The following is a 72,089-nucleotide window of genomic DNA, read 5'->3' as shown; positions in this document are numbered from 1 at the left end:
TGACTAATCCTGATCAATGCATTATGAGAAGGAGAAAAAAAAAAGGACTGTATATCACCCCTAAGTTAAGCATCTATTGCTGGAATGACACTCTCAAAGAGGCCTTCTCTGATACAGCAAAACTTGCAATAGTTGCTGTTTTTACAGTCTGGATCCTAAGTATGAAGGGCAGGGACGGGTCCCTCTGTCCTCTCTATATCAATGTGTGACACAAGCAAAAAAGAAACCGGAATTTTTAGCATGTGTGTATTTTGGGGGTGCAGGGTGTGTGAGGGGTGGTATGTGTGTATTTAGTGTGTGTATATAGTGTAAGCACATGTGTGTGCAGATGTCTGGTGACAGACGCCCCCCTCCATCATATGGACTTTGAGACATTCTCTTTAGTGAAGGGATTCCCATCAATCTGGCAAACCAGCAAGTCCCAATGGTTTCCCTTTCCCTGCTGTTACAGAAGTATGTGGCCACGTCTTACTTTTTATATGGGTGCTGGGGGTTGAGTTCGGGCCCTCTCTGTCCCTCATGCCAAAGCAATCTTTTTTTTTTTTTTTAACAAGGGCCTGACCATGCAACTGCAAACAGGTTCTTGTCTCCCTTTCTTTCTTTCTTTTTTTTTTGAGGTAGGGTCTCACTCTAGCCCAGGCTGACCTGGAATTCACTCTGTAGTCTCAGGGTGGCCTTGAACTCACAGCAATCCTCCTACCTCTGCCTCCCAAGTGCTGGGATTAAAGGCGTGTGCCACCACACCCGGCTGCCAAAGCAATCTTTTCCAGCGAGCCATCTTCACAGCCCCAAACTGGTGTGTTAAATGACCAAGTTCGTGTATTATTGCTGCACATGCTAGCCTATCATTAAGATTAGCTAGATGATTTCTAGTCGTCACTGAGCCTGTTTGAGAAGGAGTTTCGAGTTTGTCACATTCACAATAGGGGTGGACGTTTAGGGGCAGGGGGTTAAGAATTACTAACAGTTTCAGTAAACCACTCCACAGCCTCCAGCATATATTTGGTCTTCAATCACAGTTAATGATTAGTGTCATCAAAATATGAAGAAAGGTAAGTGGAAACAAGATAATCCTAACCACATGAGCAGTTTGCAGGCTGCACTTAGCAATCACCAAGGCCCAGAGCTCTGGCTGACATCACACAGCTGGAAGCAGATCCATGACTGCCTTCGGTGACAATCCTTCCTTTTCCACAGAAGCATAAGAATACATAACATGTGATAGACACCATTCAGGCATGAGAAACACAATACAAAACAGTCCTCTGAATGTCTCCTGTGCCTCTTAACACTGTGAGTGGCTATGTGTCTTTGGTTGTTTAGTGGCACCCCCAGAGAGAACAAAGACCTTGGCATTTAATACATGGCATGTTAAGTTTTTGCATTCCTTATTATTTTTTGTATATAATGCAGGCTTCTGATATATTTTGTATATAATGTATATTACATATATAAAATGTATATTTTGTATGCATTCAAAGATTTAATTCTTGGGCTGGAGAGATGGCTTAGTGGTTAAGTGCTTGCCTGTGAAGCCTAAGGACCCTGGTTCGAGGCTTGATTCCCCAGGACCCACGTTAGCCAGATGCACAAGGGGACGCGTCTGGAGTTCGTTTGCAGTGGTTGGAGGCCCTGACATGCCCATTCTCTCTCTTTCTCTCTCTCTCTCTCTGCCTCTTTCTCTGTCTGTTGCTCTCAAATAAATAAATAAAAATAAACTGAGTATTCCAAACACTTAGAAAAAAAGATAATTAAAATATTGAATTCTTTCATGCACACAAGGTCACACATGCACACAAGGTGATGCATACGTCTGGAGTTCATTGGCAGTGGCTAGAGGCCCTGGTGTGCGTCAGTATCTCTCTCAATCTCTCTCTCTCTCTCTCTGCCTTTCTCTCTCTAATAAATAAATAAATTGCCAAAAGAGAAAACTTTAAAAGAATATTTAATTCTTAATGCACTTTTATGCAGAGGAGAAATTATAACTATATGTATTCAGAGGTGACTAAGGCTAGTAAAAGTGATTTTGTTTTCATTAGCATTCAGCTACTTAAGGACATCGCCAGATCTAGAACCTGCACTCAGAGACTTCATCACAGTGTAGGGTTTTGTTTCTCTTTCTCTAATCCCAATTGAACAATAATTCCTGGATCACTATTTTATTTAAGAGAGATATAATGCTTAAATAAAAACGCTCCAGTGAAATAGCTAGGAATGTCATTCTGTGATTACAGAAGTAATAAACTACCATGAATAGGCAAGGTCTCCTGCTGCTGTAGCAAATGAACTCCAGACACGTGCACTTTGTACGTCTGCTTTACATGGGTACCGGGGAATGGAACTCAGGCTGTCAGGCTTTCAGACTTTGCAAGCAAATGCCTTTAGCCACTGAGCCATCCCTCCAACCCCCAGGATTCTTTTTAAAATAGTGCTCATAGCAGGCCTTTGTTCACAGCACTGAGATAGAAGGATCACCAGTCTGAGCTGTTTAGTAAGTCCAAAGCCAGCCTGAGCTGGAGTAGTGTCCTAGATCTCCGTGACTTCACAGTGGCTGAAGCTACACAAGACCTCAAGAACAGAAGAAAAAAAATTACGATATCAAAATGGAGGAGAACTCCCCTCCCCACCCCAAAGAAAAAACAGCTGGGCGTAATGGCATATGCCTTTAATATCAGCACTCAGGAAGCAGAAGTAGAATTGCTGTGAGTTCGAGGCCACCCTGAGACTACATAGTCCATAGCGAACATAGTGAATTTCAGGTCAGTCTAGGCTACAGTGAAACCCTACCTGAAAACACCAAAAGAAAAAATAAATAAATAAATAATAGAAGAGAGACTAGTTTGGAAAAAAAGGGGGGGTTAGTGGAGGGGCAGAGAAAAAGTGGTGGGAGGGGACTTTATGTTATATTGTTTATATTTATGGAAGTTATTAATAAAAAAAAATTTTTTTCAAGGCTACCCTGAGACGACATAGTAAATCCCAGGTCAGCCTGGGCTAGGGAGAGATCCCACCTTGAAAAACCAAAAAGAAATAAGGGTGAAATACTTGAATAGATATTTCTCTGAGAATTATGTACAAATGGCCAATATGCACAAGAAAATAAGTTCCTCATTAGAAATGCAAATGAACTGAAGGACTCAGGAACCAGAGGGATGCCAGGACAGTCTTCAGAGTCACCAGTAGGCCTAAGTTTCTGTTTCCCAGCAAGGTTTAAATAAGAATTTAACAGTTACTGAAAAAAAGATCACAAATTGCTTATGCCATACATTTCTATAGTCATAAGACAAGTTGCTTAAGCTCCTCAAACACACATAGCCAATCACAATAAAGGTTACCTAATCTGTTTGAAATTCCCCTAGCCCCCTGCCCACCAGCTCTGCCCCCCCCCCAGCATCCTAAGCCTATCAGAAAAATACAAGTGCAGTTACTACTTAAATCTACCAATCATGTAACCATTCCCCTACTTCTTTGTTCAGATCCCTATAAAAAACCTGCCCCGCTGCTGCTCAGGGCTCTTGTATGGATCCACTGCGAAGGTGAAGTCAAGAGTCTGAGCTTAAGCCCGAAATAAAGCTCCTTGCCTTTGCATATGTGTTTGGTTCTCCTTGGTGGTCACTGGGGGCGCCAAGAACTGGGCATAACAGAACCACAGCAGGTGATCCCTCACACCCATAAGTACCATTCTTTATTTATTTAGGTTTTTTTTAATTTTATTTTTAACTGAGACTGAATCTTTCACTATGTTGCCTCAGGCTAGCCTTGAACTCACAGTGATCCTCCTACCTCTGCCTCCCAAGTGCTGGGTATAAAAGTGTGCACCATCACACCTGGCTTCCATCAGCTATTTGATTTGAGTTGGGGCCAGTGTGCCATTCTTGGGTAATAAGGTGCTAAGGGTCCAGGAAAGTCCTTGAACCCCAAACTCTAGGTTCGCTTATAATTTTAATCAAAGAGTTGAATAAAAAAGAAAACTGAGAAGGATTATTATTGTTACTATATTTATTGAGGGAAGCAGAGCCAAGGAAAGGTACCCACTTGGCTAGAGATCTCACATAGAGGGCCTGAGGAAAAAACCATGGAAAGAAAAGAGGAAAGAAAGTTCCTGGAGTTCCTGCCATGTAGGGAGCTGGAGGAGATAAAGAACCCACGCAGATTGGGGACCTCCCCAGCCAGTCCGGGCCCAGCCTAGGGAAAAACCCACAACTGGAAGTTCTCAAGTGATCAGAACCCCAAACTGAATTTTTTATGTGTTCTCTATTACAGTAATTTCCCAACTTTTTGTTTTACTTAAAAACCAAAAGATTGAAAACTAATATCCTTTCACACATTTTAAAATTGGTCTCTAAATAGTTTCATAAATTTAAATATTTCCAGTATGTTGTGAATAATAATTTTAAAGCAAAATTTTATGAAGTTTATAAATTTCCAATGGAGTCTAAATATCATGGTGATTTGATACCTATCCATTTGGAAATATGAAAAAGAGCATTTCTTTAAATTACATGATACAATATTGCTTTAAAAATTTTTAGCTATTAATATCCCTTATGGAATCTATCCAACTTAGGCATATCTTTATGCTTTTACATTCCATAATAGTTTTGATCCAAAAAACCATGCATTCCATTTTCAATATGTATTTGGTTTTGATTCTGGTATCCATAAGTTCCTATTGTGTATAGTTTATCCTGGATTGACATAACTATTAAAATTATGTGCCAAGCAACACGTATCACAACATTTCTTAAATAATTGTAAAACATAAAGAATATCTTTTTAAATTTTTTATATGTATTATAACCAGTTATATTTTTATGCTTCCTCACCCCCTGCTCCTGTTACCCTGGGGGCCCTCCTTAGTGAGCTTTTGATATTCGCTGTGGGGTCATGAAGGCCTCATTCAGTCCCTGCGGAGTAGCGTTCAGGATATCCCGACCACTCTGTGGCTCTGTCTTCCCCCTCTCTCACAATGTTCCCTGAGCCACGGCAGGACTGTTCGCAATATGATTTAGAGCACAGTTCTCAGTGGCCTCTGCGAGGTTCTGATGGATCACTGTGTCTGTCACCATCATCCTGAAGCTGTTTGAAGCAATAAGAACAGTATTCATGTTGTTTCTTCCTCTGCAATTTCTCCTGGGTCCTGGCAGACATGGTAGAGGTGGAGAGTCTCATGGTGGACAATCAGCTAACTTCTTATCTTATCATTGGATCATGGTTCTCCTCTGTTTTCTCTGACATCTTGTTTGAGACAGAATAAAATTTTTACTGGGCATACATCTTTTAACAAAATAGATGAATGTTTTTCATAAGTTTATTAAGTAATAGTCATTAATAAGATAAAGCACAGATTTGATCTTAGTCCACTGTTACCCATTTTTTCTTTTTATAAATGCAACCATAGAGAAAACAATCAAGTAAATATGTATGGAAGGAATTTTTTATATCAATGTAATTCAATTATTTGAATTTTTAAATGGTGGCACACACCTTTAATCCCAGCGCTTGGAAGATAGAGGTAGGAGAACTGCTGTGAGTTCAAGGACAGGTGAGATTACATAGTGAATTCCAGATCATTTTAGGCTAGAGCAAGACCCTACCATGAAAAGACAAAAAACAAACGATGAAAGATGCATGAGGATACATATTTAAAGGTTATTTTCAATAATTTATCAACTAGCTACTTTTGTTGAAAGGGAGGAATTGGCAATCATTTGAGTCACAAAAGAATTTTTAATCTGTCTATTTTCTCTAATCTGGGCAATACAACAACCACCACAAAAGGCTCTACTTGATATGATATAATCAATGGTTAATATTCTTCTCTCAATTTGAAGAAGACTTAAAATTTGAGAAAAAATGATGGTGACTTAAATAGTTTTTTTTTAAATCTCCTTCTGTGTTTTGAATACATGCAAAGATTTTATCCAGCCAATCAGTGGAAAATATGTCATAACCAACTTGGCCAAGCCAGCCATTGTCAAATTAAGTTAACCAAATCAGACGCTGTCACCAAAAAACATTGGACTTTATATTGTTAATGTCATCACTTATAAATTCTAAATGTACAACAGTAAAGAAGTGAAAGGAGGGCTGGAGAGATGGCTTAGCGGTTAAGCGCTTGCCTGTGAAGCCTAAGGACCCCAGTTCGAGGCTAGGTTCCCCAGGTCCCACGTTAGCCAGATGCACAAGGGGGCGCACACATCTGGAGTTCGTTTGCAGTGGCTGGAGGCCCTGGCGCGCCCATTCTCTCTCTCCCCCTCTATCTGTCTTTCTCCCTGTGTCTGTCGCTCTCAAATAAATAAATAAAATATGAACAAAAAATATTTTAAAAAAAAGAAGTGAAAGGAAAGAGAGAGAGAGAGAGAGAGAGATGAGAGAAGAAAATAAAATCTTGCTATAGGTATGTTACCTTGATGTAGTAAGATGCCATTGTTCTAATAGTCTCCCATTGGGCAAGTATAAATTGAGCATCTACTCTGTATTAGATAAAAGAAACTGGATATCACACTCACTGAAGTAGGTAAAAATCCTTGACATAATTTACCACCAAAGGAAATGGAAATTATAGGTGAAGCAAATTTAAGGAAAGAAATCAATACCTTTTGGATATTGGAGATGTTTTTTAGATAGTCAAGTGGAACAAATATCCAATTTGAGTTCCAAGACAGAGCAGATGTGTGTATCTGGAAGTTATTCTGAATGAGATCAAGGGTTGCGTGGAAGCAGGAAAAACCAAGAGACCAAGGGAGTGTGGCCGGCAAGGTAAAAGGAAAGCATGAGATAATGGCATCTGGAAATGAAGTAGGGTCTAAGAAATTAGCAGTGATCTTCATGTGGTTTTTAAGTGCAAATAGAACAACGACCAACATCACTACTGAAATTAGGAAAATGGAGAATATTTTTTAGAAGCTTGGACACACTTTAGACGATGCAAAAGTGGGTCAGCATTTGCTACTCCAACATGTGATAGCCAAGCATTGGAGAAACAACAGAAACAAAAAGTCCACTTTGACCTTTCCCTCTCATTTCCACCCTGGAGTAAGCCATGGAAAAATTCCCTGGCCCTCCTCTAAAGAGAACAATCCTCTATCCCAGACTGTCCATGCTATACCGGGGGGTGGGGGAGGTGGCCTTGAGGACGCAGAAATAGTAAGAGGACTCTCAACAAACTTTTATAAGTTTCCTGCAGTTTATTCTCATTAGACCGTATATATTTCATCAATCATGCTTCTGTGTTACCAACCACAAAGTTAATGTACAGAGAGTTGTTCTCTGTTACCACCCATAAAGTTAAGGCACAGACAGTTCCTCTTTCTTTATATCTTCATTTCCAAATGCACGCTTTCCCTGTCCTCATCTATCAATTGTTACCAAACTCTCAGCCATCAACCAGGAATAGATAAGGAAAGATAGTACTTTGCTCCCTTAGACAGGGAAAGCCTCGGGGGAGTAAGTTCAATATAGCAGAAGATAAAAGAAACTGAAGACAGTAAATGAAGACCCCTGAGAATTTTTGCAAAAGGAAGCAGAAAAATGTTGTTGAATCTATCAAGAAGAATGAGATTTCAAAAAGTTTTCTTTTTTATGGTAACAGCAGTAGCAATTAGTTTACATGCTAATTGGGAAGGGCCTAATATTTATTTGAAAATTCATAATCAGGGGAAGAGGAGAAAATGCTTGGGACGTTATCTGTGCATTGACTATGGAGTGGGATCTATCATACTCATGGGAGCTTTGGTTTTTCACCTGCTATGGAGAATTTAAAGATAGTTATAGAGAGTGTGAAATATACATTCATATAATATTAATAGGTATACTGACAAAGAAACACTAAAATATTATGAAGTTTCTCTTGTAATCGATAACTTCAGTATTTGTTTGATTGGGATTAAGTAAGCCGGGCGTGGTGGCGCACGCCTTTAATCACAGCTCTCGGGAGGCAGAGGTAGGAGGATCGCCATGAGTTCGAGGCTACTCTGAGATTATATAATTTCAGGTCCGGGCTAGAATGAAACCCTACCTAAGAAAAAAAGAAAGAAAGAAAGAAAGAAAGAAAGAAAGAAAGGAAGGAAGGAAGGAAGGAAGGAAGGAAGGAAGGAAGGAAGGAAGGAAGGAAGGAAGAAAATAGAATAAGTATATGAAGGAAGACATTAGTGGTTTGAAGGTGAGGAGAGAGCATAAAATAGTCACGAGACTTAGAAAAGACTAGAAGGATATAACCTATTTGTCATGAAGCTTTAAGGAAACACTTGGAGTTCACGGGTATGAGTTTAACATGTGCCTCTCAGCAAGGTCTTTCTCCTGCTGTGCTAAGCCAATCTGACATAAGCATGAAGTAGAAGAAATGAACTTAGCCATAGTTGTGGTCTTGAGCATCTACTCTGTCTTGACCACTGTAATGCAGTTGTAGAAGGACGGAAGGATTTGTGTGGTGCTGTTGGAAAAACTATACTGAGCCTTAGAATTTAAATAGATATTGAAAGGGTAGCAGAGTGGATGTATTTAGCTTGATATTTTCTTTTCTTTTAATTTTATTTATTTATTCATTTGAGAGCAACAGACAGAGAGAGAAAGAGGCAGATAGGTAAATAGAGAATGGGCACACCAGGGCCTCTAGCCACTGCAAAGGACCTCCAGACACGTGCGCCCCTTGTGCAACTGGCTAATGTGGATCCTGGGGAATCGAGCCTCGAACCGGGGTCCTTAGGCTTCACAGGCAAGTGCTTAACCGCTAAGCTATCTCTCCAGCCAAAGCTTGATATTTTCTTGTTGATTCTCTCTGTACTTTGCTCACGTGTAATTGTGCCTCAAGAATAATGCCCACACATTCTGTGGGATAATTGAATGCAAATCACTTCACAAATGGGTCAAAAGTGTTCAGTTCTAGAGTCACACTTTATTGTTCTACTAGACATAAGACACAGAAAGAAATAAGTCATAAACTATAGGGACAGAAATCAGATCGATGATTGACAGAGATTGGAAGATAGGGAGTCTTGGCAGAAAAGGGAAGAGAGAACTTTTCGATACCGTGGACACAGTATGAGATTTGACAATGCTGACTGTTGCTGACACCGTGAACTTGTTACAATTCACCGAATTGTATGATATCAGTGATACTTGGTGAATGTATAATATATATACGTATATGATGCCTAAATAGCCCTGAAATAAAAATGATCCTTCCTGAAAAATAAGAAAATATGTAGGCTAAGGAAAGGGCCCAGCTTGTAAAATACTTGCTGCACAAGCATGGAGGCCTAAATGCAGAGACCCAGCGACCATAGTGAAACCAAGTGATCTGTGATCATCCTCTTGTAGGCTTTTGAGGTTGGTGATCTCTCAGTGTGTTGTATTGCGTTGTGTGTGTGTGTTTTGGGATCTACCCATCTCAGGATAAAAGTCTGTCTCATTATGGAGGAAGCAAGGATGTTCCCTTGTAGGATATTCAGTGTTTTGTTTTGGCGTTGAACTGGGTTGACTTGGATGGCCTTGTATCCATGGGTGCTCAGGCTGTGAAGGGTGAAAGCGCACCTGCTGCTCTTGGCTGGTGGCTGATGGGAGAGCTGTGGCTGGAGGTCTGGAGTCTCTTCAGGCCTGATCACACACGTGCATTGCCTGTGGGGCTCTGGGCCATGGCACCTGGCCTTGCTTCCCTACTCTAGCCAGCCAAACAGGTTGTAGAGAACTCCCTCCTCCCTTCTGGTGGGCGCTTGCCAGCTACTCCTTTACTGCCTGTGGGGAGCAGAAGGGATGTCCCAAAGTGCACGGGAAGGCATATGCCAGCAGTGGGGGGGGGCGCAGGGAGGGGAGGAAGAAGTGGGGGGAGTGGGACACGGGGCTCCACAGACCATGCTGGAGCTCAGGTCCTGGAATTTGCCAGTGAGGGGTGTTGGTTACAAAGGCAGCCAGCGGTGCAACTTGGCAGAATCAGAGAAGGCATCTGAGGCGCAAATGATCTGCTGAGGTAGGCGTTGTGTGATGGAGAGGGGGACCCTATGGGGTTCCCGTAGCATGGATTGGGTGCACAGGCTGTAAACATGCTGGGATCCTCAGCTGCCCTGAGTACAAACAAGATGGCATCCCTCACCCTGAAGTAGCTCACAGGCCCCAAACACTCAGGCTCCAAACAAGCTGGCACACCACCCACCTGGAAGCATATAGGCCCTGGACATACTGCACCCCTTAACAGCACCCCTTACCAGAGTGACTCCTTTTTCTTCTTGACTCTGTTATATATATATATATATATATATATATATATATATATATATATATATATATATATATATAATATTTTATTTATTTATTTGAGAGAGGAGAAAGAGGCAAGAGAGGAGAGAGGGAGAGAGAGATACAGTGGGCATGCCAGAGCCGCCATCCACTGCAAATGAACTCCAGATGCATGCGCCCCCTTGGGCATCTGGCTTAGGTGGGTCCTGGGGAATCGAACTAGGATCCTTTCACTTTGCAGGCAAACACCTTAGCCGCTAAGGCATTTCTCCAGCCCCAATTTGTTGTATATTTTTAATGTACCAACTCAGTATTAGATTTCATGAAAAGAGAGACAAAAACGCAAGAAAACCACAATTATTTGCTCACAGAAAGGTGTGCAAATTCCATCATTTCAAACTCTCCCTCTGTTTGTGTTCGTAGGGAATTTTACAGCCTGAAGCAAGCTTGCTAAGGTCTGTCAAGTGGTAGAAAGGAGGTTTTGAGAGATAAGTTGAGAAAGCAAAGCAGAATCAGAATACTATCCACCCTTGGTTGAAAAACTCTTCACAATATAGTAAACATAGAATTTTAAGCTTCAGAAACTAATTGCTTAAATTATTCTCCCTGCTGTCACCTCCTGGGGGAATCTTTAGACATGCTAGCAGTAAAGTTAATTGTTTACTGATGGCTGATCTAAGCAAGGTTTTGAGTTGTTTAACTTATTGGCATTTCCTAGATGCAAAGTACAAGTAATTAGGCAAAGAAACGAAATAAGGAATTATAGAGCCCAGCCTATGCTAAGGTAACGGGCTAGATGCTGTTTCATAGGCTACCTGATTTCAATCCTTTATCTAATTCTAAGAGAAACACTGGAACATGTAAAAGTGCCCTCCACAATATGAACATACAGATGTTATCGTACTTTTATTTTTTGCTTAAGATTAAAGCAGGATTTAATGTCCTAAATGGATAAAAAAAAAAAAAACTAATTAATTTCCTTCTCTTTCCAAGATGATTCCTGACTTCCAAACAAGCTGTGTGGAGTGATTATTTTTGGAGAAAGGAATGCCCAATAGGCAAAGAAACTAAATTCTATTATGGACCTGAGAGCACAAAACACAAGTCTTGGATAAGAGAATGGGTATGTCAGAAAAAGGCAAAATTACCTTTCTATCATCCCGTCTTGCCATGGTAATAAAAATAAAACAAGATAGCAATCAAATTTCAATAAATTTTAGAGTGGCCTAGGAAAGTCTTCAGGACATTTTAGAGATTAAAAAAACTGAAATTCAAGGAGTTCAAGCAATTTGACCAAGGATATACAAATAACTAATAAATAACAGAAATAAATCTAGATTTTTTTGCTGAATAAAAGAAACCTCGGTTATATTTCTTAGACACTGGGCAGCCTTTCTTCAGGAATGTTCTAACAGCTGTAGGACCTCTGCAGTCAAAGTGTGACGTGGGGGAAAGACTGCTCAATTCCAAACACAGAGGGGGTAAGGGAAATCTTGTAGCCAAGAAGTTGTGTCTATGTCACGAGATAGATGAAAATTTTTTAGATGAAGACTTGGGACTTGGAGGGATGGCTTAGCAGTTAAGGTGTTTGCCTGCAAGGCCAAAGGACCCAGGTTCAGTTCCCCAGGACCCACGTTAGCCAGATGCACAAGGGGGCGCATGTGTCTGGAGTTTGTTTGCAGTGGCTGGAGGCCCTGATGCATCCATTCTCTCACTTTCTCTTCCTCTTTCTCTGTCACATAAATAAATAAAAATATTCTTAAAATGAATACTTGGGGTAATGGGATTCTGGTTAAAGTGACCTGATGGGATTCTTGCTTATGACAAGCTAGGTTTCAGACCTCAGTCACCTGGGTGCTGGGAGAGGATGAGGGACCACACCGAACTTTGTGCATTCAACTCGGAGGGAAATTATTTGTTCCTACCATGGCCATTCCATTGGAAAATTTAAAATCAATATATTTCTTTTTTTTTTTTTGGCTTTTTGAGGTAGGGTCTCACTCTAGCCCAGGCTGACCTGGAATTCACTATGGAGTCTCAGGGTGGCCTCGAACTCACGGTGATCCTCCTACCTCTGCCTCCCTGAGTGCTGGGATTAAAGGCGTGCGCCACCACGCCAGGCTTAAAATCAATATATTTCTATTGGCCATCTCTCGCGGAAGTCCCTTCATCTGGGCCTCGAGAGCAATGGCTGAGAGATTCTGGTCTGTCATATGTCTACCCAACAGAAAACATAGAAGAGTCGTGGTCCAAAGCTTAACATACAGACAGTGGAACCAAGGAATCAACTGCTTTAAACTGCAAGTTCAGTAATTACTTTTTGGAATCTGTCAACATTCACATAGCATAAGTAGCATAATGAGCGGATGCCAGATGCTCAGAGCTGTGTTTTGAAAGGGAGAGTCCTCTCCTGAGTTCATGTTGCAGTTCAGCCCCCTGGTGGTCTTGAAGAGGAAATGAGTGAGCCTAAAGGGCTTCTCTGTCAGGAGTTGATCCGTGCCTGGCTTAAAGGTCACAGGGACGTAGGACCTTTTAGCACGTCTGTCTCTTCCAGCACGCCGGGCTCAGAGTCTGTAGCTCAGTGCACAGTGCTGGCTCCCAGTGAGAGGCAGTCCAAGGTGCCACCTTAGAATCAGATACCTGCTGCTCCCCTGATCTTGGGTTTCCCATCCTGTTTAACTGTGAGCAAAAAATTTATATTTTTTTATAACTTGCTCAGTCTAGATCTTCTGTTATGCTACCACAAACAGATTAAGCCATAAGAGGGTATTTTATGAAAACCAAAAAGCAAAAATAATCAAAATATGTATTGACTAAAAGGAACACTTGGTGAAGGCAATGTGGAAAAAAAAATACTCATGAGAAATGCTAACAGGGAGACATTTGTATCCCTGGCTGAAGAGCGAGGCCTTTCTACTATAGTCAGTGAGGGAATCTGTAAGGCGTAAGGCGTTGACAACTTCTTGAACTTGTGGAAAGGCCTTCACTGCTCCCCAAGACTATTTGCAACTTCAGCTCTACATTTGCTATAAAGTATTTCAAAAAGATTATAGTAAGAAATCCTTTGTCTCCAAAGCCAAGAGAGAGAGAAATAGCAGTGTGCAGTGTGTGTGTGTGTGTGTGTGTGTGTGTGTGTGCGCGTGCCTGCGTGTATTACTTGTTGTGAAGCCTTAGAGTTATTGCAATTAAAGAATACATATGGGGCTGGAGAGCTGGCTTAGCGGTTAAGCGCTTGCCTGTGAAGCCTAAGGACCCCAGTTCAAGGCTCGATTCCCCAGGACCCACGTTAGCCAGATGCACAAGGGGGTGCACGCATCTGGAATTCGTCTGCAGTGGCTGAAGCCCTGGAGCACCCATTCTCTCTCTCTCTCTCTCTCTCTCTCTCTCTCTCTCTCTCTCTCTCCCTCTTTCTCTGTCGCTCTCAAATAAATAAATAAAAATAAACCAAAAAAAAAATCTTAAAGAATACTTATGGACTGGAGAGATTGCTTAGTGGCTAAGGCTCTTGCCTGCGAAGCCTAAGGACCCAGTTTTGATTCCCCAAGACCCATGTAAGCCACATTCACAAGATGGCACATGTATCTGGAGTTCATTTGCAGTGGCTAGAGGCCCTGGCAACATGCCCATTCTAGCATATAATTATTCTGGGTTAATAAAATACAAAATAATCTGAATACATGGGCTGAATTTAGAATACCCCTGCAAGTGTGTATTTATCCAGTGTGGCACAGTTAGTATCATGTAAGACTCCATGAGTGCTTTGTTACCACAAAGGGGGGTTTTTGTCTTCTGGGGTCTGAACAGTCACTGTTGCAAGGGAAGTTAGAGGACTTGGAATCAGATGAGTTGCCCTAGCCCCATGGCATGAATGCACCCACTGTAAGGCAGCTCTTGCTTGGCTGAAGTTGTTATTGGGAGAAGAATCTCTTATTTTTAATTTGCTTGTTTTTGGATTGCTGGGGATTGAACCTGGGACCTTGCGCATGCTAGGCAAGTGCCCTCTCAATGAGCTGTCTTCCCAGCTCATGAGAAGATGCGCCAGAAGAGGTTACTGGACCTTTCCGCCTCATTCTCTAACCCAAGATTCCTCTTCTCTTTGACGAAGTGAGCAAAGGACATTTAGTTAATTACTGAGCAATGTTCACATTAATTACTGGGAGGCAGAAAAGTAAGAGAGGGCATGAGTTTCGATACTAGTATTTGGATTAGAGGCATGGTCATATTTTTCACCTGGTCGCCAATCTGGGTCCTTTGCCATGTAATATTGTAATGTTATCTCTCCTTAACAAAGCTTTGTTACTTGCTTGCTTTTTTTTTTTTGTATGTGTGTGTGTGTGTGTGTGTGTGTGTGTGTTAGATGCACATATTTGTGCCCTTGTGGTGGTGTCGTGTGTGCTTGCCTGGGATGGGGTGCACTTGTCTGTGGGGGCCAGAGCAGGGGTGCCTCCTCTCCCTCTTTGAGCTGTTGTTTATTCACAGCCTCGGGGGGATTCTCTTGTCTCTGCTTGCCTACACCTGGCCAGTCCCAGATGTTTAACACGGGCTTTAGAGATTCCAACCCAGATGGTCTCAGGCCCCTTTGGGCTCCCATGCTTGCACAGGAAGTGACCTTAACCACTGTGCTATCTCGCCAGCCCTCATGGCTTGCTTGAACGAGTAAGATGCAAGCATGACCCAAGCGTGACTCTGCTTCTTGTTTTGGTCCTCAGCCGTGCCATGAGATGAGCATGCTCAGACAAGTGTGTAGCCAGGTGAGCAAGGGTAGCAGAGAGAAAAGTCTCTGTCATCCTAGTAGATGGCCAGCCAAACCTGACGCGTGAGCTCTGGTCACATCAGCCATCTCGTAGCTGACGAAAGAGTTAGGCCAACGAGGCTGGAGAGATGGCTTAGTGGTTAAGGTGTCTTCCTACAAAGCCCAAGGACCCAAGTTTGATTCTTTAGTACCTACATAAGCCAGATGCCCAAGGTGGCATATGTATCTTGAGTCTGTTTGCAGTGGCCGGAGGCCCTGATGCACCCATTCTCTCTATCAAATAAATATAAATAACATTTTTTAAAAAAGAGTTAGACCAATGAATTCACACAAGAAAACTCTTTCGCAGTCAGTCACGTATCTATCTTTTCTTAAAAGTAGGATTCTACATTTTTAAAAGCACGTTGTTCCAACAAAACCTTGCCGGCAACTGTGAGCACAGAGAAATCTGAGGCATTCACATTTTTTTAATTATTTATTTACTTGCAAGTGGTGAGAGAGGAGAGGCAAGCAGAGAGAGAATGGGCGCACCAGGGCCTCCTGTCTCTGCAGACAAACTCCAGATGCATGTGCCCCTTGTGCATCTGGCTAACGTGGGTCCTGGGGAATCAAACTTGGGTCCTTTGGCATCGCAGGCAAATGCCTTAGCCACTAAGCCATCTCTCCAGCTTGGATTCACAATGTGTTAGTGTGTTATTGACTCTCTCCTCAGGGAATTGCTACCCTCCATACTATAGAAACACCATTCCCAGAACACATGCTGCTCTGCCGGCCTCATTCACTGAGCCACAGAGGACTCTGTCGTCCTACACAACCAGGAAAGATCTAGGCGAATGTATCAAATCCCCAGGGTAAGATGGGGGTCTAGGGACCCTAACAGAAAGACAAAGGGGATTTGTCTAAATAGATGGTAACTGAGAAAAGAAAACTAACTCCCCGCAGTGGGAGTAAAAACAGCAAGCCCACACAGTTTGGATGCATAAGTCCTGGACAAAATTTGATATGGAATTTTTACTTTCTTTCCAATGTGTCATAATTAATTGTCATGATCCTAGCACCTGTCACTAGAAATCAGTGTAATTATCTCAGAAATTGCCTCAGGAATACGTTCTTGTAGTGGATTTGGCTGAGAAAGTTCAAGAACGCAAGCAGCAATGGGTTTCAAATCTGGAATGAATGTAGCTTCTCTAAATGCTGAGTTCTCTGAATTTAAGGGCGAATGGGAGGCAGAAAGGAGTTGATTATCATTACCAAGAGCAAAAGGTCATGTAAGTAGAGACTGGTCCTGTAATGGACAGCCCTGATACCGACCCTTGGAATTCTGTCTGAAAATAGGAAAAAGACAAAAAAAAAAAAAAAAAAAAAGAGCCTTAGCTGAGCAGTTAGTGATCGTGTGACCAGATTGTCCAGATAACAAGTTGAGACCCGAAGGCCAAAGTATAATTGCCTGAGAAGATACACACCTGTGGCAATAAATCATGATGAAACGCTCGCTCTGTGATAGTGTGTTTTTACCATTCCAGTCATTAAATGCTTTCAATGTCTTTTTTTTCTTTATTTGTTTTTCAAGGTAGTGTTTTGCTCTAGCCCAGGCTGACCTGGAATTCACTATATTGTAGTCTCAGGGTGGCCTCAAACTCACGGTGATCCTCCTACCTCTCTCAAATGCTGGGATTAAAAACATTTGCTACCATGCCCGGCTTGCCTCCAAAGTCTTTTTTTTAAATGTTTTATTTTTATTTATTTATTTGAGAGAGAGAGTCAGAGGGAAAGAAAAGGAGAGAGGAGAAAGAATGGGCAGGTCAGGGCCTCCAGCCACTGCAAACAAACTCCAGACACATGTGCCATCTTGTGCATCTGGCTTATGTGGGTCCTGGGACATCGAACCTAGGTCCTTGGGCTTTGTAGGCAAGTGCCTCAACTGCTAAGCCATCTCTGCAGCCCACCTCCAGATAAAATTGAAATCACAGAGTGATGTCAACTCATTCCTGGAACTTTGTAGTTCCTGAAGTTAATGATTCAGTTTCTTGGAAGAGGCCATTTAGTTATTTTCTCTGTACTTTTCTAAGAACTCCAAACCCAGTTAAGTACTTGTATATATGAGTTTGAACTCTATTTTCAAAACCAGGGGTTACTGTCTTTTAGTGCCTTTTATAAAGTGCCATTAGTACTTAAGAAAGGCAATCAGATGGCAATCCATGTGAAAAACTTGGCATGCTGCTATCAGAACTGAACAAAGGGCTGGAGAGTGGCGTAGTGGTTAAGTTGCTTGCTTGCAAAGCCAAAGGATCCAGGTTCGATTCCCCAGGACCCACCTAAGCCAGATGCACAAGGTGGCACATACATCTAGAGTTCGTTTGCAGTGGCTAGAGGCCCTGGCATACCGATTTTCTCTCTCTCTCTCAAGTAATTAAAGAAAAAATTTAAAACCTAACAAATATTAATCATTGTTATACATGTATGTTTATATTACCTTTATTATAGCTGGTATTTGCATAAAATCAGTATACAAAAATATCATTTTACTTTTTTTTTTTTAACAAAGCAAATGGATTGAATCCAAGGTTACCTCTGAAATAGATTATTGCTTAGTACATAATAAGTGCTCAAGAAGTGAGTGTTAATGAACCAAATGAATAAATGACAGCTGGGCAGCGTGTGGGAAGAAATGTGTAAGCCCCAGTCACAGCAGGGGTTACAATAGCTATGACAGAGTCAGTGATGGAGACCTCACCCTGAAGCATCTTTCTTGACCTCTGTCATGAGGACTCAAAAGACAAAGACAGTAACTCCAGACACCGACAGCTCAATATGGCCAGAGCTGACCAGGGCAGTGGCTACATCCCAACCTACTGACCCTGTGACATATTTGTAATGATGTACCCTGATGCCTGGGGTGGTACCTTGAATGTATGTCCCTCTGTGACTTTCTTTATTTGCTGTCATTTCTAAGCCTAGAAACCGCCACCTTCCATTTTGTGAACTAATGGACCTTCAGAAGAGCTCTTCCTTCCCTCCACCCTGCTTCATCCCTTCTTCTTGTCAGTTAGTCCCACTTCTAGTTTGATGCCTTTTTTTTTTTTTTGTCACTCACTGAGTTTCACTGCGGTTGTTTGCATGAGCATAGATAGGGTGGATTGGCTATCAGAGCGCAGGCAATTTACCAGTGGCTAGTCTGCTGAAGAAAACATCTCTGCCTCCCCTTTCCTTTTCTGGTTTTACTTTTATTTATTTATTTATTTATTTTTGAGACAGTCTCATCAGGTACTTGGGCTGGCATCAAAGTCACTATGTAGCCCAGGGTGGTCTTGAACTTGTAATCCTCCTGTTCCAGTCTCCCAAGTGTTGAGGTTTACAGGTATGTACCACTATGCCTGGCTCCTACACAGTGTTTTTTTTTCCATATATATATATATATATATATATATATATATATATATATATATGATATGTTTTTATTCCATATGTATATATATTATATATATATTATATAGTTTTTTCTTCCATATATATATTATATATGTATATAATATATATATTATATATATACACACACACATAAACACATATATTTTAGCTTCAGTGGCTATCCAACAAAGTTGGGTTCCTGTTGAAATCTACTGGTATTCCACTTCCTCCAAATGCCAGAATCATCGAATGTTTCTAATTCAAAGCCTCCACAGGCTTGGGTTTAATGAAATGATAGCACGGAGTCTCAACTTAACCCTTAGACAAACTACCAGTGCCAAAACCAAGGGTGGAGACAGACAGTGTAGGATGATGAAATCCAAATCATGTATGGTCCAGGAGAATGAGCACGGATGTAGGGCTAAGATGCCTGCACACACGTCTGTTTTTATTTCTTGATTACTTAAAACATGTCACTTGACCTTTCTGCACCAAGACAGCCCCACTTTCTGGTCTAGGCGAGCTGGTTTATTTTTACATGGATCACTATGTTCCTTTAAACTCTAATGTTCTGTGACTTGACAAGCTTCCTTACCCATGCTCAGGGATCTATCCATTGGCAGTAGGCCTTCCCCATCCCTGCCTTTTCTCATTCCCTGTCACTTTGTACAACAGCAATAAATAACTGGTTGGTTGCACGACAGGCATGTGCTGTGTTGGATCAAGCTGTCATGTCTGCTTTCTGCCCTCCGGAGAGGACAGAGAAGTCTTTGATGTCCCAATGAGTTCCACGTTTTGACCTTGGGACCTCTTAGTTCCAAACAGGCCCCCTTGCCAAGTATATCAAATAATTATTTACAATTAAAGAAGCATTCCATGCATTCCTCTTTTGAAACTGCCACAATCACTTGATTACAAAAGTACAAATCCACAGATTAAATTTCAGGTCCTAAGAATTAGGGGACAAAGGGTTGTGTCGAGATCCAGTCTTCAGTTACCATTGCTGACTTGTAATGGGAAAGGGGCAGGTTATGAATAAGGGAGCCAGTCTGCATGCTGCTATGAAACTAAATGGATCCTTGGTTTGTGCAAGGAGGAATCTGCCCCTGAAAACTAAATAGCCAAGCATGGTGCACAGCAGTCCCCCATGGTCTTCAAAGTAGCCCTTTCCTTGGGGTTGGCCGCAGGTTTATAGTGGCCAATGAGATGGGGACACAGTACAGTTTTATTTTAATTTTTATTTCATTAAGAGGGCTGGGGGAGGGCAAATAGAAAGAGAGCGAGAGAATGGGCGCACCAGGGCATCCAGCCACAGCAAATAAACTCCAGACACATGTGCCACGTTGTGCATCTGACTTATGTGGGTCCTGGGAAATTGAATCTGGGTCCTTTGGCTTTGCAGGCAAGTGCCTTAATCGCTAAGCTATCTCTCCAGCCCCAATCTTAGCTGTTTTAATTGTCTTTATATACTGTTAATGAACAAAACTGTTATTCCTCAGTCTGTAGGAAACCTGGTACTTGTGAGCAATATGGGTGTTTGTTCTATGAATTGAATAGATCAAGAGATCTCCAAATTAGCAGTTTTTACATGTTATACCATTGTTGGCAAAAGCAACAGAATCTCAAATAATTTTTAAAAAAGTACTGTACTTGGGCTGGAGAGATGGCTTAGCAGTTAAGCAATTGCCTGTGAAGCCTAAGGACACTGGTTCGAGGCTCGATTCCCCAGGATCCATGTTAGCCAGATGCACAAGGGGGCACATGTGTCTGGAGTTCGTTTGCAGTGGCTGGAGGCCCTGGTGCGCCCATTCTCTCCCTCTCTCTCTCTCTCTCTCTCTCTCTCTCTCTCTCTCTCTCTCTGGCTCTTTCTCTCCCTCTCTGTCACTCTCAAATAAATAAATAAAAATAACCAAATAAAGTTAAAAAAATACTGAACTTAAAGCTAATGTTTTGGAGAAATGAAGGTATGTCAGTAAATAGATACATACTGCAAGTCTTCCTTCTCACTTCATTCTGAGAAACTGATAGCATCTTTCTCATATGTTCACATCTGGAAGTGTTCTTCATGCAACTTATTTATCATAATTAAACTTGTTGTTCAGTTAAATATCAATTTCAGGGATGTGGTTAGAGTAGAATTCCTTGACTGTTCATAGATAACAGTTGTAGACACAATAGACAAAGAACTATGGTTTTATAAGCTCCTGTGGTAAAAATTTCTTGGTTAGTGACTTTTCTAGTTAATTGAATATTCTAATTATTTGAAAAGTACAAAATATAACTAACACTGGTACTAAGCTGATAGAGGAATTAGGTCTGTTTTGGGAGGATGTGAGAAACAAGTATTGATCTCCAGATGAAATACAACTAACTCATAACCCGTTTTGGCGATGAGATTACCATAGTGCCGCAGTTCTCTATCTGGACACTGTGAACATTTGGAGCCATATACTTTTTTTGTAGGAAATTGTGCTGCACATTATAGGATGTTTTTGCAGGATTCCCACCCCTACCTTCTAGGTTCTGCTAATACTTTCCCCATTATGACAACAGAAAATATTTAGTCATTGCCACATATGTCTCCTGATATGCAAAGTTGCTCCAGTTGAGAAGCTTTGTTTCACTAGAAGAAAATACTGAAGTGGCTGGAGGGATGGCTTAGTGGTTAAGGTGCTTGCCTGTGAAGCCAAAGGACCAGGTTCGATGCCCCAGAACCCACATAAGCAAGATGCACAAAGTGGCACATGTGAATTGAGTCTATTTGCAGTGGCTGGAGGCCCTGGCATGCCCATTCTCTCCCTCTTTCTCTCTCTCCCTGCCTCTTTCCCTGTCACTCTCTGTCTCAAAATAAATAATAAAATAAAATAAATTTCAAAAGCACTGGAGAGATTGCTTAGTGGTTAAGTGCCTGTCTGTGAAGCCTGAGGACCCTGGTTTGAGGCTCAATTCCCCAGGACCCATGTTAGCCAGATGCACAAGGGAATGCACACATCTGGAGTTCCTTTGCAGTGGCTGGAGGCTCTGGAGCACCCATTCTCTCTCTCTATCTGCCTCTTTCTCTCTGTCTATTGCTCTCAAATAAATAAATAGAAATAAACAAAAGAATTAAAAAAATTTTAAAAAGAAGAAATACTGAAAATTGTATAGCATTTTAGCCCACCCACTCCCATTTTATAGTTCTATTAGGATGCTGTAAATAAATATGGCTAATTTTGAACCAAGTCCAATAGAAACAAATGTCTAATATTAACTCCTCTATTGATAAAAGAACAATTCAAGTATGTGTGCTTTCTGATGATTTGCATTCATATATTGGGCCCTTTACATCTAGCTCTCAGGTAAGCACGGAGAAATATATACACATATATATACATACAATATATACACACATATATATACACATATATACACATATATATACACATATACATACACATATATACACATATATATACACACATATATACACATATATACATATATACATATATATACACCTATATACACATATATATACACATATATATACATATATATACATACAATATATACATATATATAATATATATATATACACACACACATATATATACATACAATATATACAATATATATACAATATATACACGGAGAAATATATACACATATATATACATACAATATTGCCAGCAAACCTAAGGACCCAGGTTCAGTTACCTACTACTTAGGTAAGCCAGATGCACAAGGTGACATATGCATCTAAAGTTCATTTGCAGTAGCTAGAGACCCTGGTGGGCCCCATTCTCTCTCTGTGTCTTCCTTCCTCTCTCTCTCTCTTTCTCACTCAAATAAATAAATAAATATTTTTTAAAAAGAAGTAATAGAATTAAATTAAAATATACCTTATAGATGAGATTTTCTACCTATTTACCCCCCCCCCTTTTTTAAAGAAATTCTTTCTTCATAATCTAGACTGACCTTGGACTCACTTGTACCCAAGCTCACCTCCAAGTCAATACCTTTCTGCCTCTGCCTCCTGAATATTAGTATAACAGACTTGTGCCACCATGACCACATCAAACTACATCTTTTATATGAGAAAAATAAGGCTTAAAAAAAAGTCAGATATAGCTGGGCATGGTGGCACACACATTTAATCCCAGCACTCAGGAGGCAAAGGTAGGAGGATTGCCAAGAGTTCGAGGCTACCCTGAGACTACCTAGTGAATTCCAGGTCAGCCTAGGCTAGAGTGAGACCCTACCTCAGGAAAAAAAAAAAAAAAAAAAAGTCAGCTATGTGGCAGGAACTACAGACATCTGCCATTGAGTAAAGTTTGAGCAATATCATGTTTCTTGACTTCTAGTCAGCAATCTTGTCCAATAGCAAACAGCAGCTAACCGAAAAATAACATGGGGCATCCTGGCTCTGTAAGGGACTGATAGTGAGAGAGAACAAGGAAGAGAAGGAAGACTGAGGCCAGGTCTTAAAGAAACACAGATGGCTTTAGGGAAAGGTCCGGTATCTTGCCTATGATCTGTTGCCAAGTTGGGAATGACAGAAGAGATAACAGGAGAAAAGTACCAGTTACAACACAGCAACCAAGTTCATGTGGAGAAGGAATAGAAATAAGACTCGGGGCCACGTTCAAAATCATCCTGAAAGTAATCATTTCAGATTGCTTTCCTGGCACCATTCCTACTTTGCTCTTTGTTTTTCAGCTACAGAACCCCACACCAGCCCAGAAAAGGTCCTCAGTAGTAGTTTTTCTGGAGGCAAAAGGCATCCGCAAGTCCTCAGTCCCTACCCTTGACAGGCGTAATCTTTAGGAATGAGATGATGAGCTGCCACATGCAAGTCCTAGGGACAGAAGCAGTGGCTGATGGACAAATGAACTGAGACACTGGCCCCTTCTGTCCCTTCACCTGTGACCTTTTTGTCTTATCTATATTAAATTTTCCCTGTCTATTAAGGAATAAGTCTCATACCAGTGATTTCCTTTCTGTAGTTAAATGATAAGAAACCAACAAGTAAATAAATCTAAGACACTCAAATTTCCCTGGAACTTGGGCTGGAGAGATGGCTTAGCAGTTAAGATGCTTGCTTGCAAAGCCAATGGACTCTGGTTGGATTCCCCAGGACCCCCGTAAGCCAGATGCACAAGCTGGCACATGTGTCTGGAGTTCGTTTGCAGTGGCTGGATGCCCGGTGTGCCCATTCTGTCTCTGTCTTCCTCTTTCTCCCTTTCTTCTTCTTCTTCTTCTCGCTCGCTCTCTCTCAAATATATAAATTCCCCTAAAACCTGAAAAAAAATTCTTGACAATCATCCTCAGGAAAGAGTAGAGGAAGTCAAATTCAAAGACATTTGTGTGTGTGTGTGTGTGAGAGAGAGAGAGAGAGAGACAGAGACAGATTGAGAGAATGGGGGGGGCGACAAGAATGATGGAAATACTCTGTCTCATCTGTGTATACAAGCCTATGACTGGGGAGGGAGTGTAGGGAGAAAGAATATTCTAGGAGTCTGAGAAGGACAAGAAGCATTGATTCTGAAACAAAGAAAGAAAGAAGAAATAAAGAAAGAAGCTGCCAGATAACCTAGTCACTAAGATACAAAGTCAGATCTAATGCATTAATTACTACTGCTCTCACTGCCGTTATTTACAAATCAAGGAAGATAGTGCTAGGCTTCTCCCACTTTTTTTTTCATCCCATAATGGCATGAAGCATAGAGGTGAGAAGGCTCCCCACACTTCGGTGTGAAGCATCCTGCTATCACTGTGAGACTGTTAGGAAGGCCTGAGGACGATGTAACCACAGTGGGACAACAGTGTCTCCGAAGAGCACCCCTATCACAAGGCTGGGTGTTACATGAATTGTCCACTGTTGACGAGTACATGAAAGAAATGTTCTCAAAGGAGGAAGGAGAGCTAGAGAGATGCATCCGTGGATAAAAAAGCTGCCTGCTCAGGTGTGAGGGCCTGAGACTGCCTGTGGTGGTTTGATTTGATTCAGGTGCTCCCATAAACTTAAGTATTCTCAGTTCCCAGCTGATGGAGAGTTGGGGATTAACATCTCCTGGAGGCAGTGTATTGTTGGGGGCGGGCTTATGGGTGTTATAGCCAGTTTCCCTTTGCCAGTGCTTGGCACACTCTCCTTTTGCTATGGTCCACCTTTTGTTGACCAGGGGGTGATGTCCACCCTCTGCTCATGCCATCGTTTTCCCCTGCCATTGTAGAGCTTCCCCTCGAGCCTGTAAGCCAAAATAAACCCCTTTTATTTCCCACAAACTGCTCTTAGTTGGGTGATTTCTACCAGCCATGTGAACTTGTCTGCACCAGTGCCTGAGGTTGATTCCCCAAACTCTATGTGGACAGCTGAGCATGGCCATGCAGGTCTGTGACCACAGTCCTGTGAGGAGAATCTCTGGGACTCAAGCAAACAGCAAACTCCACAAAGACTGGGAAACTCAGACATGAGCAATGGACAGAGACAGCAGACATTCTTCTCTGGCCTTCAGACACGGGTGGGGCATATCCATCCGCACCCACAAGGACATACAGTATGCACGCACCATACCACACATACAAAACTCAGAACTGGACAATGATTTATTGTGGTTCTTTATGACAGTGCTTTAGACCAGAGGCCAGGTAGAGCATCCTAGGAGCAGGGGGTTGAGGTAGAGGCTGATCACCTTGTGTCCACAAGGGAGCAGAAACAAAGAGAGAGAGTGAGGGGGTGGGGGGAGGAACAGCGTAGGGCAGGATATACCTGCAGTGATCTTCCTCCAGTTATGTCCCACTCTCTTAGATCTCCAGCATCTCACAAAATCGCACATTTAGCTTCAGGAAGATGATGGAGAACATTTCATATTCAAACCGTAAGAGCTATGTTCATTTTGTTCCTTGAGAATCTCAATACATATGGTGCTGAGCAGTCCTTGGTTCCAGCAACTCCTAGTGATGTTGAGGACATTGCAATGAACAGGAAGCAAGGGAAGAAAAGAAAATAAGAATCATAATAGCATATAAGAAACCATGAGCTCCTTGGAGGCACCTGAAGGACCCCAGAAACAACGAGGTTGAAGTAGAGCTCAAGAGGTACTATGCAGATGAAGATGTACACCACTTATATTTTGGTTGATATTCTTTTTTCTTGGTTGGCCAATAAGCTTATTGCTACTGTGATCGCTGTCTCTCTTGTGTTGTAGGCATGCTGATCTAAATGCTTGGATAAGGACTTGAAGGGAAAGAACAAAATTTATGGGTGGTAAGATCATGAACAACATTTTTTATGTTATTTCATTGACTGGTACTTATTTTCTAAACATTCTAGAGTGAATTCATATGGAATGTATAAACATAAAAACAAATATTTTTGGTCAGAGACAAGGAGGTTGTGGTCGCCTTGTCACTAATTTGCTGTGGCTAGTGTGACTCCCTGGGGAAAATGCTGGCATTGCTATACATGGAGAGATGTATATTTGATGATCAGCAGGCAACAATGGTGGATTAAAATGAAATGCGTTTCTAAAAGCCAGTATAGATGAGCTGACAAATAGCTATACTGCTGGCTTCTAATTAAATGTCTAATCTTATTCCATCTTTACTTTTTCTGGTATAATGAATTTTACCAGAAATACCAAAAAGGAACATAATTAGCCCTCTCTGGGAATAATCATTCAAATGAGCTCTGTAGTTTCCTAGAATATCAATTCTAGCTCAGTAAGTGGATAATTAGCTGAACTCTCCAGACAACTCAGGAATTCATTTATCAGAGTTTTGCTGGGTGTCTCTGGAAAGAGATGACATGGTTGACATGCATAGCCTGTTCTATATCCTATTATCAGAAATGGGCATTATTCTAAGGATGTGTCCTCTTGAAACATCTGGCCCTCAAAAGTATAGTTTTATCCCCATGTAATGATGTACCTTAAGATCATATGTATTAATTGATTATCCCAGAGAACTATAATTCAACCTAGTGTCTGACAATTTTCTTTTCCTTTTTTCTTATTAAAACATAATAAACCTAACACATGTAATCTGGTTTCTTCCCACTTGGAGCTAATAGCAATGAAAATGAAGGTTCGTTTTACTGAAAGCAACACAATAAGGTAGTATTAAAACACAAGTGACACGTGCACCCCAGGGTTAGAAGAAGAATGAGGTGCAGACACATGTAAGCTCTGGGATGTCAGGCTTGTGTGGGTCACAAGATGAGAAATGAATGTGGGGACATCATAATGTGAAGGATTCTAACAAGTGGGACATTAGAAAGAGACACAGATGCTGTGGTGGTTAGACTCGGGTGTCCCCCATAAACTTAGGTGTTCTGAATGTTAGGTTCCCAGCTGATGGAGATTTAAAAATTAACACCTCCTGGAAGGAGCATATTGTTGGGGGTGGGCTTATGGGTGTTATAGCCAGGTTCCCCTTGCCAGATTTTTGGCACACTCTCCTGTTGCTGTTGTCCACCTTATGTAGGCCAGAGGGTGATGTCCACCCTCAGCTCATGCTGTGGTTTTCCCCTGCCATTGTGAAGCTTCCCCTCGAGCCTGTAAGCCAAAATGAAATGAACCTCTTTTATTTCCCATAAGCTGCTCTTGGTTGGGTGACTTCTACCAGCAATGAATGCCACTGGTGCCTAATAAAGGGTGATCCTCATTGAGTCACTAATTTCATCATGTCTAAATGATGGTGGAGTTAGTGGTATCCATATACCTGCCCCACTGCTCCCAGAAAATGAACTACATTTGCCAGTTTAATTGAATCCTATTTTCAGCAAAGTTAACGCAAAAAATATTCAGAGACTCGAAAAGTTTTACTGTTCGCAAAAAGAAAATCAACTCTCTAATGTAAAAGCCAGCACAAGCTTTGGAATTCAAAAAGGATCCATCATGAAGGTGCCTCGGGAGTGTTAATCCACAGAAGTTCATATAGGTGTGTGCATGGTTTTGTCTTAGGAGCCCAGTACTTGGGGGTGTGGTTATCCCTTTCAGACTTGACTGATCAAAGGGGAACCTTTGCACTGAGGAATTTCACCTCAGGTCAGGTTCATTTGAAATCTCTGGTGTGTTCAAAACTAGCTTTGAGGCTATGTTTCCATTTAGAAGCCCTCTGATGAGTTGTCCTGAGAAATCTGAGGGGCGTTGTAAAGGGCTTTATAGAATGACCTGTCAGTGAGAGTGTTGGCAACTCCCAGTCAATTACTTTCCCACTCAGTCAATCCAAGCCTGCCCTAGGAGCTATAGGCAGAGCCAGAGAGAAGATGGGGGTCTGCGGATGTCTCTCCTCCCTGATGGAGATAAACCAACTTGGAATCACAAATATTCCTCTCATCGCATGAGCTGTTCTGCCTGAATAACGATCCAAAAGTCTTACTGTGAAAATGCATACACTTTTCCACACAGCAGACCCCGGCCAGCCAAAAACAAAGCCCTTCAGAGACTGTCAAGTCACACAAGATCATGGGAATGGCGTTCCTGCTGATGTACACATCACCACTGGCACCCGCCTCCAAACCTTCCTCATTGTTTCCATTGATAAAAACCCTTGCTTTTGGGTTTCGCTTCTTGGAAGAGCAGAGGACCTGGAAAAACTACTCTTAGTTTTAGAGTTTTAAAGAGAGGGATGAGGGAGACTCACGTGTAAGTATATCATGAGGCTGAATCATTTTTCCTTCCCCTTCAAAGGAAGGAAAGCAAGTGGAAACTTTACTAAGTACATCTGGAAAGGAGGGAATCCCACCTGTCAGCCCAAGTATGCGTGAAAAAGAGGAGTAGCAAATGATTTGAAAACTATTTTGACCCATGGTATCAGGATAAATCCCAGAACTATTTGGAAAATATGTCCTTTGATAAAATATTCTGAATGCTAATGTCACCAGTTGGAATAATTTAACTTTATTCATTGCATTACCTACTATTTACTGCTAGGCTTTGCAAGTCTCTTATGAAAGTTTAGATAGGAAGGCCAGTTTGTCTAAAGAAAAGATGGGCTGGAGAGATGGCACAGTGGTGAAGGCACTGCCTGCAAAGCCTAATGACCCAGGTTCGATTCCCGCCCCCGGCACCCCCCCCCATTCCCATGTAGAGCCAGATGCACAAAGTGGAGCTTGCATCTGAAGACCATTCACACTGGCTGGAGGCCCTGGCGTGCCCATTCTCTCTACTTGTCTCGTTTCTCTCTGTCTCGCTCTGCTTGCAAATAAATAAATAAAAATATTTAAAGAAGAGAGGAACACAGTCCGACACAGGTGGACGTGTGCATTACTTTCTCTGAGTTTTGGCTTCCTCATTCGTTAACTGACGACAGCAATAGAACCGACTTTAGTCACACAAATACACAGAGCAAAAAGACATCCAAGTAGAAGAGGGAATAGTTAGGAAGAAGTGGCCCAGTGGAAGAGGGATGGGGAATAAGGGCTTAGAATTAAAATACACTGGGCTAGAGAGATGGCTTAGCGGTTAAGGTGCTTACCTGCAAAGCTAAAGGACTCAGGTTCAATTCCCCCAGGGCACAAGTAAGCCAGATGCACAAGGTGGCACATGCATCTAGAGTTCGTTTGCAGTGGCTGGAGGCCCTGACGCACCCATTCTCTATCTGCCCTTCTCTCCCCAGCCCAAACAAAATGAATAAAAAATAAAGTATTTTTCAGGTGTGGTGGCACATGCCTTTAATCCCAGCACTCAGGAGGCAGAGGTGGGAGGATCACTGTGAGTTCAAGACCACCCTCAGACTACATAGTGAATTCCAGGTCAGCCTGAGCTAGAGTGAGACCTTACCTTGAAAGAAACAAAAACAAATAAAGTATTTTTTAAAATAAATAAAATATATTATATACATGCATAGATATTGTCAATGAAAAGAAAAAGAAGTGATGAACCAAGAAAAAATAGTTTCGACCTTATTTGGTGTATTGGCGTATCAGTTACTGTGAGATCCTGAGATATATTAACAAAAGCAAGCGTGCAATAAACCAGGAATCAGCAAACAATGGCCGCCAACAGATGGAGTTTGGGGGAGCAAAGGTCTATCCAAACGCGACCTATTGTGCATGGCTACTTATGTGCTAGGAGAACAAGGCTCAGTGTCATGAAAGAGACTGTGTGGTCTCCAGAGGGGAACACATTTGTCTCTGCCTCTTTCCAGAAAAAGTCTGCCAGAGCCTAGTATGATGATACATACATACCTGCAATCCCAGCTCTGGAGAAGCTGAAGCAAAGGACCCTGAAGGATCATGAGCTCCAAATTTACCTTGGGCTACATTAGTAAGACTTTGTCTCAAGAAAAAAAAAAAAAAAAGCCAGGCATGGTGGCGCACGCCTTTAATCTCAGCACTCAGGAAGCAGAGGTAGGAGGATCACTGTGAGTTCAAGGCCACCCTGAGACTACATAGTGAGTTCCAGGTCAGCCTGAGCTAGAGTGAGACCCCACCTCGAAAACCAAAAACAAAACAACAACAACAAAAAAGCCAATTCCTACACTGAATTATAAATATGACTACTATTATGATCATTCCATTTTTCATGGAGGAAGAAACCCCTGTAGTTGACTTTCAGATCAACTTCTGGAAACCACTGAACAGAGGTGGCAACGGGGCTTCTTGTACCCCTCTCTCACCCAAGTTCCTTCATGTGCCTGTAGAATCTCCAGTGATGTCATTTTTCGGAAGCATATTTAGCTTGCAGGAAGTAAGGGTTCTTAACACATGTATTTTCTCACCCCTTGTGCATCTGGCTTACATGGGTCCTGGAGAATCAAACAGGGATCCTTTGGCTTTGCAGGCAAACGCCTTAACCACTAAGCCATCTCTCCAGGCCCAATAATTGTCTTTCAATTCACACTGAACTTGATAAACTCCTATATTGTCATGTAATGTCTTGAAGGTAATTGAAAATTGTGTATGCCTTGGTTTATCCCCAAAACCCTGCCCCCAAATATTCCTGAATAAAGAGATTGGCCTAGTTATTCCCAACATACAGTTCTCCCTATGAGCTCAGTTTTCTTTGAAGTCAGGGAAAAGAGATGATATCCCAAGAGGGGCTGGGTCCCTGCTCTATGAAGTAATTGTAAATGAAGTAAAATGGAGTTCAGACAACTGACATTTAAAAAGTAAGGTTTTCTGGGAAGACATTTTACTTCTAGAGCAACTTAATCTGATGAACTACAGGCATGTTTACAAAAGTAGATTAGATGTGCAGCCATCTTCTGTTCACTTGTATCATCAGAACACCCTCCATATTCAAATAAAAAGTGGAATTTGAAGTCAGGCACGGTGGCACACGCCTTTAATCCCAGCACTCAGGAGGCAGAGGTAGGAGGATCACCATGAGTTTGAGGCCACCCTGAGATTACATGGTGAATTACAGGTCAGCCTGGGCTAGAGCAAGACCCTACCTTGAAAAACCAAACCGAAAAAGAAAAAAAGGAAAAAAAAAAGAACCAACACTTTAAAAAGGAAAAAAACATGTTTATTTCTCACATGAAAAGAAGAAAACATTGGAATAAACAGTATCAGTTTCCTCCAGGGATCTTGGCCATTCTTTCTGCCCTTCTGTTGTGTAACCCTTAAAACTACTTCACTGGGCTGGAGAGATGGTTTAGTGGTTAAAGTGCTTGCCATTTGAAGGCAAAGGACCTAGGTTCAACTCTCCAGAACCCATGCAGCCAGATGTGCATGATAGTGCACACATCTGGAGCTTGTTTGCAGTAGCTGCAGGCCCTGGCATGCCCATTCTCTCTCTCTCTTAAATATAAACAAAATATTTTTTTTAACTTTCTTACAATAAGAAACTTTTTAAATGTACAGTTTCCTCATCCCATTGATGAACTGTGAAGCTAAACAGAAAGTCACGCTAACTGAGAGACCTTACTAAATGTAAATATTATGCCTTAGGATTTGGAGTTGGCAATGGCAATCAGACTTGAACAACTGAAGGTTTTCACTGTTTTGATTCTTTAACATCTTAGTCAATGAAAATAAATTAATGTTCTCTCCCAAACATCTCTAGGACAGACAGCAAGTTTAAGATTCAAGACACAATTTCATAGCCAAGTTACAAAAGCATGACAAACAAAATTTACATTGGCAAAGCTGACACCAGCTTAAACAAAAACATGACCAACGGCCCTCTCACGTCATCAAAAACTGTGAGAAATAAGGTCCTGTTTCCCAGTCATTGACAAGAGAAGATGCAATTTCCACATTTAAATAAGGCACATTTTGAGGTTATTTACAGACTCCCACACCATGAACAGTATTGCAGAGCATATGGCTGACTCGAGGGAGTATGAGACTTCAGTCAGCACTCACAGGAGAGATGTGGACCTGTGTGATTGGGAACTTGTCTTGCTCCCTCTCAGAAACCATCTGGGAACTTCCTGCAACAAGCCAACTTACACTTTTTAAAGTATAAATTTGTCAAGATTAATGAAAGTGTTTAAAGTCTGACCACATAAAATGGGCAAAAAGCAGCAGATCATATCCATTTCCCCTTCTAGAACAGATAAGAAACAAAACTGAAAATAGCTTAATGAAGACCCTATACAGGTCCTGGCTTTCCTTCCGGTTATAGCACAGCAGGAAAGGAAAATAAACCATAGAAAAGAGAATAAAAAAGCTAGTACGAAGCTCTGCTCAGATGGAGAGCCAGGAGTGTGTTTGCAGGCCTTCCTAAACAGACACTGGCCACAAGGCAATATCACTTCAGGGAGGCTCATTTTCTCATCCTCTCATCCTTACAAAAATGTCTCTGAGAAGCTCTCATCTTTAAAAAATATATATATTATTATATTTATTTGAGAGAGAGAATGGGTACACCAGGGCCTCCAGCCCCTGTAAACAACCTCCAGATGCGTGTACTCCCCTGTGCATCTGGCTTACGTGGGTCCTGGAGAATTGAACTGGGATCCTTTGACTTTGCAGACAAACACCTTAACTACTGATCCATCTCTCCAGCCCCAAGTTCTCACCTTTTGCAAAGTAGAAAACCAGTTCTGCTATTTCCCTATTCACAGAATTGAAGCTTACAGAAGCTGGGCTTTGATGGCTCCACCTGAAATCCCAGTTCTTGGGAGTCCGAGGCAGGCAAATGGTTCATGTTTGAGGTCAGCCTCGGCTACAGAGCTACAGAGTGAGACACTGTCTCAAATAATAATAATAATAATAATAATAATAATAATAATAATAATAATAACAACAACAACAACAAATAAATAAGTTGAAGAAGCTAGCCCCACAGACTTCCTTTCTGCTCTTCTGTCTCTACTGTTGAACACTTGTTTGCACACTTCATCTCCACAGGGGAAACATTCTCTGAAGGGCGTAGGCGTACACTCTTTCAGCTGTCATCATTTTGACCATCTCAATGACATAGCGCTTTCCATTTTCCACCGCCCTTTCAACCTATATCCAATAGTATTACTCTCGGTTTAGTAAGATGACAAAAAGCCAGTGCTAATGAATACTCATTGTTTATATCACAACATCCATTCTCAACTCCACTCTGAAGAAAGGATGTACTGTAAACTTTCATTTATAAACATTGCCTAAGTGACTCTTTCATATAAACAAAACTTTCTGCTTTTAGACACTAAATCTTCATTTTGACCATTTGTATAAAATCATATATGCATACACACACATATATAAACATATGTATATATATATATATATATATGTATATATATATATAACAAAATGTAATGAATGTAAGTTAACATGTTCTCAAATACATGTCTAAAATTATAACATTTGCAAGTATAAACATCCGTTATCTTTAAGGGATATATTTTGTTGGCTTTTAGCCTAGAAAAATTTCCCCCTGTCCTCAGGCTATCTGCTATGCTCTTGCTTCCTACAGTTCTATTTCTACCTCAGATTCTATCATACCAATACAACTACTACATACAGAAAACTAAATCACCATAGTTGTTTGAAAAAAAGAGCTATGAAATGGGGTTTAAGGGATAAGCATCAATGTTGAAGAGTTTGACATAGAAATCCTAAACAAGTTATTTCCCTCCTCAAAGAAAGGTCTTTCTAACTTACCACCCAGTGCCACATGAAAGAAAAACTTCAAGTTACCAAAGCCTGAACTTGATTAGATAGGTGTTTGTGAATTTCAATCCTTATTTTCATTCAAATCCATCCAATTTCTTACACCCTTCTGTGAATTTTCTTCAATCTCACATAATGATAATACTCTATGATTATGATTACTTTTGTGTTTAATATTATTGACATTATGTATTTTTGTTTCATTCATTCATTCATTTACTTTATTTTTGTCAGACAGAATCTTCCTGTTAGCCTATGCTAGATTCAAACTAGCAATCCTTCTGCTTCAGCCTTCCACGTGCTGGGATTAGATATGTGCCGCCATGCCCAACCTGATATTAGTTTAAGCCATAGAAATTTTGAAAAATCAGATCCAATAATTACTATAAGAGGAAAAAATTAAAACTAACATTATCTGGGCTGGAGAGATGGCTTAGCGGTTAAGCGCGTGCTTGTGAAGCCTAAGGACCCCGGTTCAAGGCTCGGTTCCCCAGGTCCCACGTTAGCCAGATGCACAAGGGGGCGCACGCGTCTGGAGTTCGTTTGCAGAGGCTGGAAGCCCTGGTGCGCCCATTCTCTCTCTCTCCCTCTATCTGTCTTTCTCTCTGTGTATGTTGCTCTCAAATAAATAAATTAATTTAAAAAAATTCTTTAAAAAAAAAAAAAAACTAACATTATCTGCCGGGCGTGGTGGCACATGCCTTTAATCCCAGCACTTGGGAGGCAGAGGTAGGAAGATTGCCATGAGTTCGAGGCCACCCTGAGACGCCATAGTGAATTCCAAGTCAGCCTGGGCTAGAATGAGACCCTACCTCGCAAAACAAAACAAAACAAAAACTAACATTACCAAAGTTAATAACTTAGGTGAAAACATATTTCTGAGCATCATTCATTTTAAAGAGAAATAAATTGAATGGGATAAGTCAAAAGTCAATGTTAATTCTAAGTAGCTATGTGAACTTAAAGTAAATTGATATACCTAGTCTGAATAGTCTACAAAATTTTACCTCTTGCTAAATTCTTGGGTATTTTGGTTTTTAGAATGATGGCTTGATTAGCAAAATCTGTGACAAGGGTGACATCTTGTGGCCTTGCAGTGAATCAAAGGTAGCCAATTATTGAGAATCTAGATTTTCATCTTGTTCAACCTACTAAACTTAAGCTTAGAAAACCTGAAGACCAAAGTGATCAAATATCTTTACTTATGGACATATGACTAGAGGTCACCCAGTCTACTAACTTCCCCAAAATGCTTTTGTTGTTTACATGTTTTTAAATTTTTAAAAATGTTTTGTTTAATTAATTTATTTATTCATTTATTCATTTATTTGAGAGAGAGAGAGAGAGAGAGAGAGATGCATAAGGGGCACATGCATCTGGAGTTCATTTGCAGTGGCTGGAGGCCCTGGTGCACCCATTCCCTCTCTCCCTTCCTCTCTCTCTCTCTCTCTCTCCCTCCCTCTTTCTGTCTGTCACTCTCAAATAAATAAAGATTTTTATTTTATTTGCAGGGAGAGAGAGAGAAGAAGGAGAAGGAGGAAGAAAAGGAAGAGAAAGAGGAAAAGGAGGAGAAGAAGGTGAGAAGGAGGAGAAGAAGGACATGCCAGGGCCTCTAGCTGTTGCAAAATCCAGATGCATGTGCATCTTTGTGCATCTGGTTTATATGGGCACTGGGGAATGGAATCTAGGTCCTTAGACTTTGCAAGCAAGCACCTTAACTGCTGAGCAATCTCTCCAGGCCTGTAGTGTGCCTTTTGTGTTGAACTATTTTATTTCTTTAAGCATATTGTGAACGTCCTAAAGGCACAAATCACAGAACAATCTAGAATAAAGTTGTAGTGAATTAATGCACGGCTATAGCTACACATAAGTAACAAGCATTATATATTGTACCCTCAGGAAATATTTTACTATGAGATGTATTTCAAATGAAAAAAAAAAGTTTCTTCAATAAAATAAAATTTGCAATGAGAGAGAATCATAACTTGCAGAATTACCTCCTAAGTGATTGGTCCCATATGACAACAGTTGTTAATTTGCCACCAAAGTCTGATCTAAAATGACAGAAAGTAAAGAGGACATGCAACCTCCAGCTAAAGACTGGATTCCCGAGTCTCCTTAGCAACTGCTGAAGCAAAGCGGGGCCTGAGAGACATAAGGACACATGGCTATGTACTGCTTCCAGGTCTAGACATCAAAACATTTGAAATGTAAAGTTTAAATGTTGATTTTTTTTTTCCTTTCATATAAGTCAAAATACAAAATTCCAGCAATGGCCAGGCATGATGGTACATGCCTCTAATCCCAGCTGAGGGAGGTGGATCACCATGAGTTTATGGCCACCCTAGGCTAGAAAGCTCCTACCTAAAAAAAAAAAAAAAAAGTGTAACCATGCACATGCAGATGACAACAATTCTTTAAAGCATGGGTCAAAAAGGGTCCTGTTTGTTTGGTTTTTTTTCTCTTGTAAATAAGATTTTATTGGGGCTGGAGAGATGGCTTAGTGGTGAAGGCATTTGCCTGCAAAGCCAAAGGATCCCGATTCATTTCCCCAGGACTCATGTAAGCCAGATGCACAAGGGAGCGCATGCATCTGGAGTTCATTTGCAGTGGCTGGAGGTCCTGGCATGCCCATTCTTTCCCTCTCTCCCTCCCTCTCTCTGTCTCTCTCTCTCCCTCTCTCCCTCTCTCCCTCCCTCCCTCCCTCCCTCCCTCTCTGTCAACATCTCACCCTGAAGTAGAAAATGTCACAGAAAAAGAGAAAACTGGGTCACTGAAAGAACTGTAGTAAAAATAAGCATCTACTTGAAGTGATTCTATTTTGCAGCCTCTATTCTACCTCCAGGGAGTCTTTAACAGATACTGCTTAAAGCCAGATTTATAATTACAATAATTATATACAGTTATAAATATAATGATATAGCTTATAAGCTAGGTTTCAGCTTATTGCCTGAGATAGGGAGTCAATTTGTTCAGAAGAAAGGCTAAATGTGGAATGATGATTGTGTTGGCTTCAGGGCAGTTTTCACGAGCACAAAGCTCCACTTAATCTTCCAGTATGCTTTTTATTTCCTTTTTAATTTTTTTTTTTCAAGGTAGGGTCTCACTCTACTTCAGGCTGACCTGGAATTTACTATGTAGTCTCAGGGTGGCCTCGAATGCAGAGCGATCCTCCTACCTCTGCTCCCGAGTGCTGGAACTAAAAACTTAATCCTGAAATTAGAGCAGCCTCTCAGTTGAAATCCTTGGGTCAATTTTGCCAACCTTAGTTCTTTTTAAAAATAAATTGTTTTGATTTATTTGCACATGTGTGTATGTATATGTGTCTACTCATTGACTTGCCAGGGTCTCTTGCCACTGGAGAGGAACCCCAGACACACGTACCCACTTTTGTTCAGGCATTACATGAGAATTGAATCCACTCCCCACTTCCTTGTGGGTCAAGTGGAGTCTCGTGGAAGAGGGAAAGATTAGACAGTTGGAAAGGCTTCAGAATTGAAACTACCCCTTTGTGTTTCTGGAAACTAGGCCCAGTTACTTGGTTTGAGGCTTTTGGACATCCCAAAGAAAGGCATTCCTCTGGACTTAGGTCAGCTATGTGGAGGCAATGAGGAGTAGGCTAATGGTCCAGATCCTCCAGGAACTCTCTCTGGAGAGGGCGAGGTTGAAGAAGTACAGAGACTATTCCAGTGGTATGAGATAGAAGAGTGAAGTGCAAGGTGAGGGGAAGAGGAAACCATTATTACAAAGGATTACACATGAGTTTCAACAGTTGGGTTGATCCAGGGGGACTTACGGAGGGCGGGGGATACACGTGCACACAAAATACAGATACAATATAAGAAGGCACTGTGTGGCTAGACACTTACAACTGCCTGATAAGGCTGGACAGGAGAACAAAGTACCAAAAAAATATATATAGAGAGAGGGACAATGGAGGAGGAAAGTAAGACAAGGATCAGTTTGTGCAATCCCATCTATTTTTCATTAGGTTATAGATTACAGAGAACTGTAGACAGATTTGAAGCAGAGGAGAGACATTGACGCGCTCCACTTTGAAAAGAATCATGCTATAAATGGAGAGAAGGCTGGGTAAGGCGAGTGATAACATAAAGAAGTTTTTGGCTTAATTTAGCCTGTGCTGTTTAAAGCAGCCCTGGAGTTGGGAGGGAAAATTGTGAGGTGATGGCTTGGTCTATCCAAGCTACATCACACATATTTATTATTCTAATGGGACCAATTAGCCCTAAAAAAGGGTTAGCAAAAAGTTCATTTTTCACCTATGTGGCTTGTCCCATACTTACGTTTCCTCTCTAGTGTCAATCTGACATCTTGCAGAATGCTCAGTCAAGAAGCTAAAATTAAAAGACATGAAAGGGCTGGAGAGATGGCTTAGTGGTGAAGCGCTTACCTGTGAAGCTTAAGGAACCCAGTTCGAGGCTCGATTCCCCAGGACCCATGTTAGCCAGATGCACAAAGGGGGCGCACGTGTCTGGAGTTCATTTGCAGTGGCTGGAGGCCCTGGTGCACCCATACTCTCTCTTTCTCTCTCTCTCTCTCTCTCTCTCTCTCTCTCTCTCTCTCTCTCTCTCTCTGCCTCTTTCTCTCTCTGTTGCTTTCAAATAAATAAATAAAAATAAACAAACAAACAAAAAACATGAAAGAGGTCTGGCATGGTGGCACATACCTTTAATCCCAGAACTCAGGAGGCTGAGATAGAAGGATCACTGTAAATCTGAGGCCACCTTGACACTACACAGTGAATTTCAGATAGCCTGGGCTAAAGCAAGACCCTACCTTGAACCCTTCTCCCCCACCCCCAAAAAGAAGAAATGAAACAGGCCTGCACTGTCTAGGCCAAGAGTCTCCAGTTAATTTCTTAATTTCTTAAGTGGCAACAGATACAAGCATTAAGATCAAAATAACAACAGGAGTGCCTTCATATATTTTCTTACAAATGTGATTGCCAGGAAACAACTTAGTGTTGAGTCATGCAGTTTGGTTGAGTAGGAGAAAGCCAAATTTTAGAGACAAATGGATTATGTCCCACATCTTCCCCTGTTTCTGAATTGTATGACTTTGAACAAATGATTTTCTTGGACTCTGTTTCATAAGCAGTAAGGTAATATGAAACAATCAATTCTGAGACTTAAGTGAATCGTTCAAAAGTGGTTGTTAGTTGGGCATGGCAATCTCATTACTTTCGTAAGGCTAAGACAGAACTACCACAGGTGTTAGGCTAGACAGAGATATATACAGCAAGGCTCTCTCACAAAGCCAGGTAGCAAGAGAGAGGGGGAAAGAAGGTATTTTTATTAGGATAAAATTTCTAACTAGGACACAGATGCTTAAGTAAAAAGCAGCTAATGGAGAACTCCTTGAAATATGTATGTGGCTCTCTTGTGAACAGAGGATGCCTAAGTAATGAGAGGCAGAATGGTGAGCTCCATGCTGAGACAAAGGATCTACTTAATACAGGATAATGCAGGAGACTATTAGACTACTGCAAAAATCATCAAGTCTCATCTCATTTGCTTGCCCATTATTCCCATCTGTTCTTTACAAAGGCAAGAGGAAATGGAGACTAATGGAATGTTTCAAACAGAAAATAGCCTGGGTATGGTGGCACACACCTCTAATCACAGAACTCTGCAGGCAGATGTAGGAGGATTGCAGTGCGTTCAAGGCCAACCTGAATCTCCATGGTGAATTCCGGGTTATTCTGGGCTAGAGTGAGACCCTACCTCGAAAAAATAAACAACTACAAAAATTAGTATATACTTCATTTCAGGAATATGAGAATAGAAACCTCCTAAAGTTGATAAGCACTTGCAGCAAAGGGACAGCGTGCAAAATTAACACACAAAAATCAGTAGCCTTCTTATATATAAAACGAGAAAAAACTCAGGGGAAAAGTCTCATTCGCAAGAGTCATGAAATAATAAATACCATGGAATAACCCTGCCCAAGGAAATGAAAGATAAGTACAAGAAAACATTTAAAGCCCTGAAATGAGAAATTGAGGAAAACTCTAGACAATGGAATGACTTCCCATGGATTGAAAGAATCAATCATGCCAAATGGCCATCCCACCACAGCAATCTACAGATGATTTGATTTGATTGCAAAGGAAATTGTAATACCATTCTTCACAGAAATGGACAATGAACCAGGCGTGGTGGCTCATGCTGTAATCCTACCACATAGGAAGTTGAGGCAGGAGATTGCAGTGAATTTGAGGCTAGCATCGGCTACAGAGTGAGACCCTCTCAAAACACACACATACACACAAAAGCAAAACAGGTGAAGGAATAAAAGGGTGAGGGAGAGGAAGAGAATTATCTTTATATTAAAAAAAGTCCATGGGCAAGCAGCTAAAGGGAAAAGGGCTCCAAAAGTTAGAATTAGGTGTTAAGTTGAGGAACAAGATGACCCTTCAATGTCGTGAAGGCTGAGTATTTTAAGAAGAAGGGAAAACCATGTTAAGAGTTTGGTTGTTTCCCCCCTCCCTTCCTTCTGCCTTTCCTTTTTTCGTTTTTGCTTTTTTTCTTCTTTTTAAAGTAGGGTTTCACTCTAGCCCAGGCTGACCTGGCATTAACTATGCAGTTTCAGGGTGACCTCGACCTCATGACGATCCTCCTACCTCTGCCTCTGAAGTGCTGGGACTAAAGGCATGCGCCACCACGCTGGGCTAGGCTGAGCATTTTTTTGTTTGTTTGTTGTTTGCTTTGTTTTGAGATAGGTTCTCACTATAGCCCAGGCTGACCTGGTATTCACTATGTAGTCTCAGGGTGGCCTTGAACTCATGGCGATCCTCCTACCTCTGCTTCCGAGTGCTGGGGATTAAAGGCATGTGCCACCACACCCGGCTAGGCTGAGTATTTTTACGAGGAAAGGAAAACCATCTAAGAGTTTAAAAGAGAGCAGGGCACTTTATAATCATATTTATATTTGAAAAGATGATTTTCATGCTGTGTGAGAAACAAATGCAGGAAGCCAGATGAGGAGTCTGCTACTCTTTGTGGAAAAAGATGATTCTAGTTGCAGAGAAGGCTGATGAGTAGAAAAATTAATCTATTGGGTGGGGGCGAGGGCTCAGCTGGTAAAGGCATCAGCTAGCAAAGCCTGCCGCAGCTCGTGTTCGATGCCCAAGTACCCACTTCTGCACAAAGTGGCACATGCGTCTGGAGTTCTTTTGCAGAAGCGAAGCTAGAGAACGTTGTGCGCTGCCCCCCCCCCACCTATTAAACACGAGATCTTCTGTTTTCAAACAATTGATTTAAATTGGCTAGTAAAATAATTTTTTAAAATACTACTTAAGGGATGGAGAAACGACTTAGTGTTTAAGGTGCTTGCCTGCAAAACCAAAGGACCCAGGTTCGAGTCCTCAGGACCCATGTAAGCCAGAAGCACAAGAGGCGCACATTCTCTCTCTCCCTGCCTATATCTCTGTCTCAAATAAAGAAAAATAAAATAGTTTTTAAAATACCGCTTAATTAAAGCCAATGCCGTCTATGCGTAAGAATGCGTGGTGTGAGAGGATAGGGAGAACTGGTGTTGCATTGCGTATGCGTGCCATGGAAATGCTCCGTGATGTCTCAGGCGCTCGCCCACTAATGATGCGGGCTCTGGTACTAGGACATCAGTGCGAGGCGGACACCATCCGAGATTAGCCCAAGTAGTCAGAGACGTTAGCTCGGTAACTTGCTCCAAACTTCCCGGAAGCTGAGCGACTACGGTGGCCGAAGAGGTCCCTTCAGGCGGCTGAAAAATTTCAGCCGGGCTGAAGGGCGCATGCGCGTCGCCCACTGCGCGGATCTAGGATCTGTCCGTCCACTTCTAGACCGGTCGGAAGTACGTCAGGGCTTTGAGCCTGGGCGGGCCGCTGGGACTTCCTCGAGAGGCTCTTCCCCCAACAGCCTTGCCATTGGCTGATAAAGGGGAGGTCCCGCCTTCGCACGCTTCCTATTGGCTGCGCGCGTTCTGCCGGCGGGCTGGGGGCGGGGCTCGGGCGCCGCTAGTTGCATCAGCTGGTCCCTTCAGGCCACGTGGCGCAAGCGCAGTGACCGGGAGCGAGCGGGTTCCCTGGGTCTAGAGTGTGCTGCGCTCTGCACTGTCGCTGACGGCTTTTATAGTTTCGGTGGTCCTCCATGTCCGAGGAGAAGGACGGCAGCCCTTCCGGGAAGATGGGGGGCGAGGAGAAGCCGGTGAGCAGTCTTGGCGGGGAGGAGGGATCTGAGCTGCGTACCAGCCGAGGCCCGGGCGTGGATGCTGTCATGTGTGTCCGAGGCCCTTGGCACGCGTGGATGCTCACCTGTCTGTCCTAGGCTCTTGGCACGCGTGGATGCTCACCTGTCTGTCCGAGGCCCTTGGGCTGGAACCATCCAGCCACAAAGCAGAATAAGGCTTCACCTGAGTCCGCCCTCATCCTGCATTTGAGTAAACGGAGACTTTGAATGAGGGACTTGCTCAGAACCACACATCTAATTAGAAGACCACAGTTACACAGTAAGGTTTGGGAAGAATATCGCAGGACCTTACTTAATTCTAAATTCCTGCAGGGGTAAAGTGCTGTTGTTCAAGAAGGGAAACCCGGAGTCCCCGCGAGAAAATCCAGTTTGCTCAAGAATGGGTGGTGTCCACGCACACTAGAAAAGAAAAAGGGAAATAAAGACAGCTCTGGTAGAACTTTTTTTCGGGAACCAGATATGAGTGGCATGGCCTGGTAACGCAGATAAATTCAGAGTACCTCAAAAACTGTCCCAAAGTGGTAGACATTTTCACAGTAAGAGAACAGAGAGACTCATAAATCAAGACACATCAAGTGCATTAGTGGAGCATCAGGTAGGCAGGTTACAGCAAAACAGAAATCTCCACTCTAGGTCTCAGGTGCTATTTGCCAACATTCTTAGCCTTTAGGTTGATGAAAGCTAAGGGGTCTCTCTGGATATTCCACAAGGATTTACCTAATAGTCACAAGGTTGAAAGGTCCTTCACAGAAGTACACTGTTTAGGGGCCAAAGATAGTCCAAAATTTGACTCCCAACCTGCATCTTTCCACAAACAAAGAAGTTCTAATCAGTCCATCCGCCTTGCAGGGTATCTAACACAGGTGTGGTAGTACGAATTTCACTTCTGCAAAACTCAGCTCACAGTGGATTATAAGTAAATGGTGGAAGCCAGATGACCCTATTTGACAGACCTGCCTGCCAGGTACTGGAAACATTCCAGATAACCATTAACACGTGCTTGTCAATTCTCCCTTGAGTTTTCTCTCGATGGTCTGTCCATTGCTAGGAACATCCTCAAGGTCACTTTTGGGTTTTCTCACACCCTCTATTTTTGAAATATTTTATATTTATTTATTTATTTATTTGACAGAGAAAGAGGGAGAGAGAATGGGCACACCAGGGCCTCCAGCCACTGCAAACAAATTCCAGACGCATTTGCCTCCTTGTGCATCTATCTAATGTGGATTCCTGGGCAATCGAACCTGGGTCCTTTGGCTTTGCAGGCAAACGCCTTAACTGCTAAGCCATCCCTCCAGCCCACACCCTCTTTTTCTAAAGTCCACAAATGCTTCATGTTTTCAAAGCCCTGGCCCTTGTTGTCCTAGATGAGTAACAGAAGTTACCGTGAATGTTAACATTATGTTTGGGTCACTGGAAAGAGGTACAGTTCCAGGGGTTTATTTATTCATTCATGTAATACAGGTAAACAGGAGTTTGAGCAACTGATCTCTAGTCCGCTTATCTTCCTGTTGGGAAATGTTGATTAGACAATTCTAGGAAGAACAATAAAGTGTGGGGGGTGTCCTATAAAACTTAAAAGACAATCACCCTGATGCCCGTCACCATCAGCTGATTGGTGGGTAAACAAACAGTAGAGGCCATGGGTGTAGAGGCCATGGTAGAGCATTTGCACTGGGCTTTGTGTTTCATCCCCAGGGTTCTCACCAAAGGAGTATAATAAAGCAATGAAAAGGATGGAAGTACTGGCATGGATAACTCCATGATTCATTTAAAATCATTACACTAAAAGCTGCATATTTTACTTGTAGGAAGTGCCCAGAATAGGCAGATCCGTAGAGATACAAAAGTTAGAATGTTGGTCGCAGGAGGTTGTGGGAGCAGTGAGTGCAACTGGCTGTGGGAATTTGGGGAGGAGAGTCGTGAAAGTGCTTTAAAATGGACTCTGGGGCTTCCACAGTTGTCACTGACTAATCCGTGGACCTGTACCTTGCTGTGGGGGAACTGTGCCGTACGTGACTTCTGTCTCAGCTGAGCTATTTTTCCTGAGTGTCACTTCCCTGGCTTGCACAAGGCCCTGGGTTCAGTCCCCATCACCGCGAGGGGTAGGGGGGAACACCACATGTACACAAAATTAACTAAAATGCCCCATCATATCTCCTGTGTAGGAGCTAACTATTTTAAAACTGTCGGTAACTTCGTTTGCTTCTAATTAAAAGTTTACATTCCTTCTGGTAACTTCTAGTGCTTACATCCATACGAACCCTGGTTTGTCTTGTCTCATATCACTTCCTCAACTAATCATGCTCTAGACACGCTAGGTTAGACATTTTCTTTTTCTCTTAACACTCAGATATCAAGTTTGTGTGTACACCTAGAACATATTTCCTCCATTCTCAAGAGTATAGCCTGAAATCCTCTCCATCCTTTAGTGCGCAACTAGGGCTGTGGCTTGTTTGCCATCTCATCTTAGATTGTTGCTCTACTGTCTCCCAGGAGTTGCTCACACATGTCTGCTTTAGTTTTCCTGAAGAGACTTAAGTCTGAACATGGTACGGATTGGAATTGTGTTATAGCATTTCATTTTATTTGTTTATTTATTACAGAGAGAGAGAAAGAGGTGCAGGCAGAGAGAGAATGAGCACACCAGGGCTTTCAGCTACTGCAAACAAACTCCAAACGCATGCGCCACCTTGTGCATCTGGGCTTATATGGGTACTGAGGAATTAATTAAACCTGGGATGTTAGGCTTTGCAGGCAAGTACCTTAACCACTAAGTCATCTTGACAGCCCAGGATTGGATTTTGTTTGCTTCTATTTCACTGTTTTTCTTGAAAGTAGCTCTTACTGAACAAATGACAAATCCAAATATACCTGAAGGGATGTCACAGGAATAAGTAAACTAAAACAAATGAAATTTGAGGAATTGCACCTTGTTAGTATCCTTCTCTTCTTGTCTCTTCCTCTCCAAGGTGGGGTCTCACTCTAGCCCAGGCTGACCTGGAATTCACTCTAGTCTCATGCTGTCCTTGAACTCACGGTGATCCTCCTACCTCTGCCTCTTGAGTGCTGGGACTAAAGGGGTGCACCACCACGCCTGGCTTTACTTGCTTTTATTGTGAATTGGTGACTTGCTGCCTTTGCCAGTGATGAAATTTTCCAGTCCTTCAAAATCATATTTTCTGTTTTTGTTTTTTCTTTCACAGATGTTCAGATAACATTCTAAAACTTTCCTAGAAGTATCATGGAGAAACTTAAAGTATACTAAAATATAAAACCTTGTTTTCTTTTTTGCTTATTTAGGCCAGTGCTGGTGAGGAGAAGAGAAAAGAAGGGGGCAAGAAGAAGAACAAAGAAGGTTCTGGAGACGGAGGCCGAGCAGAGGTGTGTAAGATACAGAAGGTTTTGGTTTCAGAGTTGACAAGGAGCAAGGAACGTCTCAGACTTACCCTGTGTAAGGGTTTTAATGGTTTACGGCAAAGTGGCACTACACGCCAAACCTGGGGAGAAAAATTGGGAAAAGGCAGTCTGATTGGGAAAAGGGTTTACAGGTACTTGTTAGTGAATAAGAAAAATAAGTATGTAAGATTGTGGGGTTAGGTATAAAAATCAGAAAGCAAGTCAGGTGTGGTGGCACATGCCTTTAATCCCAGCGTTCTGGAGGCTGAGGTAGGAGGATTGTTGTGTGTATGAAGCCAGCCTGGGGTACTGAGTGAGTTTTAGGCCACCCTGAGCTAGACTGAGACCCTGCCTCAAAAACACAAAACAAAACAAAAAACAGTGCGCAGCTTCGCAGAAGAAGAGGCTGTAGTACTCTTGGTTGCAGATGTTACTGGAAAACGACTTCTCAGCGCTTTGTTTCATGTGACGTTAATGGGAAGAACCTTGGTGCTTGGGCGCATGCAGATACAGCAGGAACCAGAGAAATCCTACTTGACCCCTTTGTCGCTATTTCCATAAGGACCCACCCCGGGGGTCTGCTTTAAAGTTGGGAATTTGTCACTCTCTAATGTAGAGAAAAAGTCTTCCAGCTTTTGGGCTCACAAAGAGCTGGCATGCCAGAAACCACCCCGAACCCACCTGGTTCCTCTGCTCGCTTGAGGAGGCAGTTCAGCTTGTCTTTCTGCTTTGTTTGGAATTTGAAAAACTATAAAAATGTGCTTCATTTCTGCTCTGAGCCTCTGCTGCTGGTTTATTGGAGGCTAGGAAAGTGCCAAGTAAGGCATGCAGGCAGAGGCTTTTTGGAAATGGCACAATGAAGAGACTTTCCCAAGCTGGTGCTGTTCTGGGAGCAGTGTGTGCACATGTCGTCCCAGCACTGCAGTGGAGAGAATCCGGGCCAGCCCTGGCTGCATAGGAAGGCCTTGTGTGTGCGCACCTGGACATACAGATACGCATCCTGTTCTTTTGTCTGTCTGTCCTTGTTTTTTCAAGGTAGAGTCTCACTGTCACCCAAATTGACCTGGAACTCACGCTGTAGTCCCAGGTGGCCTTGAACTCATGGCGATCCTCCTACTTCTGCTTACTGAGTGCTAGGGTTGCAAATCCTTTTCTTAAGCATGCTGCATTTGCTAAATTTACAGTGTTTCTTCTTACCAGAGGCTGACTTGACAAGTGATAAGTAACGTGTGGTGTTGTTTAGAGCCCGCTTAAGATCAGTCAACCCCTGCTCGTTATGAGGGAGATTGTTAATGGTTAGTTTTTAAGATTTGTGGTAAATAGCAAAATGCACTTGTCCTAATTTCTTTCTTATACTTTGAGTAGAACTGTACACTCTCTCCTGTCACTGTTTGAAAACTGACTTACCCAGAAATAGGAAACAAGAGGTGCAATTAGAGGTGTTCTGAACTGAGCATGCTAAGTGGGACACGTGGTGACCCATGTATTTAAGTTTCTGTATCAGAAAGAAGTTTAAAACTGTACTGATATTTCTGAGACTTTACCACAGGCCCACTCAGGTCCTCATGCTTCTGCAGGTAGTGCAGCTAACCACTGACCCACCTCTGGAGCCCTGTGATTAAGAATTTTTATGTGTAGAAGTTTTTAATAGTATCAAAATCAAATGTATTAAAGCATATATTTGAATAAGTCATTATTGTAGTTGACTTCATTTTGTGTTTGCTTATTTTAAGCTACAGGCTTGCTATGTAGCCCAGGCTAGCCATGAATTCACAATCCTCAACTTTATTCCATGTGTTGGGATTATGAGCACGAGCCACCTTGCCCTGGCAGTCATGGACAGAGGTCATCATGAAAGTAGACTATTTCTTCTTCACTTTTCTACTTTGCTGTTAATATCTGTGTTGCTGCCGGGCGTGGCGGCTCACATCTCAAATTCCACCACACAGGAGGCCAGGGAGGTTCTCAACCAGGAAAAAGAGGAGTGGGTCGAGGGCTCAAGGGGCATGTGAGCGGAGTTTGGATTGCCAGCACCCACGTAGAATGCTGGCCGTGGAAACGTGCCCCCGTAATCCCGGTGCTGGGGAGGCGGCCCAGAAGGCTTGATTTCCGTCTTCTCTAGCCGGGTCAGTGAGCTCCAGGTTCAGTGAGAGGACCGATCTCAGAGAGTAAGCTGGAGCGAGACACCTCAGCACTAGACCTCTGGCTCCACGCCCACGCTCGTGCACACCATGCACACAGGAGAGAAAAGGATATCCACGTTGCTGCCCTGTGAAGGTGCTTGCATGGGCACCCACGGGTGATAGTCCTCTGGCTGCTTCAGTTCCACAGATTCACTACAGGCGTGGTTGGTAGAGGAAGTTGAATTTGTGATGAATCTTTTTCTTTGCAAACTTTTGGGAACTTCATTATGCACTTGAAGTGAACTATTCTAGTTAACTGTGTCAACTCTGTAGGCAGTAGTGTTATGTTTTCTTTTAAATAGTCTGGGAAAGACGGCATCTCTGAGTTGGGTATTTTCCGTGAACGGTTTTCCCTGAGACCGATAGATGTAAAGCTGGCTGTGAGCAGACTTGCAGGCTGACAGGGCAGAGCATCCTCTGCTCAGGAGTGTAACACATGGAAAAGCCTGTGTGTTTTCTTATTTCCGGTGTTGCGTACAGATGTTCTGACAGTTGGTTTAGTTAAACAGTGTGACATGGCGTTATCATCTACAAATATGTTGGGCAGAATTCGTAGCTGCCTGGAGACAAACGTGGCCAGTGAGCAGCAGGTTGGATACCCCCAGCTAGACAAGAGCTTAAGTGGACATCTGAAAAGAAAGAATACTTAATGCAAAATGGTAATAGTTGTCATTTAAGGATGCTGGCAGTCCAAGTTTGTTATGTTTTTTGTTTGTTTCACTTCTTTTATTCTCTTAACTCTTAGTTTAAGACCAGATTAATACCCATTGGATTAGTAACTATGGGTTTTATATTGTCTATTATTATTTTCTCTCTTTTTTAACGAAAACAAGTATGAGTGATTATTTATTGCTTCATTTTTGTCTTACAGTTGAATCCATGGCCTGAATATATTAACACACGTCTTGACATGTACAATAAACTTAAAGCAGAACATGACTCCATTCTGGCTGAAAAGGCAGAAAAAGCCAGCAACCCCATAAAAGTCACGCTGCCCGACGGGAAACAAGTTGACGCGGAGTCTTGGAAAACTACACCATACCAAGTTGCGTGTGGAATAAGGTACAAATGCCTGTTGGACATACTGTGCTTTGTAATGTAACAAGACCTCCTTTTCTTGTCTTGCTGGGCTTTGCCCTTGTAATATTTTTATGATGCTGCTTAAGGTGTTTATTTAATCTTGTCTGCATGTGTGTAGTATGTGTGGGGTGGTATGTGTATGTATGGTGTGTGCACGTGTGTGTGTAGACATGTGAGTTCATATGTGGAGGCCAGAAGAGAATGTCAGGAGTCCTCTGTCACTCTTCATGTTGTCTCCTTGAGACAGTCTGTCACTGTCACTGAAGCTGTTTTTTTTTTTTTTTTTTTTTTTTCTCTCCCCTGATCAATGAGCCCTAGAACTTCCCTGGTCTCTCCTCCCCAGCCCACAGGACGTGGTTACGGGCATAGGTGGCTATACTTAGCTTCTCACATGAGCACTGGGGATCAAACTCGGGTCTTTGGGCCTTTGCGCTCGTGCAGCGAGCACTCTTAGCAGCTGAATGAGACATTTAGCCCCTTACTTGAGATTTTTAAAACTTAGTGATGAGCTGGGCGTGGTGGTGCACGCCTTTAATCCCAGTACTCGGGAGGCAGGGGTAGGAAGATCGCCATGAGTTTGAGGCCAACCTGAGACTACATAGTGAATTCCAGGTCAGCCTGGGCTAGAGTGAGACCCAACCTCGAAAAACCAACAACAACAACAAAAAAAACAGTGATGGGGAGCTTTTGAGTCGAAACTAAAATTTTGAAGGAGTCTACTGTAGTTTTATCTTAGAAGAAATTTTTATTAGTCCTGCTGTGATTATAAGTGGCATAAAGACAAACAAACAGTTTCACCAGTTTTGAAGTTAAAAATGAAGATAGGTTGTCTCATACATTAAGCTAAAAAACTGACATGGCACATTAAGAAAAAAAATCTAAAAAGGACTATACCTAATCTTAAAGCTTACTGGATTACAAAGAAATTATTTTAGATTATTAAAGATTGGATGCACACTTTGTGATAGAGCAAAAACTTTCTCACTGTAATGTGACTGGGACCAGTGCTTGGTCAGTTCATCAGAACAGGATAGAAGTGGGAAAGCCCCAGTTGCTATGTATTTTCAGGCAGTTGTCAACAAGCTGATAATAGTACATCCTGAAAGCCAGGAATGTTCCTTACACTTTTAAAAGTTTGAAGAGAAATGAAAGAACTAAGGATGGGCAGCAGAACTCTGGTCTGCCCTTGCTAAAACAGGTTTGCCAGTCTGTCTTAAATTGTGCATAGGTTAATTTAAAAGATGTAAAGATAGACTTTTTCCACTAATTTTCTATTTCTAGGGTCAAAGCCTTGTGGATGGTGTGCTATTGCAGCATGTACATTATCCTGAAACACCTGAGAAGTTGTCCTGAGTATAGACCTGTAGATTTTTTTTAAAAATATTTTTTGTTCATTTTTATTTATTTATTTGAGAGTGACAGAGAGAGGGAGAGAGACAGATAGAGAATGGGCACACCAGGGCTTCCAGCCACTGCAAACGAACTCCAGATGCATGTGCATCTGGCTAACGTGGGTCCTGGGGAATCAAGCCTCAAACCGGTGTCCTTAGGCTTCACAGGCAAGCACTTAACTGCTAAGCCATCTCTCCAGCCCCACCCATAGATTTTTGTGTAATTGTTTCTTTCACCCTCATCCGATTTGACCATTTTCTTTCCTTGATTTTCTTTTTACCAAGGCTTATCAAATATTCAACTTGGTTTCATAGAAACTGTAATTCCCTCAGTGGGGTGTGTTTGTGTGTGTGTGTAGTTGGAATTCCCTCTGTGGTGTGTGTGTGTGTGTGTGTGTGTGTGTGTGTGTTTGTAGTTGGACCACATGAAACCACCGCAGGAATTGTCCAGAATTGTCGAGATGGATGAAACAAGGTCATGTAACCATGTAAACAAGCCTGGGAAACAACATACCAATTCCCCTTTTTGCTTTTCCTTTTCATGTTTTAATTGAAAGTCACAGAATTGTCAGGTATGGCATATACCTGTAATCCTAGCAGTTTAGATATAGAGAACAGAGGGAGGAGGATCAGGAGTTCAAGGCTAGCCTCAGGTGTATAGCGGGCCATCCTCAAATACATGAGACTGTCTCAGGCCAAAGCAACAGCCACAGAGTTATAGCACACAGAGTTAATTGTGAAGGATTGCACACATCTCTTCAAGAAAATACTGGCTACAGCAGAATTGCACGTCTGAAACACTTTTGAACTTTGTTTCGTTTGGATTCTTTTTGATGTCCAGGAACAGGTTAGCTCAGAGAGTACCTTGCCCTTTCCAAATGAACTACACTAGAAAAGATAGGGTGTTTTTTTGTTTTGTTTTGTTTTTTTCCTCCAGTGTTGTCAAACTTAGCAGCCATTTGTACTAAGTATACCTTTTAATCATATTAATAGTGGTATGGAAGTAGCACTCAAAAAACCCCTGCCAGACCATGGAATTATCAGAATTTAAAGCTCCTTCGATGACCCAACACGTGATCTTTATACCGCCTGTGAGACAGGAAGCAGGTAGGCCTGTGAGCGATGAACCTTGCCTGTGTCATGGACGTTGGCCTGGACTTTGGGCAGAGGGCATGGAGTGCTTCAGCTCATTCGCAGGGCCTTCTGCCTACAAGCCCTATCTTACGCCACAGGGAGAAAGCTGTAGTATCGATTTGAGCAGGTCTCCATGTGAGAGCATGGAGGATTCAGTAGACAATTAGAAATCATTTTGGAAATCATTTTGGAGGTATGGTTGATGAAGTAACTTCACTGTCGTCATACAGTGACGCTGTAGCTAAGTCAGTATGAAAATTGGAGTCCTTCATAATCCCAGAGCTTTGTGTATTTATCTTTATAATGGCACAGAATAAACATTCACACTGTAAAAGATGGCATTGGGCACCACAAAGAAATAGTCAACCAGCATAAGATTTAAAATAAAAAGCAAGCAAGAAAGAAAAAGTTTTAAAACAAACAGGGCAAATATCAAATGCTGTAGCTTCAAGTCCAACAACTCGAGCCAGTGACAAGTCTCTGGAGTTCCAGGTCTGCCCCTCCAGCTAGATTACTCACAGTCTTTGAAAACTTCATCCAGTGGTGGCAGCTTTCTTTGGCAGCCATCATGGGATGGCATCTCCATTGGGTCTCTACCTACAACTTACAGTTCATTCACATGGTCCTCTTGGGCCTCCAAACAAGCCTGCTTCACACTGCCCATGGCCATTTCCCAAAAAAGCCAAAACTGTGTTACAAATTCAATGACCCTCTCTTTTCTGCACTTGTTATACAGTGTAGTATCAGGTGGGCTCCAATTTATTAATCCAGGGGAAATAAATCCACCTTTGAAGAATAGGACCCTCCTTTAGCATTTGGCCCCTGCTAAAGTCTGCATTCTTCCTGTTGTCCCAATGCAAATCAGTTGGCCCAGTCTCGATGGGTGTAATCTCTCAAACAACTGCAGCTGAATGGGCAGCAGTTTCGTACCAAAGATTCCTTTTTTTTTTTTTTTCTGTGTCATACCTGTCTACCCACACCAGTCATTTCTACCCAACGCAAGCCTGCACAAGTTCTCAGGACATAGTCAGGTAGGACACAGCAAACCTCATGCAAACTGCTTCTAGACCTGTCCCTAAAAAGTTTGTTCTCTCGTAAGCCAAACCTCATAATCCATAGTTCTTACTGCATTCAGGTCTTTCGACTTCGACCAGAATAGTCCATCAGGCTGTACTTACAGCACTGCAAGGCATCTCTTAGGCCAAGGCTTCAAATTTTTCTACATTCCTCATGCAAATCAGTCCCAAAAGGCCGAAGTCACAGAGTCAGGTTTCTGACATAAATGACCCCCACTTCTCAGTACCAGTTTTACTGTTGGAGTCAGCTTATTGTTGGTGGCAAAGGAATACCCGACCAAGAGCAGCTTGTGGAAGGAAAGGGTCTATTTTGGCTTACACACTCAAGGGGAAGCTCCTTGATGGCGGGGAAAACGGTGGCCTGAGTAGAGGGTAGACATCACCTCCTGGCCAATATGAGGTGGTCAACAGCAGCAGGAGAGGAGAGTGCCAAACACTGGCAAGGGAAATCTGGCTGTAACACCCACAAGCCCGCCCCCAACAGTACGCCACCTACAGAAGGCTCCAGTTTCCAAATTGCCCCCAGCTGAGATCATAACATTCAGAACACTTAAGTTTATGGGGGACAGCTGAATCAAACCACCACACCTCTCAAGTACGGGTCTGATATATTCTAAGCAGAGAGGTGCTTTTTCTTTTTGATATCAAAGTAGTTTGGCTTATGGAAAATTACTTGAAAATATTAAGAGGTTGATCAAACCAGTAGAAATTGGTACCACCTATTTATCAGAGTTACCTCATCTGCTTAAGTAGGAATCATTGCATGTCATATGTTCTGAATTTAATACTTTGGTACATTTTTGTTATTTCAGGAAGATACATAGGCATGTCAGTATAAAATATATACCATATTCATTATAATGAATCTGATTATTTTTATAATGTTCTCAAAGCAAGTGTTGGATGAAAGAGGATTATTTTTATAGACTTGTGTTTTTATGTAAATATATATGTGCGTGTGGATGTGTAAACGCATACACACGTACATATATTACATGCTTTTCTTTTTATAAGTCAGGGCCTGGCTGACAATACCGTGGTTGCTAAAGTGAACAAGGTTGTTTGGGACCTTGACCGCCCACTGGAAGAAGACTGTACCTTGGAACTTCTCAAGTTTGAGGATGAGGAAGCCCAAGCAGTGAGTTTCTATCCAGTGTTCATTGAATTTAGAGAGTAGACATGGCCATAACCCATGTGATAGGAAATGAGGTATTTTGTTTCAGTGCCTTATATTTGGAACACTGGTTTCCAAGTGTGACCTTCAATCCATATGTTTCTTTGGGTATATTTTCATCTGTGTCCTTCACACAACCACCTTTATCTCATGATTTGTATGCCAAACCTGAAGACACACCTTTTCCCTTTAAATTTTCAGGTGTATTGGCACTCCAGTGCTCACATAATGGGGGAAGCCATGGAGCGAGTCTACGGTGGATGCTTATGTTATGGTCCACCAATAGAAAATGGGTTCTATTATGACATGTACCTTGAAGAAGGGTAAGTTATAGAGAAAAACCAAGAGTTTTCAATAAAGGATGAAGGATTCAGTCTTGTTGCTTACTGGTCACCAAGTTATTACTGTTTGTCAAAACTGGAAGTATTGAAGTTTATTGTGATAGAGGCTTTAATGATTATGATGACTGTAGATTGCTTTCTACTTGGTGATTGAGCTGGAAGGAGAAGTTGTTGTGGGAAAGGTGTCCATAATGACTAAGGTAGAAGACACTGGAAAAAAATTCTCTAATGAAAAGTTTTAGTGTGAAGTTTTAACCTGATGCAAGCAGCTATATGAAAGCCCTTCATGTACTCCAATAAAACATCTCTATGCCATGGTGTTATGAGCTGCAGTATACCAGAGCTGCTTTCTTCTCCTTCAGGGGTGTGTCCAGCAATGATTTCTCTTCTTTGGAGACTTTGTGTAAGAAAATCATTAAAGAAAAACAAGCTTTTGAAAGACTGGAAGTTAAAAAAGAAACTTTATTAGAAATGTTTAAGGTAACTTGCCCCATGACCACTTCTGCCTCATTAACTAGTATCATTTGAAGTTGTGTGCTGCTGTGTGTGGAAAACTGAGGTTTTCCTTATAAAATAAGTATTTTGAAAACATGAAATCTTGGCATCTATGTTCATCCAGTGTGCTACTAAAATATACTTTGACTTACATTTAAGCTGCGTAGAACTTAGAAGTAAAAATTAAAGGGGATTATCACATCTTATTTTCTATTTTTAGTACAACAAGTTCAAATGCCGAATATTGAATGAAAAAGTAAATACTCCAACTACTACAGTCTATAGGTAAGAACTTCAAATAACATTAAATGCAACTGATGTGTACATTAGTTTGTCTCTGTTAAGTTTCCTTTGATTTTATCTCTAGGTGTGGGCCCTTGATAGACCTCTGCCGCGGCCCTCATGTCAGGCACACTGGCAAAATTAAGACTTTAAAAATACACAAGGTAAGCAGTGCTGATAAAGGCTGTGTGTGTTAATCTAGGGTAGACTTGTGGTTATGCTTATATTTGTTGTTTCTCCTGCCATTTCTTTCTCTTGTGCATATATAAGGATGTTTTGTTTCCGTACCAATAATTACACGTGCTGCATGTTTCAGTAGTCCTTTATAGCTCCACATTCAGGCATTCCTCTCCAGAGCCAGCACATGGGGACAGAGGTTTGGGGGAGTCACCTTATCTGGCAGTCACAGGCCATGCTGGCTCCAGAAGTCTGAGATTCAACATAGGAGGAGTATATGCTGTTAAATATGCTGTTAATGCCTTTTATTTATTATTTGTTTGTTTGCTTATTTGTTGTTTTTCGAGATAGGGTTGCACTGTAGCCCAAGCTGACCTAGAGCTCACCATCTAGTCTCAGGGTGGCCTTGAACTCACAGCGGTCCTCCTTCCTCTGCCTCCCAAGCTCTGGTATCCTAGGCCTGCACCACCACACCTGGCAAAGCCTTTTATATGTCTAATAAAACTCAGTTTGTTCTTTTAAAGGTGGCTTAGTCCTCTCAGATTATGCTAGTTATGTATATAGTAATTATTACAATGTTCTTTAAGTCATGAGAATAATTGGGACATTTTCAGATTACTCTTAGTTCCTTTCTGGACTTGCTTACTTATTTTTTTGAGAGATGGCGCCTGTGGTTATTGCAGAGTTCACACAGTACTGAGGGGCCAGCCTTGGTGAGGGAAGGAGGCAGCAAGCTCCACTCTGTGGAGGAGCCTCCCCTGCCCAAGGTTGGCCTCAAGAGGGAGACATTTACTATCCATGTATATTTTATGCCATTTTCCTTGTCACAAGGATTAGTGCAAATGTGACCTGTAAGATGGTTATGAGACTTAACATCCTACTCTTAAAACATGTGAAATGTTTACAAATTCAGTGTTGTATCATTTTGTGTTTTTTTTCCCAGAATTCCTCCACATACTGGGAAGGCAAAGCAGATATGGAAACACTACAGAGGATTTATGGCATTTCATTCCCTGATCCTAAGATGTTAAAAGAGTGGGAGAAGTTTCAAGAAGAAGCTAAGAACCGAGATCATAGGAAGATTGGGAGGGTACGGTAAAGAGCGTCTGTCTAGAGAAGCTCTCGGTTTCCTTTGCCAGTGACCTGTGGTACTGTCCTGCCTCTGAATGCCCTTTGTAGTGGAAGGTGCATTTGATCAAGAGAAGGAAAATAATCCCTCCCTAAAGGAGGGTCCAGTGCCAGAGGTCTTGGCTGTCGTTTCTGAGGCCGGAGCAGGAGGTAACATCTGTGCTCTGCTCTGCTCCCTGGGTGATCAGAAATGCTTCCAGCAATAAGGAATCTGATGGTGACAGGTGGTGCTTTCTGTCTCTCCAGGGCTTTCAGCTGTTACCTGTGTCATTGTCAGTACCCCTTGCCCCTTACTTCTTTGCCCTTCATATAAAAACAAAGAGAAAATACTCAGATCTTGGCGCTCTGAGGAAATAAACAGCTGTAAGACCATGTTGTATCACTCTTTGGTAAACTCAACTGGATTGAGGACTGTAAAGGCAGGTAACAGAGTTGTACTACATTGTAAATCCACTGAGTTGTACACAAGGAACAGGGCCTGGCAGTGGCCAGACAGCTTGACAGTCTTGAACGCAGGAACACTGGTAGTCTTTCCATATGTGAACAATCCTGCTCTCCTTTTATCCAGGACCAAGAGCTATATTTCTTCCATGAACTCAGCCCAGGAAGTTGCTTTTTCCTGCCCAAAGGAGCCTACATTTATAACACACTCATGGACTTCATCAGGGTAAACCTTATTTGTTGCTTTCTTCTGGAGATTTAGGGTGTAAGGGGCTCTTCTGAAAGAAAAGAAAATAGAGATTTGAGAAAAACGTGTCTATGAAGTATCTTTAAAAAGTCGCAGGCCTCATAAGTTACAGGTCTTCTTACCTGTGCGCTTGGCCCGTCACAGAGGAGTGAGCCAGACGTCCTGAGCGCTGCCTGCTGGTTCACCCTCTTCTCACAGTAGTGTTTGCATCGCCTTTGTTTTCTTTTTAAGTCATGCCATACTTTAAGCATAAGTTTATAGAAAACAGTATGACTGGTACTTGGTGCACTTGCCACCCACATGTAGCATAAGTAACTTCTTTGATCCATTCCCCTCTTCTAGAACAAAAACTACTGCTTTGAAGTTGGTTTGGATACTTGTCTGTGCTGTTTGTATCTACATATATGTACCCTTAAATTGTTATGTGCTTATGTGTTTCGAATTTACGTTTACAAAGTCTCATTGCATATCAGTCTGTATTAGTTGTGATTTTCATTGTTAGCGACAATTGTAGTATTTCTGTTTTCACTAGTTACGTGTTACCCTCTTACATACCTACCATAGTGAACGGGGTCCTACTGCAGTGGACTTACACCTTGACTGAGGACAGTGGTGTAAATTCCCATTTTCCCATATTCTAACCACGCAGAGGCATTTCATTAGGCTCTTGGTGTCTTCCTGCACTCAGCACCTCCACGGGGCGTTTCCGAGTCACGCCGTATGTGACTTCGCTGGCTAAAACTGCTCGCTAAGTGTTACTTCCTCCACAAGGGTGGGCATTGATTGTTCCGTACACGTGTTGTGTTCTAACAGAGTGAATACCGGAGAAGAGGATTCCAGGAGGTGGTGACCCCCAACATCTACAACAGCCGGCTCTGGGTGACCTCGGGCCACTGGCAGCACTACAGCGAGAACATGTTTTCCTTTGAGGTGGAGAAGGAGCTCTTCGCCCTCAAACCCATGAACTGCCCGGGACACTGGTATTCAGCAGCTCCGTGCTTCTATTGCAGATTTTCTTATACTGCAAACTGCCCTAGATTGCATTCCTCTTGAAAGGATTGAATTTGTATATATGAGTATGTGTAAGAGAGAAAGAAAAAGAAAAAGACAGAGAGGAAGAAGAAGTCTAATAGGGTGGTGAAGAGAAAATCAAAGGGTAATAGAATGTATACGCCATGAAGGGCCAGAGAGATGGCTCCGTAGTTAAAGGTACTTGCCTGCAAAGCCTGATGGCCTGGTCTCTATGCCCCAGTACCCATGTAAAGCCAGATGGACAAAGTGTCTGAGTTTGCACTGGCAGGAGGCCCTGGCACAACCGCATTCTCTCTTTTTTCTCTCTGTCTCTTCCTCTCAAATAAATATTTTTTTAAAAAAAGAGTATGTCGAAGCTGGGTGTGGTGGCACATGCCTTTAATCCCAGCACTCAGGAGGCAGAGGCAGGAGGATTGCTGTGAGTTTGAGGCCACCCTGAGACTACATAGTGACTTCCAGGTCAGCCTGAGCTAGAGTGAGACCCTACCTCAAAAAACAAAAACAAAACAAAACAGAACAAAAAGAATATGTCATGAAAGCTGGAGGAGGTGTCTATTTGGGGAAGGGAAAGAAAGAAGGCTGGTGGCAGTGGGGCTGTAAATAAGAAATTATAATGGGGGTTTTACCCCCTTCCACATGGTGGGAGCTTGCTGTAATTCCTTCTCTTAATATACTAAAGTTTCTCTCAACCTTTTTAAAAAAAAAAAGGGAAATTAACCAGGCTTGGTGGCACACACCTTTAATTCCAGCACTTGGGAGGCAGAGGTAGGAGGAGTTCGAGGCCACCCTGAGACTCAAAGTGAATTCCATGTCGGCCTGGGCTAGAGTGAAATCCTACCTCAAAAAGAAAATTATTGTGATACATGAATGAAAATGTCTCACAGTGAATGAGTCTCATTTGTTTGTATAATAACAAAAAAAAAGTTTAATAGTGTTATGAAAAATTAAATGATGGGAATTAGATTTAAATGCAGTACTACTGGACTAGAGATGTCTTGTTGGTTAAGGGCACTTGGTTACGAAGCCTGTAGGCCCAAGTTTGATTCCCCAGCGCCCATGTAAAGCTTGATGCTCATAGTGGCGCATGCGTCTAGAATTCATTTGCAGTGGCAAGAGGCCCTGGCAAGCCCTCCTCCTCGCTTTCAGATAGTAAAAACATTTCAAAATATAAAAATAATACTATTGTGATCATTTTTGTGCTTGTTCAGATTCTCAGTTTGGTAGACTTTCAGAGTATTTGGGGTGCTGTAGCCGTGAACAAGTGACCAAGGCAGCATATATAGAGAGAGGCTGAACATGGGGTGTAGCAAATGGTCTAGCCGAGCCTTCCTTGTCTAACGGAATATATTTTGTCGAAGTCTGTCACTAATGAATTAATGTCCTTAAAAACTTCCCTCCTTGAGGCTGTTGCACCCCAGAAAGGTGGGTAAAGAGTGGCTCCTGCCGTGACTGGGAAGAGTTGTGAGCCTGGAAGTTGGTTCGGTGTCCACAGCTCTCCTTGGGCAACTGGTCCAGGCAGCGGATGTGAGAGGAAACTGGATCTACCTGTCAGGGAAGCAACCCAGTTCCTTGTTAGTTTTCCCAGTCTCCCTGGGTGTGAGAAGAGCAAGTATGATACTTTTTTTTTTTTTCAGTGTTACAAATGATTTCTGTAGAGCTGTTTTCCCCCCCAGTTATGAGCCTTAAAGGCAGTCCTTAATGTCAGTGGAAATATTCAACACAAGGATTTGACTGGGCTTATTCTCTGTCCGCTACAGTTAATTTTATAGTAATTCGTTTGCAGTTTCCTTCATGCAGACTGGATGAAGCTCAGGGTTTGGGAAATGTTTTTTGTGTGGCTAACTAGAACCAATGGACCCTTTCATGTTATAGTATCAGAAGGGTTTGGTCTTGTGACTTCTTTTTCGCTCTAGCCCAGGCTGACCTTGAATTCACTTATGTAGGCCAGCACTCCTACCTCTGCCTCCTGAGTGCTGAGATTAAAGGCGAGCACTGGCATGCCTGTTGGGGGTGGGGAGGTGAGACTGGGTATGCTGGGGCCTCTGTAGGCATATGCCACCTTGTGTATCTGGCTTTATGTGAGTACTGGGGAGTCAAAGTCAGGTCATTAGGCTTTGCTGGCAAGTGCCTTAACTGCTGAGTCATCTCATCCCTTATATGAATGTTTTTTTTTAAATGTATTTTTGTTTGTTTATTAAAGAGGGAGAGAAAGAGAGAATGGGCACCTCAGGGCTTCCAGCCACTGCAAATGAACTCCAGATGCATGTGCCACCTTGTGCATCTGGCTTGTGTGGGACCTGAGAATTGAGCCTTGGTCCTTAGGCTTCGCAGGCAAGCACCTTAACTGCTAAGCCATCTCTCCAGCCCTCTTGTGAGCATTTTAAATTGAGTTTTTTGTTGTTGTTGCTGCTGCTGATTGGACCCAAGGCCTCGTATATGCTAGACAAGGGCTCTGCCGCTGGGCTGCACCCCATCCCTCATGTTGAATTAAACACCTGAATTTTGCTTTACCTTTTCTTCAGCCTTATGTTTGACCATCGGCCAAGATCCTGGCGAGAGCTGCCTCTGAGGGTGGCTGATTTTGGGGTGCTTCACAGGAATGAGCTGTCGGGAGCGCTCACAGGCCTCACCCGGGTTCGGAGATTCCAGCAAGATGACGCACACATTTTCTGTGCCATGGAGCAGGTATGAGGCCCTGTGGCATAAATTACTCGGAAGAAGTATCATGCGAGCAAATAAACATAACCTTTCTTTCCTTTTTTACATTTTAAAGATTGAGGATGAAATAAAAGGTTGCTTGGATTTTCTACGTACAGTTTATAATGTTTTTGGATTTTCCTTCAAACTGAACCTTTCTACTCGTCCAGAAAAATTCCTTGGAGATATTGAAATCTGGAATCAAGCAGAGAAAGTAAGAAGTGCTTTTTATTGTGTGTGAAAACTGTTTGGCTGAAGTGGCTTATACTAGATTGCAGGAGAGTCTTTATAAATGGATAAAAGCAAAAGAAATTATAAATGTTTCCTGAGTAAGCTAAGTTTTTCCGTATGGTTTTCAAATATTTTGAAAGTGGTTGAATGTTTTAATGCCTTTCCATTATTGAGCTTTAAAGGTTTGTTTGGGGGGGGGGGTTGTTTAGATGGACAAAATACAAAGCAAAGAATAGTAATCATGAAAACCCTATGATAGTTTTAGCCTTAAATTAGATAGAAAAAAAGTTTTAGATGAACAAAAATACAAATCATTTTGCTTTATCCTTAGCAACTTGAAAACAGCTTGAATGAATTTGGTGAAAAGTGGGAACTAAATCCTGGTGATGGAGCTTTCTATGGTCCAAAGGTCAGTGCCAAAATGTGTCCAGGAAACATGATGGTGCAGGTGCAAAAACATTGCTTTAAATTGAAAAGGTTAAATAAAGAGAGAAATCAGTCCTGACTGAGCTGTCAGCTCAGCTTTAACGTTAACAGCACGCTATAATAGCCCCCACCTTTTTGCATTACAGATTGACATACAGATAAAAGATGCAATTGGTCGCTACCACCAGTGTGCCACGATCCAGCTGGATTTTCAGTTGCCCATCAGATTTAATCTTACTTACGTGAGGTGAGCTGGGGTGTGCTCTGACTATTCTCCAAGGCGTATGCGGGAAGACAAGGATAATAAGACGAAACAAATCTTGTTCTTCTTTAGCCACGATGGTGATGATAAGAAAAGGCCCGTGATTGTGCACCGAGCCATCCTGGGGTCAGTGGAAAGAATGATTGCCATCCTCACGGAAAACTACGGTGGCAAATGGTAATGTCTGTGTGCTCCTCTGATCGAATGAGCTAGAACAAAGGTCTCCTTTGAAGTACAGTTTTGAGGTGGATAAGGAGAAGATTGCAGTTGATCACTTCTATCTACTTCAATAATTAATTTGCCGGGCGTAGTGGCACACGCCTTTAATCCTAGCACTCAGGAGGCAGAGGTAGGAGGATTGCTGGGAGTTCGAGGCCACCCTGAGACTCCATAGTGAATTCCAAGTCAGCCTGGGCTACAGTGATACCCTACCTTGAAAAACAAACAAAACAAACAAAAAAAAGGAATTTATAACTTAAACTCTGACTTTTATTTGTTGTGGCTGGAAATGTAGCCCAATATAAGGCCCGGCTTTTAGTCTCAAGTACCAGTAAAATAATAGAATTGATATTAGTAAGTATTTCCAATTCAAAATTTGGTAGATCTAAATCATTCAAAATTTTTCAATTTTTTCTAATACCTTCGCTCTTTCGAAATTTATTGGGCTTTCTCATTGTTGTGAACAGGCTTTTAAATCACCTTATTTGGTTTTGCTGATGAGAATAAGCAAGTATTTTGACATCTTTCAAAAGCCGAGCATTGTGTAAATTGAAGAAATTAAACATGCCAGGCTGATTGGTACTATTTTAGGTTATTTCTTCTGGACTCACAGTACAGTTGAAAGTAGCCCAGGGTTATGAAACACCCATTGTAGACTCTCTGATATGAACTGGATTGAGTTAAAAGTTGTAAAGTGTATATTGATCTAATGTTAACTATGGTCATTTCACTATTGCATTTGAATTTGGGTAGTTTAGATATTGAGGAAAGATTTGCATATTTCTCAGTGAAATGAGATCATCTCTTTTCAGTTATATTTTACCCAAATAAATAAATAAATGAAATTTGGACTACATTATGTGACATCTGGAGACTCAAAAGATCCCTGGGCTAATTTTTCTGCCAAACTCATACATTGAATGTATGCACATCCCTATCTATTTTCCTTTCTTCTATAGGCCTTTCTGGCTTTCTCCTCGCCAGGTAATGGTAGTTCCAGTGGGACCAACATGTGATGAATATGCCCAGAAGGTAATCCTTAAATGTAGCTTTTCTTAGTTTAATACCTGCTTGGGGAGTAATTGAAATGGGAGTCTAATTTTGAAGCCCAAGCTTGCCTTTAGTTATTCTCCTGCCTGTTAATATTGAATGTGTGTTTATAGCTTCTTTCATATTTGTGAATCTATTCTCTTTATTTATTTATTTATTTGGTTGGTTTTTTGAGGTAGGGTCTCACTCTAGCTCAGGCTGACCTGGAATTCACTATGTAGTCTCAGGGTGGCCTCAAACTCATGGCGATCCTCCTACCTCTGCCTCCCAGGTGCTGGGATAAAAGGCGTGCGCCACCTCGCCTGGCTTAGCTTCTGATTTTTTAAAAGTATAAACTGAAGTCAATATCATAAGTTTCAGTTTACATATTTCCTCTTTTAATATTTGCATGGTTATCCAAATCCTGTATTAACTGTAACAAAGCATTTTTCTGATCTAAAATCTGATGCATTCTGTGTTTTATAGGTTCGGCAACAATTTCACGATGAGAAATTCATGGCAGACATTGATTTGGACCCCGGATGTACACTGAACAAAAAGATCAGAAACGCACAGCTCGCGCAGTATAACTTCATCCTGGGTGAGAGCCCAAACTGGCCTAGCCTAGTCTTGTGACTTAAATGAATTATGGTCAGGAATCCACATAGTTCCTCCAGACGCCTTATAATTCTGATTCTTAAGTTAGTCATTTTCTTCACTTCATGTGGGTAAAATCTGAAGGATCATTTGATGTGATACTTCATATGACAAGTTCTTACCATGTTGGCCGTCTGAGTGACTTGGTCCGCAGAGTAGCTGTGGGCCCTGGAAAGGTGTGTTGTCAGTGAATAGAATATTCGTGAGTCATCTTGCACCCAAATGTGTCTTGAGCCGCAGGGTGGTTTTGGATTAGATGCTTTTCTGTTTGGGCGCTCAGGACGAGCCCTGCCATGCCTTTAGATGTGAGTCTCACGCAGCCCGTGTCCTCTGTCGTAGTTGTTGGTGAGAAGGAGAAGGCCGGCGGCACGGTGAACATCCGCACGAGAGACAACAAGGTGCACGGCGAGCGCACGGTGCGCGAGACCGTGGAGCGGTTGCGGCAGCTCCGGCAGGCCCGCGGCAGGCAGGCCGAGGAGGACTTCTAGCGGCGGGCCGGGCGCATGCGCGCCGGCTCCAGACAGGTCGTGCAGCGTTTCTCTCGCGATAGTTCGTCCGCTGGCAAACATCGCTTGTTACTGAACGTGGTGAAGTTCCCAGAGTACACATAGATGGCTGCAGGGTCACTCTCTGTGGACTTGCATAGATAATGCGTGTTTGGTGGCATTAACAAAAGAGCCATTCAAATGATTTTATTCATTAAATAGCTCGGCAATAGAGATAAGTCATGAGGAATATTTTAATGTTATGTGGGAAAAGGTTTTTTTGTGAATTTAATTCCAAAGTAATTTTTTTTCGGGTTTATCAGGGTTAAAGAAAGACTAAAATTGGATAATGGTGTGAAAATGCAAGACTTCTCTTCGCATGTTTGTACAAGGTTGTGTGATACTCATTGGTAAAATCTGGCAACAATTATGATACAGGGAGTTTGGAGAGGCAACTCTGCGGCAGGAGCCATTCTCCAGTGGGAACGTGAACCATGACCTGTCTTCTTTGTTAAAAAATAAATATCTTTTTTGAATTGTGACTTTAATTTGTTTTGTTTCATTTTTGAGATAGGGTTTTGCTATAGCCCAGGCTGACCTGGCATTCACTATGTAGTCTCAGGGTGGCCTTGGACTCATGACAATACTACCTCTGCCTCCCGAGTGCTTGGATTAAGGGTGTATGCCGCCACCCCATCACCAGCGTTTCTCTTGAAACAGCATCCATGATTCCATTGTAGAGTAGATTTGCATAAAAGTTTGTATCTTCAAAGACATGTCTCTTTGGGCTGGACAAATGGCGTAGGGTGTAAGGTGCTTGCTTGTGAAGAGTAAGGACTAAAGTTTGATTCCCCAGTACCCACATAAGCCAGATGCACAAGGTGACGCATGAATCTGGAGTTCATTTGCAGTTGCTGGAGGCCCTGGCGTGCCTGTTCTCTCTCTATATATATCTGCCTTTCTTTCTCTGTGTCAAATAAATAAGTAAATAAAATATTTTTAAAAAAGAAATGCCCAGTGCTGGAGACATGGCTTAGTGGTTAGGTGCTTGCCTGTGAAGCCTTAGGACCCCAGTTTGAAGCTCAATTCCCCAGGACCAACGTAAGCCAGATGCCAGATTAAGGGGGTGCAGTGGCTGGAGGCCCTGGCGTACCCATTATCTATTTATCTGCCTCTTTCTCTGTCTGTCTGTCTTAAACAAATAAATAAATATAAACAAAAATATGGAAAAATGCCTGTTTATGGAAGACTCATGTTTCTATACAGGTTCCCTATTGTCTCATAGGGATGATTTTCAAAATCTAATAGCTATTCGTAGTAGTATGGAGGATGCAACAAAACAGGAGTTCTTTGTGTGGATATATATTATTTATTTGTTTGTTTAGTTTAAAGTTTTTTAAGAACCTAACATCTTGTTGGGTCTATAATAATCCCAAACAGCTTGTCAAGGCAAGGGTCACAAACAAGTATAAATTAATTCTTTTAATAAAGGAGATAAGATCTTTAATTAGCTTTATTTGTTTTTTAATGACACTTCATAAGTGGTACTTCTGTGTGCCTTAAGAGTTAGTCTCTGTTAGGTTGGTAATTAATTTTTCTATCTTTACAAAAACTAAAATTTTAAACAATGTTTGTATGACATGATAGCACAATTTTTTGTTTCATCTTACTGAGTTTTATTTCTTCAATCTAAGATTCATAGTATCTTACTAGATTTTTCTTCATTAAAAGTTAATAGGGCTGGAGGGATGGCTTAGTGGTTAAGGTGTTTACCTGCAAAGCCAAAGGACCCAGGTTTGATTCCCCAAGACCCACATTAGCCAGGTGCACAAGGGGGTGCATGCATCTGGAATTTGTTCGCAGTAGCTAGAAACCCTGGTGCACCCACTGTCTTTCTTTCTCTCTCTCCCTCTTTCTCTATCAAATAAATAAAAAATATATAGTTTTTTAAAAAGTTAACATTACAGCTGGCCGTGGTGGCGCACGTCAACACTCTCAGGGCAAGCGGTCTTGTTAGTTGTTGGTGTAATTACTTTCTGTTTTCAGATTTGAATGAGTAAAGTGTCTCCTGGTATGTCATGTTTATTGCCAAACCATCCTCTTCCTTAACTCAGATTTTGTTAAGGAAAATAGCAAACCCTAGGAGCACCTGGCCCATGACATTATATATATATGATTAAAATTTATTTATTTATTGTGAGGCAAAGTTTTATTGAGTACAAAGAAAGAAAAAGAAGAAAGCTGGTATACCAGGTCTACATCCCAGAGTTCGGGATCTCAGGATGAGATCTTGATCTTGAACTGTTGAGAGTGTCAGCTTTTATTGGAAATAACCACATGATGTTTAGAGTAAAAACAGGATTGGGAATTAAGCCACAAAATTACATACTGTTAAACAAGGGGGGCGGTGGCTATTACAAGATGTCACAGGGGGAACTGAGGCAAGAAACATTCTATGCTATGTAATCACAAAGATTTTTAGAAACAGATACTGGGAAGTCATGTTATATTGCACAGAGGGATCACCCCACTCCTTAGGTAACAGTATTAAATTTTTGTTTTTTTGTTTTAGAGAGGGACGGAGAGGAAGAGCCTCAGCCACTGAAATCAAACTCGAGATGCTTGTGCCACCTAGTGGGCACAAAAAACACCATATGTTTTTTCCAGATAGAGTCACTGGAACACAGGCTAACCTGGGATTCACTCTGTAGTCTCAGGGTGTCCTTGAACTAACAGTGATCCTCCTCTCCCTGCCTCCCGAGTGCTGGGATTAAAGGCGTGCACCACCATGCCTGGCTCTGAGTGACTATTTTCAATTTCAGCCTCATCTGCTGTGCTCATGTGCTTGGGCTGTTTAGTCTGAAAACAATGTCCACATATTCTTTTCTTTAAAAACATTTTTTTTTTTGCTTATTTTTATTTATTTATTTGAGAGCTACAGACAAAGAAAAGGGAGAGAGAGAATGGGTGCATCAGGGCCTCCAACCACTGCAAACGAACTCCAGATGCAAGTGCATCTGGCTTACTTGGGTCCTGGGGAATTGAGCCTCGAACCAGGGTCCTTAGGCTTCACAGGGAAGTGCTTAAACATTAAGCCATCTCTCCAGGTCCTCTCATGATTTTCACTCAACTGTTCTAATTGGAAGACAAGAGCTGGCAGAAACATGGTTGTGCCTGGAGTTTGATGACATTTATATGAATTTGCTGTTGGGGGAAGATAGAGTCTCAGCAGGTGGTGACGGGTACTGGGTCCCCAGTCTTCTTGACCAGTTGCTAGTGGAGCAGGGAAGTCCCTTGCTGGTTGACACCATCCAGGATGAGCTCTTCCATCCAGTCTCCCTGCACACCCAGCTGCACCCAGAGGCAGAAACAGCAGCTCCTGCTGACCTTTCACCTATGCAGAAAATAAAAAATGTGACAAAATTGTCTGCGATACAAGGAGTCGCCGGTACAAGAGCTAACTGGAAATTAGCACATTTAAAAAAGATGGGTCCTTTAATAGTCGTTCTAAAGAGGAGCAGCAAAGGCCTGTTGCTAGGAGAACTTGCAAGGGCATTTTGATGTGCTTACTTTAGCTAAATGAAGCAGGAAACAGGACAATAGAGACAGGAATGAGTCTTTGAAAGGGGGGAGTTATCGAAGGACACAGGAGTTGTACAGTTCAATAAATCACTGCCCTGTTCCTGGACATGAAACGAAGTTCTCTGCATGCCCAAGTTAGTCAAGAATCAAAAACAAAAGCTGGCTGTGGGGGCACATGCCTTTAAACCCAGCACTCAGGAGGCAGAGGTAGGAGGATCGCCGTGAGTTTGAGGCCACCCTGAGACAACATAGTGAATTCCAAGTCAGCCTGCATTAGAGTGAAACTCTACCTTGAAAAAACAAACAAAAAAAGAGAATCAAAAATATATTTAGAACCCAGCATGGTGGCACCCATCTTTAATCCCAGTATTTATATTTACATATATATATATATATATATATATATATACATACATGTACATATACATACATATAGATAGATAAATGCAGCAGTTAAAGAAAGGAAACTGAAGAGAAGCTTAGTTTAAGCCATTAAAAACTGCTGCATCTGCTGCCACCTTTGTTCTGATCTTGCTGTGGCTGTAGTTTCTGCATACAAGTACTAGGCATTTTTATTAAACAGAGAAAAAAAACCAGTAATATGTAAAAAAGTAGTACATTGCGGGAGCGAAGGGTAGAGAACTTTCGATATTGGATAATCCTTAAACATTCGTTAAAGGAAGGGATTTTGGGGTCGGACCTGCTGGGCTCTGCTGACCTAGAAGGTGCGCACACTGATCAGAAGAGCAAACACATTAAACCCACCTGCTGCCTTCGACAGATCTGTGGGTCCGTTTTACTCACCTCATTGTCTTCAGCGCTATGGTGAGCACTTCTATGCGTGCACGATTGATCTGACTGAGGGTCCAGCCCGGCCTCTGGGCACAGAGCTTACCTTAAGGTCAGCCAGCTTCTGTAAGCATTGCTTGTCAGTAGTTGTCTGTGTTGTTCTGGCCAAAGGTAGCCCAAGGCAGGGGAAACCTAGTCACATTGTTTTATGCAGGTGGATTATACAGTTGCAAGATTGACTTCAGGGCAAAATTCTCAGAAAAGTCTTGTATAAGGTCCACAAGAAACATTCCTGCAGTTTTCCCCTCCCGGAGTTCATTCCCGTATTTCTCATAGTTCATTCCTACAATTTGTTATTACAGCTCATCCCCACATACACGAATGAAAACGTCATAGTAAAAAGCCATCATCTTGTGAGAGAATATACATTATTATTTTTTAAATATATTTTACTTATTTATTTGAGAAAGAGAAAGAAGGAGGGGGGACTGAGAGGGAGAGAGAGACAGAGAGAGAATGGGCACGCCAGGGCCTCCAGCCACTGCAAACGAACTCCAGATGCGGGCGCCCCCTTGTGCATCTGGCTTACGTGGGTCCTGGAGAGTCGAACTGTGATCCATTGGCTTTGCAGGCAAACGCCTTAACTGCTAAGCCATCTCTCCAGTCCCTATACATTATTATTAATATTATTAATAACAAGGCAGGAAAACAGGGCAGCGGGCGAAATGCAGAAGGCCTTACTTACTACACAAAGCCTGCAAAATTAGTTAAGAGCCTTTGGCAAAGAGGCACGCTGGTACAACCCCATTGTTGCTCGTCTGTCGCTGCCCCCACCAGGCTCCAGGTTCAGAGGCAACCCAGAGTATCTGAAGGTGACCCACGGCTCTTTAGAAAGCACACACCCCTGGCTAGAGAAATTCAAGTGGCAACGAGACATTACATGCATGACGTTGCATGTAGAACTGTACGTGGCCGATCATGTGTGAGAATGCCTGCACAATGAAAAGGAACCAGAAAAGCATGCCCTCTGTGACATAAAAGCCCTGTCTGTGTACCACGTTTGCAGTTTGAGCTACTAAAAAGTCTTCTTTTCTCAGTTCCTGCCTGCTTCCTGTCTTGGTAGTACAACTTTTGTTTTTTTTCTTATTTTTTTCTGGTTGCCTGTCCCTGCGTCTGCTGTCATTACTGGCTTCCTGGGCTTATTTTCCCACGGCTGTGAAGAATGACAAGCAAGGACAGCAGAAGATGGCTTAAGGAGGCAGTTTTACTGACGTTAAAGTGACAGCTCCTCCAACAAAGGGACCTGGACGTGGGTGGACCAGCAGCTCTCTCGGCTAGAGGGTCTCATAGCTTCATAATGAGCCTGTGTGGTCTCCGTCTTTATGTAATCGGCCTCTCTTACACAACTGAGTCTGTTAACCAAATTCTGATTGGGGGCTGGAGAGATTGCTTACTGGTTAAGGCACTTGCCTGCAAAGCCAAAGGATGCAGGTTCAATTCCCCAGTGCACGCATCTGCAGTCCATTTCTAGTGGCTGGAGGCCCTGGCATGTCCATTCCTTCTCTCTCTCTCTCTCTCTGTCTCAAAGAAATAAGATAAAAATATTTTTTAAAATTCTAACTGGATGCTTGATTTACATAAAGGAGCCTAACCATGTGTGTAAGCCATCTCTTCCTGCTGTGGCTTGATCTGAACACTAGTGTGTAAGAGCCCCCCCCCCCCATGCCTGGGCATTTTCCTACCTGCCTTCTGCATGTGTCTTGCTTTGGGATGTTTTCTCACTCTGTCACGTGTATGATCATTCTTCAGTGCCTGAATCCTTCACTATTTCTTAATCCTCTCCCCTGAATCATCTTCTCAGCTCCTAGTTCACACATTCTAGAGAAAGACACGGTCATACACAGCCTGGGCCGGCTTTGAGGTGAACTTGTGATCCTCTGATTTGGCCTCCCAAGGGCTACAAGCCTGAGGATGTGGTGTTGAGGATCAGACTCGGAGCTTCATGCTTCCTAGGCAAGCACTCCACCAACTGAGCCACGTCTCTAGCCTGAAAGCATTTTTGCTTTCATGAGTGCATCTGAATTGCACCTGCCTCACATTTCCTAGCAGTTTTCAGTGCTCACTTTTCTAAACTGATGGCTGCAATCAGGGCACAGCTTCTTAAGCCAGCCATTGCATCATTGCCTTGTGTAGAAGTGGAGTTAGCCTTTGTTTTCCCTCCTTCTGAGCTTGAGTTTCTAGTCGGCATTTATTTCTTTTTTAAAAAAATATTTTATTCATTTATTTGAGAGAGAGAGAGAGAGAGATACAGAAATAGGCAGGGAGAGAGAGAGAGAGAGAGAGAGACAGGGAGGGAGGGAGAGAATGAGCATGCCAAGGCCTCCAACCACTGCAAACAAACTCCAGATGCATGCGCCCCCTTGTGCATCTGGCTTAAGTGGGGTCGTGGGGAATCGAACCAGGATCCTTTGGCTTTTCAGGCAAGTGCCTTAACTGCTAAGTCATCTCTGCAACCCCTGGCATTTATTCCTTGCAATTTAAAAATCACCCTCCTCAAAGAAAATAGTCCAGCAACTTTTCCCTCTGTTCAATGGTGCCGTCCTTCTTTCTCTTTCTGGCTCGGGGGAGGTGAGGTCGATATCACTCTTCTACCTCCTTCCTGAGGGCTGAGATGATGAGTGTATGCCATTCCAGATAACCTGGTTGGTTATGAGTCATCCAGCTATACTGTGGACAGGTGATCATGGAGCAGCTGAGCTGAAAGTGGTAACACAAAAAGTAATAAGGATATATATATATATATTTTTGGAGGGGGGGTTGAGGTAGGGTTTCGCTCTAATCCAGGCTGACTTGGAATTCAGTAGGTAGACTTGTAGTCTCAGGGTGGCCTTGAACTCATGGTGATCCTTCTACCTCTGTCTCCCAAGTGCTGGGATTAAAGGCATGCACTGTCACACCCTGCTAAGGATATCTTTTCAAATTAATTATGATTGTTATTTATTTTAGAGAGAGCAAGCGACAGAGGGAGAGAAAATTGGTGTGCCAGGGCCTCAGCCATGAAATTGAACACCAGAATTTGTGCTACCTAGTTGGGCATGGGCGACCTTGCGCTTGCCTCACCTTTGTGAATCTGGCTTATGTGGGATCTGGAGAGTCAAACACGTGTACTTAGGCTTCGCAGGCAAGTGCCTTAACCACTGAGCCATCTCTCCAGCCCAAGGTTTTTTTTTTTTTCTTTGGTTTTCTGAGGTAGGGTCTCACTCTAGCTCAGGCTGACCTGGAATTCACTATGGAGTCTCAGGGTGGCCTCAAACTCATGGCAATCCTCCTACCTTTGTTTCCCAGGTGCTGGGATTAAAGGTGTGTGCCACCACACCTGGCTTCAAGGATATGTTTTGATAACAGGTTTGCTTACAGCCCTTTGATAATAGCAAACATAGGGATTCAACATAAAGATAGGGCCAGGAAGTACAAGCATAAGGTTTTGCTCACAATCCCAAAACAACAGGGTTTAGTGCTGCTCTCCCTCTGTCCCTGGTGAACCCATAGCACTTTCTCCTGTTCCATGGCTGTGTGATCTCAGTGCTGTAGTGGCTGAGGCTTCACTTCTGTAAAGGAAGCTGGAAGTGTGTGACCTCCTCACAGAGACCCAAGAGGTCAGCTGTTCATAGTCCCTAGGAAGGGTACGCAAGGGGCTCAGCTGCGGTGATGGTAATGACCTTTCATGTCACTCATTGACAAGCACGTCCTTAGTCACTGCTGTTATAGGCCTCTCCACTCATGTCAGACCTAACTCATAAGAGCGACCTAGAGGAAGAGCTCAGGTTGTCACCAGCTATTCATTCATTAATTTTTAAAAATTTTTATTTTATTTATTTGAGAGTGACAGAGAGAGTGAGAGAAAGAGGCAGATAGAGAGGGAGAGGGAGAAAGGGTGCGCCAGGGCCTCCAGCCATTGCAAGCGAACTCCAGATGTGTGCACCTCCTTGTGCATCTGGCTAACGTGGGACCTGGGGATCTGAGCCTCGAACCGGGGTCCTTAGGCTTCACAGGTGAGCGCTTAACCGCTAAGCCATCTCTCCAGCCCTCATTCATTAATTAATTCAAGAGATGTTTTTCATGTGCCAGATAGCCTTCTATGCAGTGGGCCTTGGGGAGAAAACGATGACCTTGGTGATCACAGCATCTCCACTCCAGTGCAGGGGCAAACGGATAAACATGTAAAGAGTGAATGCTTTTCTCTATATATCTGCCTGTCTCTCATAAATAAATAAATAAATGAATAAATGAATAAATAAATAAAATATTTAGAAAAATTCTTAAGGGGCTAGAGAGGTGGCTTAGCAGTTAAGGCATTTGCCTGCAAGGTCTAAGGACCCAGGTTCGATTACCCAGGACCCACATAAGCCAGATGCTGTAGGTGGCACATGCATCTGGAGTTTTTTGCAG

At 42.3% G+C, this 72,089-nt stretch overlaps 1 protein-coding gene across 1 annotated transcript; it reads left to right on the top strand.

The window, feature by feature from the left end:
* Positions 1-41,470: 41,470 nt before the first annotated feature.
* Positions 41,471-63,811, top strand: Tars1 (threonyl-tRNA synthetase 1). Its single transcript, XM_004652520.2, has 19 exons — positions 41,471-41,641; positions 44,987-45,067; positions 48,137-48,327; positions 52,961-53,084; positions 53,322-53,443; positions 53,824-53,941; positions 54,177-54,241; positions 54,324-54,402; positions 55,359-55,505; positions 56,112-56,210; positions 57,045-57,211; positions 59,786-59,948; positions 60,037-60,174; positions 60,523-60,600; positions 60,764-60,864; positions 60,952-61,056; positions 62,058-62,130; positions 62,614-62,728; positions 63,124-63,811. The coding sequence occupies exons 1-19, from the start codon at positions 41,585-41,587 to the stop codon at positions 63,270-63,272; spliced, it is 2,172 nt and encodes a 723-aa protein (XP_004652577.2). The 5' UTR covers positions 41,471-41,584; the 3' UTR covers positions 63,273-63,811.
* Positions 63,812-72,089: the final 8,278 nt, after the last annotated feature.

This window comes from Jaculus jaculus, chromosome 13 (genome assembly GCF_020740685.1).
Source record: "Jaculus jaculus isolate mJacJac1 chromosome 13, mJacJac1.mat.Y.cur, whole genome shotgun sequence".
Classification (NCBI taxonomy): Eukaryota; Metazoa; Chordata; class Mammalia; order Rodentia; family Dipodidae; genus Jaculus; species Jaculus jaculus.
This window is presented reverse-complemented; position numbering and strand designations above follow the sequence as displayed.

What these genes read in the sequence shown, in the direction of transcription:
- Tars1 (XM_004652520.2), top strand. Translation starts at nt 41,585, where the DNA reads ATGTCCGAGGAGAAGGACGGCAGCCCTTCCGGGAAGATGGGGGGCGAG. An exon ending in ATCATAGGAAGATTGGGAGG is followed by an intron (nt 55,506 to 56,111) that starts GTACGGTAAAGA and finishes CCTTTTATCCAG; the next exon opens with GACCAAGAGCTATATTTCTT. An exon ending in GAAAACTACGGTGGCAAATG is followed by an intron (nt 61,057 to 62,057) that starts GTAATGTCTGTG and finishes TTTCTTCTATAG; the next exon opens with GCCTTTCTGGCTTTCTCCTC.